Source organism: Sus scrofa, chromosome 4 (assembly GCF_000003025.6).
Source record: "Sus scrofa isolate TJ Tabasco breed Duroc chromosome 4, Sscrofa11.1, whole genome shotgun sequence".
NCBI lineage: Eukaryota > Metazoa > Chordata > Mammalia > Artiodactyla > Suidae > Sus > Sus scrofa.
In genome coordinates, this window is record NC_010446.5 from 57,158,527 (window position 1) to 57,230,615 (window position 72,089).

Genomic DNA, 72,089 nt, shown 5'->3' on the forward strand with positions numbered 1-72,089 from the left:
AATTAAATAAAATAAAAAATAATTTGTTCCCTTAACATTAGCTACAGTGCAAGTACTTAATAGCCATATGTGAGTAGTATCCACCAGACCAAACATTTCCATCAATGTGGAAAGTTCTGTTGGACAAGGATGCTATGAGAAAAGAATGCTGCTCTATATAGTAGAAAATCTGTGTCCAGTTATCAGTTCTATATTTCTCAAGATTTAGTAACAGAAATTGAGGTTTACAGATAAGAAGTGATGTTACTAAATCTTACTTCTTACTTATTGTAAACCTCAATTTCTTTATCTAAAAAATGGGAATGATAGTGATATCCTCTTCAGAGGGTTTGAAAAACTTAAAATAACTAACAAAGGTGCTTGGCATGTTATAGATGCTGGATAAATCATATTACTTGGTTAAATCATGTTCCCATTATGGAGGCAAATAACCTAAATTAGCATCTTGATATGTTGATACTGCCACCTTTCTGCTCTGTGATCTTGGTCAAGTTACTTAATGTCTCTGTCTTTCAATTTTCTCATCTGAAATATGAGGATTATGATAGTAAAGTTCTGTAAGATTGAGTGTCTAAATATGTGTAAAGCTCCTAGAACTATAGTAAGTACTCAATGAATATCAATAGTAAAAAAAGAAATAATTAGTTGTGAATATAATGAATGTTCTTGATCTCTGGACAGTTTAGAATAGGGATTCTTAACATAGACTACTTATAGGTGAACCTCAGAGGAACAATTTACTCTGAATTTAAATGCATATGTATACGTGCATTTTTAAAAAATTCCTACATTCATCTATTCCTTGATCTGAGATCAAGGAAAAAAAAGGAAGGGTTATTTAGAAGGACTCTTATTTCCAAGAGAGCCCTTTATCCAAGGGTGACTCACTCTCAGCAACTCACTCTCCCTCATGATTTTTCTGACAGTGGGGTTTGTAGCTGGAATTTGGGTCGTCAGGAGCATAAGAAATTAATTTTTCCCAGAAATCAGACATTCCACTTCAGTTCTCTGAGTCTCAGTTTCTTCATCTGTTATGTGGGGGTACTGGACTGGATCATGATTGAATAACACTGGAAATCTAACATATGTTATGATCCTATGACAAATGAAGTGCCATGACCCAAAGGGTCACTATATCAAGGACATGGGATGGATTTAAAATGAGGGCTTGATCAATATTGCTTTAGCTAACAGACTTGTGGGTGTCAAGGGGGAGGAGGGAGAAAGTGGGATAAAATGGGAGTTTGGGGTTGGTAGTTGCAAACTATTACATTTAAAATGGAGAAACAATGAGTTCCTGCTATATAGCAGAGGGAACTATTTCCAATCCATTGGGAGAGACAGTGATGGAAGATGTAGAACATAGGTATATATTCTTTTTCTCATAATATCTGGGACTGGGTCACTTTGCTGTACAGCAAAAATGGACATTACCCTATAAATCAAGTATACTGTAATAAAAGTAAGTTAAAATTAAAAACAAATAAACAGGAAATCCAGAGCAAGGAGCTCTTGAAACATAGCAGGTCTCTGAGCAGGGAAGAACTGCTTGCTGCATAGCAACCTCCCAGGCTGGAGAGTGCAAATAGAAAACTGCAGGACAGCTGAGCAGTTTCAAGAGGCGCCAGAACGAGGCAGCTCAGTTCTTTTCTGCAGAAGGAATGCTTTAGGATACAATAAAGCATTGCCTAGACAATACAGCAGAGTTTTGGGCGTGGGCAAAAATCACTGTCAACCAACGGTGAGTATATAGTAAACTGAGATATGACATCCTTTTTAGAAGAAATGGATTTGAGCCTAAGATTTATGCTAAACAGAGACAATCCTGCCTTAAATATTCAAATGTATATGATTTTAATTATTTATCACAGAATATTTGCACACAGCAACGACCTTTGTTTTTGAGTCCAAATATCTATAAAGTGTGTTATTTTTAAAAGATAAGTTTAAATAGGAAAATCACTTGAATCCAAGTCCTTAGTCATTTTGTTGAAAAATGAAATATTTCAATTTCTTCTTTTTTTTAATACCAGTATATATCCAAATCATTGTTTCTCTAATTCACAATATGCTTCCTTAAGAGGTCATATTTTTTTTTTGTTGTTGTTCCTTCTAACAGCTCTAAATGTTTGATATGTTTCATTATATTGTAAAGATGCAGAGAATCTAAATTTTCCAGTCTAATCCAAATGAAATTTGTAAACCATATACTATATGGTAGTCCCATAGTGGTAGGATATTTATACATAAATTTGAAGAAAAGGAAGGAAATTTTCTGCCCTTGGGCTCTTTCTGGTTATCTAGTTTATTTAGGATCACTCTCACGTCCACATCATGATTTTATTCTCAGCTAGTTATTACCGACCCAAATATTTCTAAGTGACAGATTGTTCTGTCTCAGATATGAAATGTAAACTGCTTTCCTCTTGACTGAGTCAGGAGTCACACAAAATCTTTTCTGAAACTCTGATTAAAATCCTAGTTGTCATTCATCTCTGTCTTATATGCAGTGTGTTTGCCTTTCATTTGACCTCTATCCTTGCTAAATTCAGGATTTCATTTTTTTCTTAATATCGCTAAGAATAGCCTTAGCTCACTAGAAAATATCAGCCACAAGCCAACCACAAGGACCAGAATAAACAAAGGATGTGTACAGAATTACCTGATGCCTTAAGAGCAGCATCATTTTCTCCAGAGTTTCAAGGGTAAAAATGAGAAAATGTAAAGTCGATCCTTAGCAACAAAGTAAGTGCAGAGAAGTAAGACAATCTCAAATTTAAAAAAATGGGTACCAGTTATTTTTGTTAATTTTCTCCCTTTTGTCTCTACCGGCAGAATGGATCAGTTGGAGAAGGGAGTTGTCTGCAAAGACTTTGAAAAGTTTTCTAAATGGCATCCAAAGTAATTTTCCTTTCCCTATGTGTAGGGACTCTACGTCTAGTGTAACCATCTCCCAGTCTCCCCTCTGGCAGTATACACAGAGTTTTGTAGCAGACATTAATAGAGGAGGACTTAAATGATGTATGTGTGCCTCCGTCGCTTCACAACTTCAGCATTGTATACATAAGACATAACAAACATAGCCAGAATAATAAGATCAAGTCATGATGATTTAAGGATTGCATATGGAGCAATTGAAAAAGAAGGAACAAAAAGTGTGTGCAGTAAGCAAAACAACTCTGATCCAATTTAATGGACCTGGCATAGGTCAGTTTGGGACATGGGTCAGGTTGGGACATAGAGCTGCATTGGGCTGGAAAGCTGATCAAAACAATGACTCAGACCAAGAGTGATGAGAAGGAACCAGACTACAAATAGGCTCCGATTTAGTGGTGAATGGTTATTGGTTACAGCTGATGAACAGAGAGTACATGAAGACAATTTAATCCATAATGCAGATGAGTTCTTCTCCAGTAATTATTTTTCTCTCTTTTAAAAATAAAATCTCAAGTAGAAAATTGGTATGTTCTTGAGTGAAAAAATACTATCAAACTCTTCATTCTGTTATTTTCAGTGCTTCTTTCCAAGGAGGAGGAATACTAATTCGAGAGTCATATTCTAGGAAATTGTTTGAATTCTACTTAAGAAGAGGAATTGCTGAAGTAGAACCCAAATGGCTTAGGAAAACTGCTTTGTGTGCCTAGCACAGTTTGCCAGAGTTCCCTTCTCTGGATTTCAGGGAGAAGTTCTGCTCCTAAATGGCTGTTTTGAACAATTCAACATAGGTTTGTTTAGATAAGACACACCATTGTTTTAGACTTGAGATGAGATAACAATCCTATTATGTGGTATTATGACCAGGCCCAAAATATATCAATTCTTCCCAGGACACAGTAATGCCTCCGCATAAGGTCTCTGAGTGAGAAGAATGTTTGACAGAGAAAGTCAGCATAAAAATAAGTTGTTAGGTAGACCAGTCACCTGAAATTCAAATGGTCAGTATGGCAAGCCTGGATCCTGGTTCCATAGGAGTTGGCTAGGCATAGGGGAGTACTGAGGTAGGCCTGGCATCTGGGCTTATGGGTACCAGCCTAGAGGCCTGGGTGCCCAGCCCTAGAGTAGGTTTGGAGCCTGAGTTGTTGAGAGACTGCTTGGAGCCTGGTGGCCCTGGGGTGGGCTGGGAACATGGATTTGTGGGAGCCACCCAGAGCCTGGGCCCATAGGAATGGATCGCTATGGGAACCAGTCAGAGCTGGTGTGGACCTGGTTCTGGGTCTCTGGTGAAGGCTTCACTTTTATTCCCTCCACAGGGAGATTTCCCTGGGTTGCTCAGTGTGATGAGACAGTAATGTGCAACTGGCTGTCTTACACTCTTCAATGTGTCTTTTCTCACTTCCGTGCTTCACGGTGGTGCTGTAACCTTTCAGCTGAAATCCTTAGCTCTTGTAAAGCTATTTCTGTGAGTGGATAGTTGTTCAAATTGATGTTTCTGAGAGATCCATACTAGAAATTTCTATACTGTCATCTTGTTGGTATCACCCCCATTTTTTATTTTAGTCATTTTAATTCATCTATCGTTTCTCACTATGCTTTTATTTATTTATTTTTTTGCATTTCCCTAATGGCTAACAATGATGAGCATCTTTTTATATGCTTATTTGCCATTCATCTTGCCTTTTAAAAAAAGTTATATTGAAATATAGTTGATTTACAATGTTGTGAAAATTTCTGCTTTACAACAGTGATTCAGTTATACATGTACACAAATCCATTCTTTTTTATATTCTTTTCCCACATAGATTATCCCAGAATATTGGGTAGAGTTCCCTGCTGTTCCCAACAGAAAGTCCCTGTTGGCCAATCATTCCAAATACCTCAGTTTGCATATGCCAGTCCCAACCCCCCTGTCCATCCCCTCCCCACATGAGTCCTCTTTGGTAACCATTAATTTGTTTTCAAAGTCAGTGTGGAAGAATCATTTTGCCTTTTTGATGAAATGTCTGTTCTTGTCTTTTGCCTAGTTTTCTAATTGAAAAATCTTTTAGATGTTGAGTGTTAAGAGTTTCTTTATGTATTTTAGATACATTTTTGTCACTTATGTGGATTGCAAATCTTTTATCCAAGTCCACAGCTTATCTTTTCATCCTCTACACATCTTTCACCCACAAGGACCTCAAACTTTCAAGAGGCAAAAAAGCAGTTTATTTGGTCTTAGAGTTGAAATTCAAAGATCACAGATTTTGGAGGAATCCAGAATAATGTTCCACTGGAGGAAAATGGGCAGGGATTTCTATAGGAAAAAGGGGGAGGTTAATGCACGCCAACACCAACATGCACTGGGGGTTAAAATTATTTTAACCATAAGATTGGCTTATGGAACACACCTCATTCCTTACTTAGGAAAGGTATATATATTTTTTTTTTTTTTTTTTTGTCTTTTGTGTTTTGTTGTTGTTGCTATTTCTTGGGCCGCTCCCGCGGCATATGGAGGTTCCCAGGCTAGGGGTCGAATCGGAGCTGTAGCCACCGGCCTACGCCAGAGCCACAGCAACGCGGGATCCGAGCCGCGTCTGCAACCTACACCACAGCTCACAGCAACGCCGGATCGTTAACCCACTGAGCAAGGGCAGGGACCGAACCTGCAACCTCATGGTTCCTAGTTGGATTCCTTAACCACTGCGCCACGACGGGAACTCCAAGAAAGGTATATTTTCTGTGGTCCAGAAAAAGTACAGTTTTCAACATTGTTCTTTCCTTTTAGCAACTCAGCAACTATTCAATAGCAGTTTTAATTCAGAATGTTCAACAAAGTTCATATAAAGATTTTGGGATTTTGTAGAATTTGCATTAAACCTACATATCAGTTTGGGGATTTTCCAGTCCATGAACACAATATATTCATTTATTTAATTAATTAATTTATTTATTTTATGTCCATTTATTTTAGATTGTTGATTTCTTGCATCAGTATATCGTAATTTTTAGCATGCAGCTCAGGTACATGTTTTTTTTAATTTTTTTAAGGCTCTATTAATTATTTCATTTTTTGAGGAGTGATTATAAATGATATTGTATTTAAAATTTTGGTCTCCACGTATTTGTTGCTTGTATATATAGAAATATGATTGATAGGTGTGTGTTGATCTTGTAGTCTATGATCTTGATGAGCTAGTTTTAGAAGTTATTTTTACCTTTTTTGTAGATTCATTAGTATTTCTACATAGACAATCATGTCATCTGCATATAAAGATAATGGTATTTCTTCTTTTCTGATCTATATTCCTTTTGTTTGGGAAGAAATAGTTTTGCTCCATAAGGCATAAGCAGTTCTTCAAGACCCGTCTCCTAACAGTTACTCCTGGAAGAGGGTGTTAACCTAGTCTTTACTCATATTGCCTGGTTAAATGGGAAGAAATCCGAACTTTTTTCTTACTGCTTTAAGAGAAAAAGCAATTTCTAGGAACAGCTTGAATTGAACCACAGATGACATTTGCTTCTTCTCACATAGTTGTGAGGGCAGACTTTTTACAGCTTCAAAAAGGAATTCCATCATGAGTGCTGGTCTATCCCAGCAGCAGGCTCTGAAGACTTTACCCAAGCCCTGAACTTGTCCTTGAATAATGAGTTCCGGGCCGCACTCACCAGTGTCCAGAGCTGAGATTAAGATTTCCTGGCTGTACTGGAGGCCTGCTGAGTTTATTCTGTGAAGCTTTCTATGGTCCTCCTACTCAGAATTATTCCATCTTTTGTGAGTTCCAACAAAAAAATGCCCTTTTGAGGGCATTCTATTATGTCCTTCCTATATCTGTCTCTCTGCTTACTGAGGTGAATTCTTCTTCTTTAATGCTCACTCTTTTCATTGAGGCCATAAGGAAGGTTTTTTTCTTTGTTTGTTTTCAAACTTCTGCTGATACAGGAGCTGCCTCAAATTTCATTTCCTTAGGGGAGCCCTTATACTCTGTCGGGCCCGTTATATTCCCTTCCCCTCATTGATGACTGTATGAAGCCATTGGCTTATATCATGAAAAACAGGTAAAAATAACCCCCTGAAACCAAGACTCATCTCATCTGCTTGTCACACCCATCAGACTCTTGAGGCATTGTGTCCACCATAAGATTGAGATTTTGGAAAGATCAATTAACTTATATCTGCTCAATGGAGACAGTAATTTGAATGAGTTGAGTCTTTTTTTAGAAATTAATATTTCTTTAAAAATATTTTTATCTTTACATTATAGTTAGTTTATAGTGTTCTGTCAATTTCTATTATATAGCAAAGTGATTCAGTCACACACACACACACACACACACACATATTCTTTTCTCATATTATCCTCCATCATGTTCCATCATAAGTGACTAGATATAGTTCCCTGAGCTATATGGCAGGATATCATTGTTTATCTTTTTAGAAATTAATATGTTTTGATAATGAGTTGACTCTCTTTTTAGAAATTAATCTGCTTAGATATTTACATATTTTCTGCTTCCTCATAGCTTGCCTTTGATACCTCATCCAATCTCATAAATGAACACAGAGAAAGATTACATTTGCCTTTTTTTTTTTGAGATTTATGGGGTTATAGTGGTTCATTCTCTACATTTTATTAAGGCAAAAATTTACTCAAATCAACCAAAATTTATTTCAATTAAATTTAACTACCCACCCATCCCCCAGATGTGACATCTCCTAAGTAATTTCAGATACTCACTAGCTGGATGGGAATATGATTATATATCCTACTATGTGCCCACCAATGTGATGTGTAAGCAAAGCTGTACAAGGCATGGTTTTAGGTCTCTTGGAGTGTATAATTGAATTGAAGACACAATATGCACAAACAAACACATGATTCATCCTGGCTCTGTGACAAAACTGGTGATGATTCATGACTTCAAGTTAGCATTTGACAGTTAGCCTTCCCAGAATGTCTTTTTTTGGGGGGAGGTTAGTTTTCTAACCTGTAATTGCTTTGCTCCAATTTTCTCTGTTGTATGTACCAAATGAGTCAAGTTGATATAGTCTAGTCTATATAAGTGAGCAGGTGTTGAAAGATGTTGGAATTGCACTGCCAGTCATGATCTTTTGATTGGCCTCTGTGCTGCTCATGACCAGCCTGTGAATCATTTCAGCTGAAAGCTGAGATGAAAATTGACTGCTATGTGGAGTTCCCTAATGCTGTTATCACACATCATCTGAAAGTAGATTAGCTACAGAAATGTTGGCTGCCTAGAAGTCATTTTATATTGCTATGAGCTCTGGGTCAAACTGTGGGAGTCACGGAACCAAACGTCCCTCTTCTGGTAGTCTTGCAAACTTCAAATTACATTCTACTTTTACATTTACTGAGGATAAGATTTTGTTCTGGAGTTCTCTTGCAGTGCTGCAGGTTAAGGATCCCGCATTGTCACTGTGGCAATCCAGTTGCTGCTGTGGGCGGGTTCAGTTCCTGGTCTAGGAACTTAACATGTACTGTGGGCATGGCCAATTTTTTCACTTTTTTTGTCCTGAAGGCTCTATACATTATCCTGCCTTCAAGATGCTTATAGTTTGGGAACGGACAGAAAATATACACAGTCACTCATATCACGGGGGTATCCTGTGGTAAGTGCTATCAAAGAGTTGCCACCAAAGACCTATAGGGACCTAGACCTGAGAAAAGATTAATTTTGATCTGAAGATTGTAGAGAAGCTAGTAGATTGGAATGATGTGTTAGAGTCTGAGTAGGATGGCCATGGGCACAATTTGTGGAGAGGGCTTTGCAAGTAAAGAAAATAGAGGATAAAACACAAGAGTAGGAGAGAAGTTTACGGAAAAGGATGAGTAATCTGAACTGGCTGGATGTGGATTTGTGCGGCTGTAGAAGGACAGGACATTTATATGAGTATTAATGACTAGAAGTAAGGAATTTATACATACTTGTGGACTGATCAAGTGATCTTATACAGAGGATGTGGTTGTAAGTTTGCTATTAGGGAAATCAACTCAGGAAACAGTGGAGGGGATGAGATTGTGCAGATGGAGAGTGCATTTGAGATCTGCTTCCTCCTTCATGTTGGACATAACAGAAGCTTTCTCTAAGGCAATGATTGTGAAAATGGAAAGATGAGATCAGTCTTGGTGACTTTTGGGGATGACTGGAATCTTCAGGAATTTTTTTCTTTGTCTTGTCTTGGATGATTGGTATCTAACAGTACCCTTGTAGAATGCTGGATTATCAATATTCAATAGAAATATAATTAAAGTCACAAGTGCATAATAAAATAAAAAAAATAAATTTTTTTTTGTCTTTTTAGGACAACACCCACAGCATATGGTAGAGTCAGAGCTATAGCTGCCAGCCTACACCACAGACACAGAAATGCAGGATCTGAGCTATGCCTGCAAACTTCACCACCGATCATGGCAACACCGGATCCTCAACCCACTGAGCAAGGCCAGGGGTTGAGCCCATGTCCTCATGGATATTAGTCAGGTGCATTACTATTGAGCTACAACGGGAACTCCCAGTAATAAAAAATTTAAGAGTTGCATTGAAAAAACAAAAAAGAATATATAACTAATTTTAATAATTTTAACTCAAATATCAAAATACTATCATTTCAACATGTAATCAATATAACAGTTATTAATAAGATATTGTCATTCTTTTTATTTTTTGTTACCAGGTCTATGGGATCCAGTGTGTGCTTTGTACTTAACAGCATGTCTCATTTTGGACTAGTAGTATTTCAAATGCACAGTAGACATTTGCTAGCTAGTGGCTGCTCTATTGGACAGCAAGACTTGAATAAACTGTTACTTAATCTACTCACTATTAACCTACTTCTGTTAATCTACTACTACTTGGATAAACTCAACAAATCTACTTATTCCATTGTGTCATATTAATTTATTTAAGTGACTCTAAGCTTTTGGAAGGATGGCCTGGTTTTACTGATTTTTTTTAAAGCTCTAGGGCATGGAAGGATTTCTACAAGATGTTATTGCTATACAGAATGATTGTTGTATAGGTGAAGTAGAGGATGCTGATTTGGGGTCTCTTGTTATATTTGGAAGTAGAGATGTGGATATAGGCATGGGGAGAAAAGGGAAGGTTTATACTTCTTAGCCTGTTTCAGTCCTAACTTAGGAAACTGTACATTTTTCCAGCAACTCCCACTGAAGCAAATGTGGGTAAGAAAATCGAGGAACATTTCTTTAAAACCCATATTTATAAGAAGTACTCACAGACCAGGAATCCATTTGGTAAAGTTATTTGGAGGCATTAACGAGAGATTCATTAAAAATATTTAATGTTAAAAAATATTCTATGCTAAATAAAAAGATAATGGCTAATATACATTTCTCTATTAAAAATGGCGTTAATCATTCTCCATTTTTAAAATGTTTCCCTTTAACGTCGTACAACTGATTTCCTTTCTCTTCCCCCTATTGTATTAATCATGATGTTGATTTTCTAATTATCTAATGCTGTTTTGACATCTTAAAAATCCTTCTGTCTGGAGAAAGACTGCCCCTCCCAGCACCAGCCAATTCTTAGAGACAACAAAGGGCTTGTCAGAGAGCACGCCTTCCCTATTCAAGTCAACCAGTCTTTAATATATACCCCCGGCAACCTCATGTATTAACTTAAATACCAAGTCAATATTCCTTTTGCCCTAAGTCATCCTAGGGTTAGAAACTGGGCATGTAGAAGCTTTTATAACCCCAAACCTGCCAGGATTATTCAAACTAGTGAATCCTAATTTTTTTCCCCTGCCTGAGCTTGCCTTTCCCATGGAAACCCCAATAAATGTTCTGGCCTAGGCTTTCCCCTCAATCATGATCAAACCTGGTGTTTCCCATATGACCCCACATGGCATGAAATATAAGTAAGAAATTCTTTCAATAGCAGTGACCTCTCTGTGTTGTCACCTCCATAAATTAAAATACCAAGAGTACAAATGAGATACCTGTCTGTGTCTCTGTGTCAGTTATTTTATACTTCAGTTATATTGAACAGATATCCTTGCCAGAAGGTAAATTTAGAACCAAGGCTAAAAGGTATGTCGCAAGATTTTAAATTGTACTTGCACAGTGAAGGGAGGTCTTTCAGGGAAACAGGTACCTGAGGAAACCAGGGTTGTGAGTAATGAGAAAAAAAGGGAGTACGAACTGTTGAGACATTCTTATAAAGAGCATTTATGAAGGCATTAACACATCAGAGTGTGGATTATGTATTGAGTATAAACTGGGCGATTTTTCCATGCTATCTCATTTAACCATCCTCAGTATACAGATGATATGCAATAGGGAAATAACTGTTCAAGGTCACACAAGCAGGTAGGCTGTTTTGGAAACAGGACCTTATTCCACTATCCACATTCTCATCACCTGATGACACAAAGAATAGATCTAGACATACTTAAGAGGACTGCAGCATTGGTAATATTTTCTTGTTCTGGATGCCAGACGCATAGCATATTTTCAGATACAGTGATCAGGAGTCAAGAATAGCGGGAGAAATTGCAGAGTTTATTTAGCAGTGAACAAGGCGTGACATATAGTGATTTCGGGTCCTGTAAAAGATGACAGATCTTGGGAACCAAGAAATGCTTCTCTACTGGGAAAGGAGCGGGATTCAGAGGTCCAGCCATAAATGCTGGCAATTGTTGGAAGAAGTCTGTATAGAAGAGAGTTGCCAAATCAAGTTGAAAAGAAAAGGGAGTGGCAAGTTTCAGCTTTTTTTAGGGCAACGGTGACTCCCTGATCTAATTTATTAATTTTCTCAAGTCTGCTATATTAATGCTGTAACTCAGTTTGCATTTATAAATTTTTCATGGAAACAGAGGCTCCGATGCTTTGGAATAGGAAACATAATTTGAGAGTTTCCCAGGCACTGAGAGAAAATAAGAGGAATGCAATATAACAATAGAACACTTACCTTTCATAGTTGCCGCAGAATCATGAATCATGTAGAGATTTTTCTTCCATAGTAAAATACTTTATGTCAACACATTTTTCACATGGATAAATGATTAGATAGGAAAAGAAGGGTGGATATGCATAATAAACTGCATGAAAAGCAAACCAAACTAGTGCCTCCAGGAAGTTTAACCTACTGCATAACAAAGGGGTGTGAAATTGGACCAAAAAGGGTATATCAGTGAAATTTAGGTTTGGATGGAAAGTAAATATTTAATTTGATTCTTGTATGTGATTATTCAGATTATTTGTGCGTGAGAATATTTATTTATTTATCCACTCCAAATGCAAGAGTTTGCATCTACCAACCCTGAAGTCACTTATTTCACATTCTGTTCATTGCTAAATAAAATCTGCAATTCTGATTATACCCATTGATGACCTCCTTGACTTTTCAAATCACTTTTTCCCCCCTCTTTTCTCCTTCAGCTGCACCCACAGCATATGGAATTTCTGGGCAAGGGATCAGATTTGAGCCAGAGCTATGGCAAAGCTGGATCCTTTAAACACACTACTCTGGCCAGGGATTGAACCTGCAACTCTGCAGTGACCTGAGCTGTTGCAGTCAGATTCTTAACCCACAGTGCCACAGCTGGAACTCACAGCTCAATTAATTTTTTAAATTTTTTATGAATTTATTTTATTGAAATAGAGTTGATTTACAATGTTGTCTTCAGATCACTGCAAATTACACAATTTTAAGACACCAATTTCCCAAAGTTTAAACTTAAAATAATTGGATTCCTAATACTTGAAACCTTGGATTCAAATTTTTTAAATTAAACAGAAATGTGGAAAATATGACGTGACATTACATGGATTTAGTGGAAATATTCTCCATATGTTCCCCAGCTACAAGGTTTCAAATAAACTCTGCTTGTAAATTCTTGGAAAATGGCAGATATTCTTATAGTGGATGAAGCAGTGAAAGCTCTAAAAGAGCTTTCAGAGCTCGTTGCCTCTAAATAGGAGATATTTCAGTTCCTGTTTATTTTATTTTATTTAAAATTTTTTATAGTTGAATTACAACATTCCGTCAATTTCTGCTGTACAGCAAAGTGATCCAGCTACACATATACATACATTCTTTTCCTCACATTATCCTCCATCATGTTCCATCAGCAGTGATTGAATATAGTTCCTCGTGCTATAGAGCATGCTCTCATTGCTTATCCATTCTAAGTTTGCATCTACCAACCCCAAACTCCTAGTCCATCCCACTCCCTTACCCTACCCCTCCCCTTTGGCAACCACAAGTCTTCTCTCCAAGTCCATGAGTTTGTTTCTTTTCTGTAGATAAGTTCATTTGTGCCATATATTAGATTACAGATATGTGATATCATATGGTACTTGTCTTCCTGTTTCTGACTTACTTCACTTAGTATGAGAGTCTCTAGTTCCATCCATATTGCTGCAAATAGCGTTATCTTGTTCTTCTTTATGGCTGAGTAGTATTCCATTGTGTATATGTACCACATCTTCTTAATCCATTCATCTGTCATTGGACATTTAGGTTGTTTCCATACCTTGGATATTGTGAGTAATCTGCAGTGAACATAGGGGTGTATGTATCTTTTTGAATGAAAGATTTGTCTGGATAGATACCCAGAAGTGGGATTGCTGGATCATATGGTTGTTCTATATTTAGTTTTCTGAGGTACCTCCATAGTGTTTTCCATAGTGGTTGTACCAATTTACATTTCTACAAACAGTGTAGGAGGATTCCCTTTTCTTCACACCCTCTCCAGCATTCGTTGTTTGTAGACTTATTAATGACAGCCGTTCTGACTGGTGTGAGGCAGTATCTCACACTAGTAGTTTTATTTGCATTTCCCTAATAATTAGTGATGTTGGGCATTTTTTCATGTGCCTGTTGGCCATCTGTACATCTTCCTTGGAAAAATGTCTATTCAGGTCTTCTGTCCATTTTCCTTTTTTTTTTTTTCTTTTTTGCTTTTTAGGGCCATACCTGCAGCATATGGTGATTCCAAGGCTAGGGGCTGAATTGGAACTGTAGCTGCCAGCCTATGCCACAGCCACAGCAATGCAGGATTCAACCGCACTTGCGAATTACACCTCAGCTCGCAGCAATGCTGGATTCCTAACCCACTGAGCAAGGCTAGGGATCAAACTGCATTCTCATGGATACTAGTCAGGTTTGTTACCAATGAACCACAACAGGAACTCCTGCCCATTTTTCAATTTTTATTTTTTTTTTTTTTTGCTATTGAGTTGTATGTGTTGTTTGAATATTTTGGAGATCAAGCCCTTATCAGCCACATCATTTGCAACTATTTTCTCCCATTGCCATTCCATAGGCTGTTTGTTTATTTGTTTGTTTAATTCTTTCCTTTGCTGTGCAAAACCTTGTAAGTTTGATTGTCCCATTATTAAATATTAGAAAAGGAATGTGAAAATATAATACTTTTAAAATTGCACCCTCAAAATTTAAATACCTAGGAATAAACTTGACCAAACAGGTGAAAGACTTATATGCTGAGAACTATAAAACATTAATCAAGGAAATTAAATAGGATTCAAAGAAATGGAAAAATATTCTACACTCCTGGATTGGAAGAGTTAATGTTATTAAAATGGACATATTACCCAAAGCAGTCTAGAAATTTAATGCAATCCCTATGAAATTTACCCATGATGTTCTCCACAGAACTAGAACCAATAATCCAAAAATTTATATGGAATTATAAAAGACCCAGAATTGCCAGTGCAATCCTGAGGATAAAAAACAAGCAGGAGGAAAACTCTCCCAGACTTCAGACAATATTACAAAACTACAGTAATCAAGAGAGTGTGGTACTGGTACAAAAACAGACATACAGACCAATGGAACTGAATAGAGAACCCAGAAATAAACCCAAACACCTCTGGTCAATTAATCCTTGACATAGGAGGCAAAAATATAAAATGGGAAAGAGTCTCTTCAGCAGGTGGTGCTGGGAAACCTGGACAACTGCATGTAAATCAATGAAACTAAAACACACCCTCACACCATGCACAAAAATAAACTCAAAATGGCTTAAAGACTTAAACATAAGACAAGACACCATACAACTCTAGAAGAGAACACAGGCAAAACATTCTCTGACATCAATCATACAAATGTTTTCTTAGGTCAGTCTCCCCAGGCGATAGAAATAAAAACAAAAATAGGCCAATAGTTCCCATTTGTTTATGCATCTTTTAGTATGTTGCAAGAAAATCGAGTGTGACTTCTAGACGTTCAATTTTTGGAATAACTTATTCTAAAGCAGATTTTGTTCTCTAGTGTCTTGAAAATAGGTAAAAACTACCAGGTTTTTCTAAATATAGAGTTTTAGGAAGTAAAAAAGAAGCGACATGCAGGAGAATTAAGAATGATGAGTCAGTTGGCAGTTGGCAAGTAAGCTTCAGGGAGTCTCTTAAAATTAAATCGGTTCTCCCTGAAGTACCAAAGGCAAGACAGTGACAACATAATTAGACTTTAGCAATAAAAATGGGCTCTAAGTTTGGTGTTTGCCAGAAGACACTTTTCTCCCTTGGGCTCAATCTTATTTCCTTCTAGAAAAATATCCTGATTAAGGGACCTTGTGAAAAGATCCATCCTTTCATTCTAGAGTAGAGAATTTCTGGATTCTAAGAGAAGAGGAAATCTAAAATATGCAAGATCATTCCTCTCCTCTGCAAATGTTGGATACACATGTAAAAATCCAAAACATAATAGATTTTTTTTTTGCTTATAGATTTGTTTTTCTGTGGTTTCTTCCTTCTTTTGTTTCTCACCTCAACAAGGGCATTCAGTAAGAGAAATAAAAAAAAATGAAAGAAAAATTTCTCATTTACAGTATAGTAGTGGTCTTAGGCATTTAGAAATTATGGAATATTTGATTGAGTTATTAGTTAATTAATTAATTATGCTATAGAGTTGTCAGAGTTCTTTATGTACTTTTGAAATTAATCGCTTATTATATATATGATATGAAAATATTTTCTTCCATTCCGTAGGTTGCTTTCTCATTTTGTCGACTGTTTTCCTTTCTGTGCAGAAGCTTTTTAGTATGATGTAGTCTCTCTTTTTGCTTTTGTTGCCCGTGCTTTTGGTATCATATCTGAGAAAAATGGTGCAACAGCTTTAGAAAACAAGATGGAAGCTCCTTGCAAAATTAAAAATAAAACTACCATATGATCCAGCATTCTCACTTCTGGGTATACATCCAAAAGAGTTGAAATCAGGATCCTAGAGAAATATCTGTATTCCCATGTTTATTGCAGCATTATTCACAAAAGACATGATATGTAAACAACCCAAGTGTCCACTGACAGATGAATGGATAAAGAAAAGATGATTTATGGGTACAATGGACTATTTTTCAACCTTAAAAAAAGAAGGAAATCTTGCCATTTGTGACAACATGTCTGAACCTGGAGACTTTACACTAAGTGAACTAAGCCAGTCATAGAACGACACATACATGATCCTACTTGTATGAAGTATTTAAAATAGTCAAACTCATAGAAGCAGAGAACACAGCAGTGGTTGCCAGAGTCTAGAGAATGGGGGAAACAGTTATTCGATGGTTATAAAATTTCAGTTATGCAAGATGAATAAGTTCTAGAGCTCTGCTTTACAACATATTGCCTAGAGGTAACAATACAGTATTTGCACACTTCAAAATCTGTTAGGTGGATAGATCTCAGGTTAAATGTTATTACCACAAAACCAAGTAAACTCTGCCAAGTAAGAGGGGAGTGGAAGGATGGATTGGAAGTTTGGGAGTAGTAGATGCAACCTATTATGTATAGAATGGATAAAAAACAAGGTGTTACTGTATAGCACAGGGAAATATATTTAATATCCTATGATAAGCTATAATGGAAAAGAACATGAGAAAGAATATATGTATAACTGACTTTTTTGTACAGTAAAAATCAATACATTATAAATCAACTATACTTCAATAAAATACATTTAAAAATTGAAAAAAAAATAATCCTCACCAAAACAAAGGGACACAGGCAACTTTAGGAGGCGATGGTAGATATGACTCCTATAACTTTTCTTCCTCCTTTTTTTTTTTTGGCCGCCCTGCAGCATATGGAGTTTCCAGGCCAGGAATCAGATCCCAGCCACAGTCGTGACCTAAACTGCAGCTGAAGCAATATTGGATGCTTAACCCACCGTGCAGGGCCAGGAATCAAACCTGTGTCCCAGTGCTACCAAGACACTGCAGATCCCACTGCGCCACAGCAGGAATTCCAATGCCTCTTTCCTTGATTGTGGTAATGGTATTGTGGATGTTTGTGTATATCCAAATGCATCAATTGTACACATTGAACATGTGTAGATTTTTGTATGTCAATATCTTTTTTTTTTTTTTTGTCTTTTTGCTATTTCTTGGGCCGCTCCCGCAGCATATGGAGGTTCCCAGGCTAGGGGTCGAATCGGAGCTGTAGCTGCTGGTCTACACCAGAGCCACAGCAACTCGGGATCCTAGCCGCGTCTGTAACCTACACCACAGCTCAGGGCAACGCCGGATCGTTAACCCACTGAGCAAGGCCAGGGACCGAACCCGCAACCTCATGGTTCCTAGTCGGATTCGTTAACCACTGCGCCACGACAGGAACTCCGATTTTTGTATGTCAATATCTTAATAAGGATGTTAAAATTAGAAAATATTTGAAACTTACAGAAGAGTACAGAGAATAATATTATTACAAACTCACATTTAGCTGCAACCTGGTATTTTCAAAATTAACATTTTTTAATATTTTCTTTTTTTCTTTTAATGAAAATGTATCTTTCAGAGAATTTTAAGGCTCCTGGCTACCCTTCAGTGATCCCAGCTCCCCCAAGAATAAAGCCAACTCTCCTGAATTTTATGTTTAAATTTCCCATACAGGAACTTCATGAGCAAAGAGAATCCTACACATGCTGTCATCAAATTTATAAGTTGGTAAACCGGAGTTCCTGTCGTGGCGCAGTGGTTAACGAATCCGACTAGGAACCATGAGGTCGCGGGTTCGGTCACTGTCCTTGCTCAGTGGGTTAATGATCCGGCTTTGCCCTGAGCTGTGGTGTAGGTTGCAGACGCGGCTCGGATCCCACGTTGCTGTGGCTCTGGCGTAGGCCGGTGGCTACAGCTCCGATTCGACCCCTAGCCTGGGAACCTCCATATGCCGTGGAAGCGGCCCAAGAGATAGCAACAACAACAACAACAACAACAAAAAGACAAAAGACAAAAAAAAAAAAAAAAAGTTGGTAAACCAATGAGTAGAGCAAGAAAAGACAAATAGTATCTTTGAGACAGATGTAAGCATTTTGTGAGGCTACACATTTTTTTTTTTTTAGGCTTTATTCCCATTGGTTTGATGAGCAAAGTGTGCACTGCACTCAAAGTGTGGTACATAGACTAGAGCAAGTGTGTCTCCTGGGAGTGTGTATTAGAAATGCTGAATTTCGGAAGTTCCCATCATGGCTCAGTGATTGACGAATCTATCATCCATGAAGACACAGGTTCAATCCCTGGCCTTGCTCAGTGGGTTAAGGATCTGGTGTTGCTGTGAGCTGTGGTGTAGGTTGCAGATGCTGCTTGGATCCTGCATTGCTGTGATTTTGATGTAGGCCAGTATTTACAGCTCTGATTCGACCCCTAGCCTGGGAATGTACATATGCCACTGGTGTGGCCCTAAAAAAAGCAGAAAAAAAAAAAAAAGAAATGCTCAATTTGGGAGTTCTTGCTGTGGCTCAGAGGATTTAGGACCTGATATGGTGTCTGTGAGATGTGGGTTCAATCCCTGGCCTCACTCAGTGGGTTAAGGATCCTGTACTGCCTCAGGCTTTGACATAGGTAGAATATGTGGCTTGGATCCAACGTTGCTCTGGCTGTGGCCTAGGCCAGCAGCTGCAGCTCCTATTCGACCCCTGGCCTGGAAACTTCCTTATGCCACATATGCAGCCATAAAAAGAAAAAAAAAAGATAGAAAAAATGCTGAATCTCAGGTTACACTCCAGGTTTACTGGATTAGAATCCACATTTGATTTGTATCTGTATTAAAGTTTGGAAGTGGAGGTTTAGAGCAGCTGCTTTAAATTTCTGTGTCTCAGCAGGGTGATGAGTCATGATGAGCTGTGAGGTGAATACAAATATCTGGTGACTACTAATAAAGACACACTTTTGGGAAAGGTTTTAAAATAGAGCAAATTTGAAGTACCTTACCCAGTACCATCACTCAAACTCCTTTGTGTTTCCTGAGTGGGAGACTAAGCATTGAGCTGGATGTCTGGTTATAGGCATGTATGTCACTACCTGGCAGATATCTGAGTGATTGTGTTGGGATGCTGTGGCTACAGGAGGGGAAGTTAATGTCTGTAGTAGGGTTATCATCCCATGGAACAGACAACCCAGAGAGTATCTGCTCTCAGAGACAACCCTTCACTCACTGAACAAATATTTACTCAACCCACTCAACCCTTACACATGCCATCTCTTCTGCTAGACCCCAGGGGACAGTGGCAAACACCACAGGCAGGCACTTGCTTTGTTTTGTTTCATTTTGTTTCATTTTCTTTTGTTTTTTAGTGCCACACCTGCAACACATGGAAATTCCCAGGCTAGGGGTCGAATTGGAGCTGAAGCTGCCAGCCTACACCACAGCCACAGCAATACAGGGTCTGAGCCATGTCTGCAATCTACACCACAGGTCACAGCAATGCTGGATCCCTGACCCACTGGGCAAGGCCAGGAATCGAGCCTGAGTCCTCATGGATACTAGCTGGATTCGTTTCTGCTACACCACAGCGGGAACTCCTTGAGGCACGGACTTAACAAGAGATTGTTCAATGAATCTTCGTGAAAGAGAGTCATGAATCTTATGAAGACAGACAGACAGACAGATAGATAATGTAAAACAGAAAGATAAATAATAGATGATTAAAGAGATGATAGTTAACTAATAAACAGAAAGATGAAACAGACCGAGAGAATGGGAACATAGAGCAGAAGTACCTATTGGAGTCTGTGTGCCAGATTCAGAGATCAGAAGCATCGGAAAAATTAAAGAGAAGATAAGTATCTAATTTTAACAGAATATGTGGAATTCTTAGAACATGCAGATGCAAAGAGAAACTGGACCACAGAACTTTGGGGCATTGGCTTTAAATAAGATGACCAGACATATCAGATTTCTTAATAAATATTATTTATTATGATTAGACACAGCAGTCCAGTAAAGGTAGTAGGTTATTTGTGGAACTAGCATTTGGAAACCTTGATTCAAATGTTATTAAGATTTCTCAAGACTTAGTATATGAGTCATTTAGAAGCAGTTATAGTTTCATTATAAATTGAACCTATACTTCTTCCCTGGTACATGGAACTGGAAGTGCACTCTCACTCATTTTCTCTCTCTCTCCTCTTTTAATTCCTTTTTAGGACCACACCCGAGGCATATGGAAGTTTCCAGACTAGGAGTTGCATCAGAGTTATAGCTGCTGGCTTACATAACAGCCACAGCAATGTGGGATCCAAGCTTCATGTGCAACATACACCACAGCTCATGGCAATGCCGTTTTCCCAACCCACTGAGGGAGGCCAGGGACTGAACATGCATCCTCATGGATACTAGTTGGATTTGTTTCCATTGTGCCACAATGGAAACTCTCTCTCTCTTTCTCAAGGGTCTCATGGGATTTCTCAAATTTCTTTTATTTGAAGAAATGAGACCATGTAAGCTAGTTTTTTTTTTTTTTTTTTTTTTTTTTTTGTCATGTATTCCCTTCTTCCTACTAATGCTGTTTTCTCAGACTGCCACTGTGGCTGAGAGATAAGAAGAGACAAGGGAAGCACTCAGGCTGTGCTGTCTGGTAATTCAGGTTTTGATTAACAGTATGATGGTGTCAGATCAGAAAGCAGAGTATCAGGAGAAAATTATATACATATATTCCCTACCACTATATAAAACCTATTACATAATATATTGCTATGTATCATCTATTTAAAATAATATATAACACATGTATGTATAAACAAAGTGTGTGTGTGTTCTCCTGGTATTTTCTTTTACCCAGAGATCCTTCTGCCAATCCAAGTTTATCACCTCTTTGGAGAAGGAATAAGACCATAAAAAGAGAAAAAGAAAAACTCAGGGTGTTCCTCTGGTTTTTGAGTTTTTGAATTTCAGAAGTCTAGTCCAGCCTTCAGAGAGAAAGGACATGAACATTAAGTTGAGAGACCCGAATAAAGAAAACAAACCTGTCTTTCCTGATGATCGAATTAGATGAAGGTCCTTGGTCCTTAGTGGAGAGTCAGAAGGGAAGTGAGACATGCACTGGGCCCTGGATAAGGCAGGACGTGAGGGGCTATTTCCTGTGCTTCTTACGAGGCCATACCGTGGGAGGACAATACAAATCCCAGATGTGTTTGTGGGACCAAGAGCAAAGACATCCTGGGTGTTAATTCTTGGGCCGAGCCGGGGAAGTAGCAGAACCCCAGGGAGGGGGTACCTTCATGATGGGATTAGGCAGAGGGGCCTTACTCAGCCTGGTAGACTTGCACCTCCTCCATGTTTATCCCAAAAGAATAATTCTGGTTGTCTGAAGTGGCACAAAAGTTAGATGATGCTATAGGTAGTGCAGTTTCCATGGCCCAAGCTGGTATGGAAGCTATAACATAAGGGTAGGAAATCATCAGAACTCCTAGGTAGCTGAGGACAAGCTGGACCAAAGGGCACCTTCAGGTAGAAAGTATGGATGACACCTCCCCACCTGGTGGATCCATGGGAACACACTCTTCCCTCTGGTGACAGATGCAAGCTCTCCCAGACCCTTCCTTCAGGCTCCATACTATGTCTGAAGGTGTGTGTAACTTCAGAATAGGAAGATGATTAAATTGCTTAAAATTTAATTTTCTTCTTTCAGTAGAACGAGAAATCAAAGTATCAACTGAGTTAAAGAAAAGCAGTTACCATTTTTTCTTGATCAAAATTTTGCTTAAAATTTGTACTCATCAGAGTAGCTTTTTCAACACTGAGGATGAGGTGTAATTAAGGGCATTGTCTTCTCTCTTCTCTCTCTTTCTTTGCTTAGGGCATTGGGTTATCTAGGATGAAAGCATTTCTGCCCTTCCAAGACACTGCCATCTTTTCAAGATTTGTCCACCAATATCTCTTTTCTCCATTGCTGGCCACTGTCCAGAAATACATCCAAGGACACCCTCACCCTCAGATAATATCCATTTCTCACAGAGTTCTGCAGATACCAGAGGTTCTATCAGCTTCCAAACCCACCAACCTTCCTTTCAGAGGCCCAAGTTATTCTAGAGATAAGGATACAGAAACTTTTTAGATTAGTGAGTAAATACTGATAGGGAGGAAAGGGATGGAGAAACCATTGGAAAAACATGAAAAAGAAGGAAGAATTGAGTTGGAAAGAAGGGGGAAAGTGGAAGTGTGAGCACAGATTTTCCTATTAAGAATGTATACCCGTTTGCTCACCAGTCATTTCCCTTGCAAGGAAGAATGTATACACACACGCACACACACATATGTATATGTATATATGTGTGTATATATATGCATATGTATATATATATATAAAGAAAATTATATATATATGTATATATATATGTATATTGCTTTTTATGGCTGCACCTTTGGCACATGGAAGTTCCCAGGCTAGTAGGGGTTGAACTGGAGCTACAGCTGTCAGCCTTCACCACAGCCACAGCAACTCGGGATCTAAGCCGCATCTGCAACCTACACCATAGCTCATGGCAAAGCCAGATCCTTGACCCACTGAGCGAGGCCAGGGATCAAACCCACATCCCCGTGGATACCAGTTGGGTTTGTCTCCGTTGGGCCACAATGGGAAGTCCAAAGAAAAATACATTTTTGGTGTGATTGTGCTGAGTCAAGATGATGCCACACGCAGAAGCACTGGTGTGGACATGAGTACACTTGGGAGCAAGGTATAGTTCACCCGGGAGCTGGGATTGTGTTTGCCTTTTGCGAGTCTTTTCCCTTTGTTGAGGCAGGTACTGTCACATGGAACCCTCCTTCTTGCTGCACTGCTTCTTCATTGCTGGCTGCTTGGCTTCTCTTTGTCAGAGGGTCCCCAGAGAGCCCACGGGCACCATTTCTACACTCTGAGCAACAGAAACCATTATTGTGATGACAGTGGGAACCACTTGTCTCCATTCCAGTGAGGTTTGCCATGTGAACTTACTGTGAGAACTGGCTGCCCTGCCCCCACTGAATTTCATGGAGCATTTGGTGTGCCCCTTGGCTCCACACTGCCATGGAGACCTGTGAGCTGCCTGCTATTCACAGGGGAAATCACCTTCGGTTTGTTTGTGTTGAAGGTTGATGCTTGTCTAGAAACCCAAACCACAGCACCACTCAGAACAATTTAGAGTGATCGATGGGGAGATTGTGAGGAAAGGGGAGACGTGTGTGTTCGTGCATCTCTGGCTGCAGCTTTCACGTGTGCAGAAGCCAGCTCGGCATTATCTGTGCGGTGCTTGCTGACAAACTCCAGGGTGGAGTTTCTCACTTTAGGGAGCAATAAAGAAACATGGCTAAGTGAAACGCTTGGGTGGAGGTGGGAGAGAAATGCAAAGGCTCCATGGACCCGGAAGAGGATGCTCTCTTTGTCCTTTGTGCTTTTCTTTCTGTCACCCCACCCTTAAAAGGTAATTAGTGTCCATTGCACATTTGTTGAATGAATAAATAAATATGGGGTGAAGTTGTTGATTCCACCATAATTAGTTTCATAATTAAGTTACTGTCAGTGATGAAACTGTAAACCTTTGATCTATTTTTTGTCATGTGCAGTACTGCTATTTTTATGACCAAATTGTCTAGCAATTTTACCAATAATTCACCTGTGATGGTGAGACAGAAACGTGGCTGGTAAAAATAATTGTGGGTCCAGTAACGCTGTTAATGTTTTTGTATTTCTGAGAACACGATCTGCATACTAGTGGGATAAACCAATCCTCCCTCTTTCCCACTGGGAAGCGTTTGGAGTCTGAGAAAATCCATTTGGTAAATGCACCATCTCTGATTTGATGGCTCAGACACAGCCATTATTCCTTTATGTGAGAGGAAAGTGCTTTGCAATGAAAGCAGGACAAGAAGGAAGCAGCATTCCTTGGCCACAGTAACTCAAGTCTTACGGAAAATCCTTAAATAGGAAGAATGTGTTTTCCTCTTAAGAGACTGTATTCCCTTTGCCTTTTCTTAGATGATTCTAGAGGAACATGACTGCAGCCATTACTGGGGAAGAGCTCCTAATTATGGATGCACAGCCAGTGGTTTTCCCTCAGAATCAGCAGAAGCCTGGGCAAGAGAAAACTTCCATTAACGTTTTGCTAAAGTCTGAGTTGGCAGAGTTTGCAAATATGCAAGATGAGGCAAAGATATCAAAAGACTTTTGTTCTGTAGAAGAGGTAGAACTTTCCAGGAAGTGGAGGGTGTTCTGGGAAAAGGTGACCTTTCCAAGGGAAGAAGGAATAAAAAGGTCACTATGGGAAGGGAATGGGACTGCTAGGGAGGTAAATTTAGGGAACTAAGGGATTCCCACGGAGGAGGATTTCTCTAAGGGCATGAATGGATAAGCTCTATTTTCAAGGAAATGCATTAATTAAATTAACTTACAACAACTTCTGGTCCTGTGTTTTGCACCTTTCAGATGCTTACTTGACATTTCTGTAAAAGACTATTCAGACCTTTGTTGGATCTCAAGGGCAGGCACCCCTTGGCCCTCTTACCTTCTGGGTTACGAGGCAGAGGATGCTGACTGGCAAATAGCCCCAGAGAGCTGGTAAAGCCCATTCTATAAACTTCCCTTTCTGAGACAGGCTGATGAAGTGCATTGATTCATCCTTCAAGATAAAAAGGAAGTTCTCTGCCCATTCTAGTATGCTGAAACCCATCCTCCACTCTCTTTGCCAAAGACTAATGTGGTTTATGGGCCAGTGTGAACCTGCAAGTCAGAATATTTATTGCTTGTTGTTTTAAAGAAGCTGAAACTTGAAGGGAATATTAGCCTTTTTTTTCTGTCTAAATTTCACCTTTGAATGACATTCCTAAATGAGAGTTTCTAATATCCTTAAATATAAGTAGATAAATTTGAAATATTTTATTTGGCAAACTTCTGTTTACTTTATTTAGACTTGTCTTAATTTCATAGATATTGGGTATGTGGCCTTATTTTCCAGATCACTTTAGCATGCATTTTATGTACATTTAAGCCAGTATGTTTCTTTGCATATGTTTTGATGCTTTTTTTTCTTTTTTAGTGGGAAGCCACATCTGTTATATGTATTCTATGATTATACATGGCATTGCTTGGCTATTACAGACTCAATTGACAGGCTCTTATCGATTTGTTATGCTGCCTGTACAATGAAAACATGAAATCAGTCTGTTATTTGAATCTAGTTTCTTCTTACCATTAATCCTCTTTTGTAAGCAATTGATGTTTCCTTAGCAACAATATTAAGTTAACTAGTTACTCAGGGTCGTTCTTAAAGAACTGCATTCATTTTCATCTTTTAAAATTTTTCCATAAGCGTGCTTTGTTAACGATGGCTCTTACTTAGTTGTTTTTAGTGTTGCACCTACCTTCATAATTTTCAGGGAAAATCAATTGTTAAACCTCTGGAATTTTACCTACTGCATGTCATGTGGTCTGTTGGCTAATGGAGGGGACGCCTGTCATGGTATCATTAAATAGGCTTTTTAATTGTATGAAAGAGACTCCAATTTTTAAAAATCTAATTCTTCATCCTAATTATCTTGAATTTAGCTTAGTCAATAGGTAGAAAATTTGTTTGTGTATTAATAAATGGGTTGTTTCTCAACATTAATCGACAGGGAAAAGGATAGTCTTTTTGATAAATGGTATTAGGAAACTGCATAGTTAAGAGCAAAAGAATGAATCTAGACCATTATCTTACACCATATACAAGAATAAACTCATAACGAAAGATTTTAACATAAGACCTGAAACCATAAAACTCCTAGAAGAAAACATAGGCAGTATGCTCTTTGACATCATGCTTAGCAATATCTTTCTGGAAGTGTCTTCTCATGCAAGGGAAACAAAGCACATTTGGTAATGAGCACACTGTAGTGCATACAGAAGTTGAAATACGATGTTGTACAAGTGAAACTTACATAATGTTATAAACCAGTGTTAACTCAATAATAACAAATTTAATCCGATAAAATACCTTTTAGCAGATTTAGATATTCAGTCAATCAATGAAATACACATATTTTATTTGTTTATTTATTTATTTATTTTTTGCAGTATTAAAATGCCAGATAATTCACTACAACTCAAGAAGGACAAGGAGAAGCGTTAGGGAACTTGAAGAGTCATCTAATGAATTTGAGGAGAGAATGTGATAATAGAATATGCACTCTGCAGACTCATGTTTGCTCACTATAGTTTGACTCCCTGTAGCTCCTCCTCCCTTTCAAGGTGGGAAGTGAGGCAGGCGTCTATAAAAGTATGGAATGTCATCTGCCTACTACGATCAAACACAGATTTAGGGCAGAATCAAAAAAGAGGCAGAAACTACAACCATAAATCTCAGATAATTTTTTTATTTCTATATACAGATTATATCTATATACAACAAATAACCAGAATGGGTGACATTAAAGCCTGGTTCCTATATATACAGCTTATATCTTGGGTTAGCCATGAATCCTTCTTGAATCCTGGTCATGGAGTTGTAGTTTCTGTCTCTTTTTTGATTCTGCCCTAAATCTGTGTTCTCTGCCATGACAGATAGAAATTCAAAGAATTTGGGTCTACCAAGTCCATCTGAAAGGACAACTTTCAGAATTCTCCTCCCTATAAGTTTACTAAAAAAAATCTTATTTTATCACTAATATGATGAGTTCACACCTATCACCCTAGACTCATTCTCCAGAGCAGATGGCCATGAACAATGTATACATGCCCCATTCCCACGTCCACCATAAATATTAATGGACTCTAGCATATTAGTAAAAGGAAAAGTTCCTTTCCCCATTGAACTGATATGCATTACACTAACACATGACAGGATCACTCACTCACACAGAATTAAAAAAACCAATAACCTAGGCAAATAGATAAATGAGATGTGGAAAAGAATACACAAAATAATATCAGCTATAATAAGCATGTGGTAGACTTCCCCAAATGTAGCCAACTTTTAGCTAGTGAATATGGAAAAGGATTTCAAAATCCCATTCCTACTCCATTAACTTCAATTTCAACCTCCTGCTAATGCTTACTGATATAAATGCAATTCATTTTTTACTCTCATGTAGTAATTGAGCTTTGTTTCGGCTCCTTTCTTTAGTTTCAACCAAAGACAGATTTGTACCACAGGGGACTTTGTTGTGATTTATAGGAAAAATACATATTTAGTCATTCAGAAGGCCAATGTATATGTCATATATATATATATATATATATATATATATATATATATATTTGTCTTTTGTTTTTTTAGGGCTGCACCCACAGCATATGGATGTTGCCAGGCTAGGGGTCGAATCGGAATTGTTGCTGCCATCCTATACCACAGCCACAGCAATGCGGGATCCAAGCCGCGTCTGCGATCTACACCGCAGCTCACGGCAACACCGGATCCTTAACCCACTGAGCAAGGCCAGGGATCAAACCCACAACCTCATGGTTTCTAGTTGGATTCATTTCTGCTGTGCCATGATGGGAACTCCAATATTTGTGGGGGTTTTTTTTGTTTTTTTTTGTTTTTTTGTCTTTTTACCTTTTCTAGGGCCACTCCCACGGCATATGGAGTTCCCAGGCTAGGGGTCTAATCCGAGCTGTAGCCACGGGTCAACACCAGAGTCACAGCAATGCAGGATCCGAGCCACGTCTGGGACCTACACCACAGCTCACGGCAATGCCGGATCCTTAACCCACTGAGCAAGGCCAGGGATCGAACTCTTAACCTCATGGTTCCTAGTCAGACACACTGTGTGTGTCTTTTTGTATTTTAGGGCTGCACCTGCAGCATATGGAGGTTCCCAGGCTAGGGGTCTAATTGGAGCTATAGCCACCGGCCTAAACCACAGCCACAGCCACAGCAATGTCAGATCCAAGCCACATCTCCAACCTGCACTACAGCTCATGGCAACGCTGGATCCTTAACCCACTGAGCAAGGCCAGGGATCGAACCCTCAACCTCATGGTTCCTAGTCGGATTTGTTAACCACTGCGCCATGACGAGAACTCCCAATATTTGGTTTTTGACCAGGGTTCTTGGCTCACAGCTTCCAAACCCCTTGGAATTTCCTGTGTTGAAAGTGAGAAATGTGCCCTTTGCTATGTTAATGGGGTGACTTTTTTTTTCTTTCATGTTATAATTTATTTCTCATTTCCATTTCTTTTTTCCCCATTTTTAAAAGTTTTATTGAAGTATAGTTGATTTACAATGTGGTGATAATTTCTGCTGTACAACAAAGTGATTCAGTTATGCATACACATACATCCATTCTTTTACATATTCTTTTCCCATATAGAGTATCACAGAATATTGAGTAGAGTTCCCTGTGCTATACAGCAAGTCCCTGCTGACCATCTGTTCCATATACAATAGTGTGCATGTGCCAATCCCAAACTCCCAGTCCATCCATCCCCCTCCTCCTGTCCTCTTTGGTAACTATAAGTTTGTTTTCGAGGTCTATGAGTCTGTTTCTGTTTTGTAAATAAGTTCATTTGCATCTTTATTTTTTAAGATTCTGCATATAAGTTATATCATATGATGTTTGACTTTGTCCAATTTACTTCACTTACTATGATAATCTCTAGGTTCATCTGTGTTGCTGCAAATGGCATTATTTCATTCTTTTTTATGGCCAAGTAATATTCTGTTGTATATATGAACCACATCTTCTTTATCCATTCCTCTGTCAATGGACATTTAGGTTGCTTCCATGTCTTGGCTATCATAAATGGTGCTTCTATGAACATTGGGGTCATGTATCTTCAAATTATGGCTTTCTCTGTATATATGCTCAGGAGTGTGATTGCTAGATCATATGGTAGTTTTAGATTTAGTTTTTTGAGGAATCACCATGCTGTTTTGTATAATGGTTGTACTAATTTACAGTCTCACTGAAAGTGTAGAAGGTTCACTTTTCTCCACACTCTTTCCAGCATTTATTGTTTATAGACTTTTGGATGATGCCCATTTTGACTGGTGTGAAGTGATACCTCATTGTAGGTTTGATTTGTATTTCTGTAATAATTAGTAATGTTGAGCATCTTTTAATGTGATTTTTGGCCATCTACCTGTCTTCTTTGGAGGAATATCTGTTTAGATCTTCTTCCTATTTTATGACTGGATTGTTTTTTTGATATTGAACTACGTAAGTAGTTTGTATATTTTGAAGATAGCTGAAACAATCCTGAGAAAGAAAAATGGAGCTGAAGGAATCAGGCTCCTTGACTTCATATTAAATTACAAAGCTGCAGTCATCAAAAGAGTATGATACTGGCACAAAAACAGAAATGTTGATCAATGGAATAGGATAGAATGCCCAGAAATAAACCCATGCACATGTGGTCAAGTACTCTACAACAAAGGAGGGAAGAATGTATAATGAAGAAAAGACAGTCTCTTCAATAAGTGGCACTGGGAAAACTGGACAGCTACATGTAAAAGAATGAAATTAGAACACTCTAACACCATACACAAAATAAACTCAAAATGGATTACGTATCTAAAAGTAAAACAAGACACTATAAAACTCTCAGAGGAAAACATAGGCAAAACCCTCTTTGACATAAATTCCAACAATATCTTTCCTATCCACCTCCTAGAGCAGTGACAATAAAAAAAAAAAAAAAAACGGACTAATTAAACTTAAAAGCTTTTGCACAGCAAAGGAAACCATAAACAAAACAAAAAGACAACTCACACAATGGGAGAATATATTTTCAAAGTAACCTCAAGGGATTAATGAGGTGACTTTTGGAAAGCATCTAAGGTGGGTGGCTTGTTGCCAGTGGTACAAGCTCTGTGATTACAGAGTTGGAGCTTTCAGTCCTACTTTCCTAGCCTCCAGAGAGGGAAGACAGTCTGGAGACTGAATAAATTTCCAATGGCCAGTGATTTAATCAATCATGTCTATGTAATGAAGCCTCTATAAAAACCCAAAGGTTTGAAGAGCTTCTGGGTTGGTGAACACATGGAATTACTGTGAGAGTGGCTTTTCTGGAGAAATACACATATACACATATAATGTGTGTGTGTGCAACTATATATATATATATACATATATACACACACACACACACACACACACATATATATATATATACACACACATATATATATACACACATATATATACATATATATATAATATATGCCACAATTGAGTAGGTATTACTAGTATCTAGTTAGTGGAGACCAGGGACATATCTAAACATCCTATCATGTGCAGAATAGCTGTCTAAAGCAAAAAAACTTCTATCCCTAAATGACAAAGGTACTGAATTTCAGAAATCCTACTCTGGGCCTTTCCCTTTTAAATGGCAAGAGGTCCCACTTTTGGAAAGCCAATTCAAGTCTTAATGCACATGGGCCCCAGTGTTAGGAACAGAAAGCACATCTTATTGTCTATATTTTAAATAAATTCTTCCTTTAGGTAGATGCTAGAAAAAAAAAAAGAGGAGAATATTGATTTATTTCTGTTTTAAATAGACTCAGTATCTTGGACATATTTTTTTCCCCAATGACAAAGTGTGATTAAGCCCAAAAATTTCCAGTGTGAGCTTCATATCTATCTTTCTGATGACTTCTTCTTTCCACTTTGTCTTGGGAATTCTTACTTCTTGGCTGCTGGGTTTACTGGCTGAGTTTCTTCCTTCCTGAGCTTCTGCAAAATGCATGTCAACGAACACCTAGGAGCTCTGACACAGTCAATTTGTCCTTCACCAATGTATGTTTGCTTCATCACTGTCACTACTGGTTGACACAAAATTTTTCTTTCAGAATTATGCTGATAAACAAGCTTCTCCTCGTTGTCCCAGCTCTGATGTTGACCATTAATCTTACCATGACCTCTTTGCTATAGTCCTGCTGTCTTTTTAGAGAATGCAGAAGGTCCATGAAGGGTTTCTGGTTCTCTCTCTACTTCTAGAGAATGAGAATTGATAATAAAATGTTCTGCTTGAGGATGTCAGTTCCCAGCAGAGCTGGGAAATGTGTCTAATTTATGGGATTACTGATATTTCACCATAATGGAGTCTTCAGTATAATAACCTGCTCCCCAATCTACCATCTGTGGCCCACCCTCCTCCTTACGGGTTATCTGAGAGGAGCTCTTTTAATTTTGTGTGTATCTGCAGATTTCTTTGTTTTTGTCTTTCCTTGTTTACCATGGGAGACATGGCTACGCACTCCAACTTTTAAGATGCTGATATGCTTCGAGAGAGGGAATGGAAAGTATAAAGTATAAGGATCTCCCAAACTTATTTGAATACAGATTATCTTTTCATGGGAGAATTTTAACCAATCATTAACTATAATTATATGATGGGAAATTATATGGAAAATTTCTATTTTCATGCCAGAGTTTATTTATTTATTTATTTATTTTTAGTTGAGTACAACAGAATTTTTTTATTCTATTTTTCCCTGAAAACATAAAAACATAGATTTCTGTATGAAAATTTCAAAGATAGAGAGGTAATTTCTTTTCTACTGACTTATTAAACAGGGTTGCTGTCACCATGGCAGACAGTTGGAAAGAGTCTGAAAAAGATATGCCCTTCACATAACTGTTGGCAACAGGAATTTTCATTGGTCAACAACCACATTTTAACTCTTCATTCTTAATTTATCATTTGACCTTTAGGTTACCTTTACTTCGATTTTCTTATGCTGATCATTTTTCAGTCTCTTTTGTCTTAGATTTGACTTTCATCATATTGAGGAGTCGTCTATTGAAGGTCTTATGGGGCTTGTGTAAGTGTTTGCCCAGAAAATCAAAATCAAGGAATACTCAACAACTTGCTTTCCTGGGAGGTTTATGGAAGTCTTTGAGTGAACTTATGGAAATTTATATCAAAAGAAGTGATGAAAGAAATTTCAAAAAAATCCATTCAAGAAATCTGCTGTTAACATTTAGTATGTGCTACATGCAGTGACAGGTAAGAAAAGAAAAAGAAAATAAATTTTTGAAATAGTCCCTCCTGTCAGCTCACTTTACATAGTATCCATTTGCAGAATTAAGTGAATTAATTAATGAAATTAATTTACTCCTAAGTCAGCCCCAAACTAAGTGACATGGATCTTTGGACAACTGGAAAACTGAAAAGAGTGTAAGAGGTGCATAGGTTTCTGTGAAAATGTTTAGGTTTTAATATTATTTATTTATGTTTCTTGGTCTCATCACAGCATATGGGGTTTCCAGGCCAGGGATTAGATATGAGCTACAGTTATGACCTATGCCAAAGCTGCCACAACACCTGATCTTTTAACTGACTGTGCTGGGTAGGGGATAGAACTTCCATTCTGGTGGTGCAGATGCACCACAGTGGGAACTCCTAATTTTCATGGTTTTTTTTGTTGTTGTTCTTATTTTTTTATTGAAATTTTATTTTTTTTACAGAATAAAATACATAAGTTTAGACACAATTACATTCACACAGATTATTATATCATGGATCTTAAGAAACAGATTAAGTGACTCCCTCTGGAGAAGTGGAATGGAAAATATGCTGAGACAAATAGGAAATTTATTCTATACTTTATCCCATTTTGTATGACTTTCATCCTTACTATTTAGTATTATCTATTACATTTCAATTTTTCTTTAAAGATTAGCATTATATTAAAATTGTTATATTATGCAACTAAAATTTATAAAGAAGAAAGCCTTATATACCATTAAATATTTTATGTAGCATAATAAAAAGAATAACTTGACTGGTAAGAATAACAAAAATAATACACCTTCTGAAAATAAGTAAAATATAAAATGCATAATTTGGTTAAAAAACAGTGTAACTATATAAATACGTCCTCACAACTTGTTACATCTTATTCATTCTTCAATATAGGCATTCCACCATTCTAGGTAATGTGATAAACAAGACAATATAGACCTTACATTGTACCATGGAGAGAAATGGTTATTAATAATACAATTGTAGCACTGTATTATTTAATTGTACAGTGGCATTATTTAATTATAATTATCATAACTTCTTTGTTGGAGAGGAAGTCAGAATCAGATGTAAGAAGACTTCAGTATTCCAAGAATGATGTCAAATGACCCCCTTTATGGTGGATTATGCACTTATTTACTATGAGATATATTTCTTCTCCAGAGATTCCTTGTTTGTGTATCAATTGTAGATTTTTGGTTTGCAGTTATTCTGAAGTTTTGATATAAGAGTCTATGTGTATATGAGATTGTTTTAAGTTATTGTTCTCTTAATTGCAAGTTCATCTCTAGTGTCCTGCACTTGTACCCACCTCTTCTCATGATTTCTGATTTTGGTGGGATAATTGTGCATGGATGATTTTGTGTCTTTACTGTGTATATACCTTTACTGGTGAGCCTTGTCATTTGTGGCATTTTTGATTCTGGTTGCTGTCTTTTCTTTTCTGCCTAGAGAAGTTCCTTTAGTATTTGTTGTAAGGCTCGTTTAGTGTTGCTGAACTCTCTCAACTTTTGCTTATCTGTGAAGGTTTTGCTTTCTCCTTCAAATCTGAATGAGAGCCTTGCTGGGTAAAGGAATCTTGGTTGGAGGTTTTTTCCTTTCATCACATGAAGTATGTCATGCCACTCCCTTCTGGGCTGCAGAGTTTCTGCTGAAAGATCTGCTGATAACCTTATTGGGGTTCCCTTGTATGTTATGTGTTTCTTTTCCCTAGTTGCTTTCAAGATTTTCTCTTTGTCTTTAATTTTGGTCAGTTTGATTAATATGTGTCTCGGTGTATTCCTCCTTGGGTTTATTTTATATGGTACTTGTTGAGCTTCCTGGATTTGAGTGAGTGGTTCCTTTCCCATGTTAGGGAAGTTTTTGGCTACTATCTCTTGGAATATTTTTCCTGTCCCCTTCTTTCTCTCTTCTCCTTCTGGCACCCCTACAATACAGATGTTGGTGCATTTCACGTTGTCCCAGAGTTCTCTGAGACTCTCTTCATTTCTTTTCAGTCTTTTTTCTCTTTTCTTTTTTTTTTTTTTTTTTTTTTTTTTGTCTTTTTGTCTTTTTGTCTTTTGTTGTTGTTGTTGTTGCTATTTCTTGGGCTGCTTCCGCGGCATATGGAGGTTCCCAGGCTAGGGGTCGAATCGGAGCTGTAGCCACCGGCCTACGCCAGAGCCACAGCAACGCGGGATCCGAGCCACGTCTGCAACCTACACCACAGCTCACGGCAACGCCGGATCGTTAACCCACTGAGCAAGGGCAGGGACCGAACCCGCAACCTCATGGTTCCTAGTCGGATTCGTTAACCACTGCGCCACGACGGGAACTCCCTTTTTTCTCTTTTCTGTTCTGCATCCATAATTTCCACTAATCTGTCCTCCACCTCGCTTATTCGTTCTTCTGCCTCCTGTATTCTGCTGTTGGCTGCTTCTAGTGAGTTTTTATTTCCGTTATTGTATTTAGCATCTCTTCTTGTTTAAGTTTTATATCTTGTATCTCTTTGGTCAGTGTTTCCTGTAAGTTATCCATTTTTGCCTCCAGTTTATTTCCAAAGCCTTGCATCATCGTCAGTATCAACAGCCTAAAGTCTTTTTCCTGGAGGCTAAGAATCTCCTCCTCACTTAACTGATCTTCTGGGGTTTTTCCTTTCTCCCTCATCTGAGTTATAGTTCTCTGTCCTTTCATTTTTATAGGTTTTTGGCGTGGTGACCTTCTTACAGATACTAGAGTTGTAGCCTCTCTTACTCTGGTGTCTGCCCCCCTGTGGCTGAAGTTGGTATGGGTCTTGCTGTAGGCTTCCTGATGGGAGGGGCTGATGCCTGCCCCCTGGTAGGTGGAGCTGATTCTAATCCCTCTGGTGGGTGGGGCTTAGTCTGTGGATGGGATTAGAGGTGGCTGTGTGCTTGAGGGGTCTTTAGGTAGCCTGTTTACTGAGGGGCGGGGCTGTGATCCCACCTGGATTGTTGTTTGCCCTGGGGCTTATCAGTGCTGACTGATGGATGGGGCCAGATTTTCCCAAAATGGCCACCTCCAGAGAAAGGCGCACTGCGGAATTATCCCGAGAGCTTTGCCTTCAATGTCCTTCCCTCACAACAAGCCACCTTCACCCCTATTTTCCCAGGAGGTCCTCCAACAACTGCAGTCAGGTTTGACCCAGATTCCTATGGAGACTTTGCTTCGCCCTGGAACGCAGTGCATGTGAAAGTCCATGTGTGCCTTTTAAGAATGGAGTCTCTGTTTCCCGTAGTCCTGTGGAGCTCCTTCACACTAGTCCCACTGGCCTCCTGTACCAGGTGCTCCAGGGGATCCTTCTCCCAGTGCCAGATCCCCGCAGGTGAGGGTTTGATATGAGGCTCAGAACTCTCACTCCTGTAGATGAGTCTCTCTGGTTCACATTTAGTTTTCAGTCTGTGGAGCTTCCCACCCGGGAGGTATGGGGTTGCTTATATCATGAAATTCCCCCTCCTACCTCTTGGATGTGGCCTCCTCTTTTTCTTCTGGAGTAGAGTATTTTTTTAAGGTTTCCAGTCCTTTTGGGTGGAGATTTCTCAGTCTTTAGTTGTGAATTTTGTTGTTTTTAGGAGAGAAGTTGAGCTCCAGTCCTTCTATTCTGCCATCTCAATCCTGTCTCCAGTCTCCAACTTTCTAAACTGCAGGGATTCCTATATTTAAGAACAATGTTCTACTTTTTAGACTTACATAAATCATTCCTATCATGTAGGGGAGGATAGGTCCCAATCAATGACCACAAGACATTTTAAGTAAGATGTTTTCATGCCAGAGTTTATAAAGACCATCTGATTGCCTTATTCTTTCTTTCTGTGGAAGGTAAGGCCAGATCAATAAGAAATATTCCAGGGTCACTTGTATTTGTCCTTGACATAAGTTTGAAAAGTGCAAAGAATTGAATAAAGTTTTCCCTAAGTTAAAGGGCTACATGATGCTTTCTTTGAAGAGATTCGAAAGACTCGGTATCTACAAAATACTTTTGGAAAATTATTTAATGGAGAAGAAAGTGAAAATCAATTGTGGATATAATTATGGGCTTTGTAGAAAACTGTAGACTTTGGAATGTCATGTTAGTTGTAATCAGTTTATCTATATTCCTTATTGTGTTCTCACTGCATACTGAAACCTTGTGCAATGTTATACCATAGTCTCAGCTCATGAGGCTTTTATTAAATAATGGAGCATTTAAAAAATTAAATATAGAAAGATACATACTACATGTGTATCCAGATATAAAAGAACCTGTGTAAAAACCATCTACATGCATGTGCCTTTCTCCTCATATTCCAAATTATATTTGTATGTCCATATTCATCATAATGAATAAACATTTTGAAGACCTCTTTTGTGTTTATCACTGTTTTAGAAACTAGTCATAATAGATTTCATTGAGAAAAAATTTTAATTCCTTAGAAGCTTTCTTGGTCTCTAAGATACAACTGAGAAATCTTGTTAATGATTGGAGAAGAGGAGCTACATGCAAACAAATTGAAAAATGTGAAACGGATTTGCCAGGCTTTACAACCGGCAAGTTCAAGCTCATGTCTTTTTATTGAACGCACAGGAAACAGCTTTTCAGGCATACCCTTGAGGCATGCTCTGACCTGTTGGCCACTCAATTGTAAAGGAATTGTGGAATGTGTCATCACTGCAGAACTGAGGGCACAGCAGAATGCAGTGGCTGGCACATCAGATATCATATCTATAGGGGCATCATGAATTCCAGTTTCAACTCCATAATGAGCTAATGGTTTCCATGATCCATTCCAGACTAACATAGGATCTACGTAACTTTGGTGTATAGCTTAGAAACTGACTGAGCTACACTGAGGAGAAAGAGGCTAACCTAACCAAAGTTGATTTCTTTTTTCCTGGTTCAGTAGTGTGCTTTACATTTGAGAGAGAACAAATATATTTTCATAGCAGGAGCACATATGACATCCAAAGGTTTGTGGTAATAGATTGTAACATTTTACACTGTCACGTATATAAGTAAATCCTATTGAAATAATTCTATTGTTTCAAAAAACGAAAGGCTAACTTTTCAACATAGATACTAGATACATTCAACATAGATATATTTTCTGGTAGCATTATTCTTACAAGGATCTATGGTAACAGGGTTCTAACATTCTCACCTTTGTGTACACACTCTGTAAAATTCCTCCTCCTTTGCTCTGAGTGGAACTTGTGGAAATGATGAAATATCACTCCCCTGATTATTTTACAATAGTAGGTAGAGGGGGTTTTGCAGATACAATGCAGGTCCTAATCAGTTGACTTTGAGTTAACCAAAAGGGAGATTTTTAGGATGGGCTTGAGCTAACCAGGTGAACTCTTAAAAGGTGTAAAGTGATTCCAAATGAGGGAATTCTCATGCTGATGTTGAAGGAACAAACTGCCATGTTGTGGAGAGGGCCACGTGATAGGGAAGAGTGAGTAGTCTCCAGGAATTCAGAGCAGTCCCAAGTTGATAGCCAGCAAGGTAACAGGAACCTTAGTCCTGCAACTATACAGAAACAAATGCTGGACAAAACTTCAATGAGCTTGGAAGAGGGTCCTGAGCTCAAGATGGGCCCACAGCTCCACTCTCTCACTACCTGGTTTCAGCTTGGCAAGACCCTGAGCAGAGAACATAATTATAACCAGACTTTTCGAACTGTGAAGTAATAAGCAGATTATTATGAAATACTGAATTTGTGGTAATTTCTCACACAGCAACAGAAGTGAATATATCTCCTGCACAAATTTTACTATGAATTTTAAATCTAAGAGTATGGGAAGCCAATTAAAAATAAATGTAAATTCTTTGTCTTAGTCCACAGGTTTGGCCAACTTCCATCAGGAGCGAAAAGTTTAATGAGAGGTTTAGTCCATGCCTGATGAAACTTTAATTTAAAAATTAAATCTGAAACTTGAATCCAGCTATATTTGTGGTAAATTTCACAAATTTCTGAATCGCTTAAAATGTTATTTTGGTGAATTTATTTAAACTACCTTATTTAAAAGCCTTTGTTCTGAAATGTGTAGAAGAAACTTCATAGATCATATGTTTTATGTTTGCTAAATACTGAAGCAGATTCTGTGCTATCTAGCTTACTAGATATCAGGGATTTTAGAGTATTTTATGCATCAGAAAAAAATTGTTTTGCAATACCTTTTACTCCCCAAGCCTGTGTAAATCAGAATAAGTAGAGACCTAAAAAAATATTATTAATGATAAGATGTATGTCTCTTCTTAATGGGTGAATAGTAAAGATCTGTTTTTGTTTGTTTTTTGCTTTTTGGGGTCACACTTGCAGCATGTGGAAGTTCCTGGGCTAGGGGTTGAATTGGAGCTGCAGCTACCAACCTATATCACAGCCATAGCGACAGGTCTGGGCTACAAGCTGCCTCTGAGACCTCCGCCACAGCTTGCAGCAATGCTGGATCCTTAACCCACTGAGTCAGCCCAGGGATCAAATCCTCATCCTCATGGGCACGATGTCAGGTTCTCAACTGGCTGACCCTCAGCGGGAACTCCACTGATTTATTTTAACCAAGACAATGGGTATTTTCAGAGAAGAATTGAAGTCAGCAAAACAAATTAATGTCTGACCATGTGGGAAGATAAATTCTTACCCTTATGTTGACTCTTTGACCTTAAAGCTTTTTGTTTTGCCATATGCTGCCTGGTTTTCATTCTCATTTATATTTCATGGATATTGTCATACTTTTCAAACTAATTGCTGTGCTTTGTTTTATGTCTTTTCCAGAAGATCATAAGATGAATATATACCAGATTTAAATCTTTTTGGATGACTCAGAAGAGAAATGAACTTAAAGTGTAATGGAGGCCCTTCTATGCTGAACATAACTTTAAAACGTTTCTTCTTCTAAGAACCCTAACTTTGTAAGAGATTGTGAGTCGGTTATTTCCCCTCAATCATGCCACATGCTCTTTTCTACTTTTGCAAATGTCCTTCTATTAAAAGGCCCATACATTCAGCACACTTCAAAATGATTTTATCCTTTTTTTTTGACTTCAAAGTAAATGCTTGAAATAACAAGAGAAGAAGAAAAGCGCTAAAGTAGTGAGGATAGGATTGTGTGTGACTGAGCTTGACAATATGATGGTTGATTAGCTATGATGTTTTCATGCATTTGGAAAAAAGGACAGTGGTTCAAACTGTTTTTATGATCTGTTGTTTTAGATCAATAATAGCAATGAGTCCTTGCAAGACTATTTTCTCCCTTTATACCCGTTGTCTTAGACTCTTAAGGAACACATGAAAGACTGATTTATAACTTTATAAGCAGCAATGATCTTAAAAGGAAATTGATTAAGCATTTCTCCTCCTCCTCTCTCCTTAAGCTGCTTTCTTTCCAAAAGCTCTCAGAAATGGAATATTTATTGAGGCTGCCAGTGGGTTCCATTAGTCAGACTGCACCTGTGGTTTACTAATAAGTCTAGGCTGTGTTTGCTGTCACTAATGATGATATGGAAGAATGCTTTAATTATCCCTTTGCATTGATCGTGGTTGCTTTTCTTATGGCTAAGCTGTAACTGTGTTGCACGATATCTTTCTTTCAGAGTTTTTCTGTACTACTTGACATTTCGTTGTTGATGGTCATTCTGCATCGGCAGAAAGAGTAAATTAGCTTTCCTGCTTGTCATTTGGGTGAAGATAATTTATAGTTTTACATTTAGTTAAACATATTTTCCCCAACATATTGTGGGTAAACACCCAGAAGAGACTGGAGAGGTTAAGCTTCTCTTTTGCAAGGAAAACATCCCTTTAGATCGTAGCTACATGTATCTAATATGGCAACATTCCTTTCATTTGGAGTTTAAGTTACTTCTTTTTGTAAATATATCATACACTCTGATGTGTAGTCAGGTTAATACACTCTTAGAGTTGTTAGATGTTATTTCAGTCCCTATATTTGAGGGTGTTTCTTCCTTTGTTTCTTTGTTATTTATAACTCAGATGTAATTTGCAGAAAGCTGGAGTCTTTTGAATACCTCCAGAGTCTGAGTCACCTCAGACTTGGCCAAATTCTAGTAAAATGACTTTGGTAGAGCAGATATTTAAATGATCTTCACTTCACAAATTTCCCCAGGGATCCTGCCTTCTTCCATGATATGGTAAAAAGCATGTAGGCTTTGGACTAGATAAGCCAGAGTAAGAAAGCACCCTTCTACAACTCTTGCCTGTGCCTTGAGTAGGTTCCTTAGGCTTGCCTCATGTTCCTATCAGGAAAAAGTGCTTATTACCTCTCTTTCAGAGTTCTTATAAGATTAAAGATTACTGTAATAAAAGATATGTAACATAGCATGTGTGTGTGTGTGTGTGTGTGTGTGTAAAACATTGTTCATGATACACAGTAGACCCTCAAATGTATATTGTCTTCAGGAATAGATTCTTCTTTTTCATTTGCCTATGCTTTCATAAAAATAGTAAAAAAAAAGTATCTCATATAACTTTATAGGAACCATTGCACAAGTGAATAGTACATTCTCACCTACTCCAGCTCCTTTGATAGAATAAATGTAAAAAAAAAATGGTAAACTTGTAGTTTCTATGAGTAGTTCAAATTTTATTACCATTGTGGATTGATTTATCGCATCATACTTTCCTTTAGGATGAATTTAATGCCGAAGATGTTGACAATGGAAACAACTCAGTTTTTTGGCTTTTATTATTTATTTTTTGATTTAATTTATTGTGAACTTTTTTCATTATTATTATTTTTTTAATAGTTATTTCCCCAATACAATTTTTTTTCTACTGTACAGCATGGTGACCCAGTTACACATACATGTACACATTCTATTTTCTCATATTATCATGCTCCATCCTAAGTGACTAGATATAATGCCCAGTGCTACACAGCAGGATCTCATTGCTAATCCATTAATTTATTATGGACATATTTTAAACCACTGGGGCAGAGCTGTCTTTGTGAGTATTCCACTGGAACTTCTATTGATGGTCATTTATAATGAGCTGTGAACACCTGGGATGAGGACATCTGGAGAATGAATGTCATTCCCAGCCAATTAAACAATGAATTCCCAAACAGGTTGCAAGTTACATTTTTATTACAGTTACATCCAGTCTTCTAGAATACTTAGAATTTCTTAAGTGCTTATCATTTCATAATAAATGTTCATACATTACACTAGATGTCATGTTCTTTAAAAATGAATGAGAGTCGAGGAATGATTTGAAGGCATATTGTCACAAACATGTAGATGTAGGGAGGGAAGATGTTTGAAGAGGATGGAGGATGAATGGGTGAAAGGTGCGTAAACTTTTCTAAAGCAGTGAACTCAAGATGGAGAGTGTGGGGTAAAGCATGAGGAGAGGGGACATTGTGAAGTCCATTTTTAAAGCAGTGGATGGAATTGATATACACTCTCTTGTTAGCCAGACAGAAGAGTTGGGATGCTAGCTTCCCTTTCCAGTCCCATTTCAATAATGTCTGCATTTGACAAAGGTATTTTGAAGATATGTGTACTGTGCAGGAGGATTGTTGAAACATACAAAAGAATTTGTACCCTCTGACCAGGAAACTAGGAATTGTCTTGAGGAGAGCAACAGGGGGAATTTAGAGAAGCAGATGGTTTCAAGCTCTAATCAGCCAAGAGTTTCTGGTTCCTGTCCTCACAGTGATTTAAGAGTGCTGTATAGTAATTGATAAGCAAATTAAAGTACTTACCTTTTTGAAAAACATATTCAATGGATCTGGGTCCAAACCTCTTAACATTTGGAAGTGTTATGGTTCTTTTAAGTCTGTTTTCAAAAGAAGGGGGTGAAGCAGCAATAAATTTGAAAAGGGAATCTCCACCAGACCAAACCCAGAAAAAAGGCATGGAACACCTCATCCCGTTCACATTCAAGGGTGATCTGAAGTTAAACTTGAGATATTCAGGTGTTGTCCTCTCTGTGGAATGCTTTCTGTTAGCAGAAACTTAAAACATTGTTTTTCATTATTTAAACCTACCTGAAGATAGACCCAGCATATTATCCACCCATCCCCACCTGCTGCCTCATCGGTCAGGTCACTCACGGTGTCTGCAAAGATAGCAACTGGATCACTTAGCATGAAGAAGAATGCAGTGGAAAGAGAAACTCAGTCAAGATAGTTATCCAGATATGTCCATTTTAAATCAACAGCCTCATTTGGGGAATTTAGACAGCAGTTATATTTTATAAAGTAAAAGTATAAAAGAAGAGAAACCCCCTGGTTTGGGTTACTGTGATCAAAACAAGGCAAGTAATATGTCCTCCTGTTCTCCAGCCCCCTGTGTCAGTACTTAGTACTTTGGAAAGAAGGTGTCAAAAGGACCTGTTCAAGTTTTCATACCTGGTAATGTAGGAAGATGTATTGATATTAGTCTTTTAATTAATTTATTTTTATTTAGTAATGTTAGGTAGGCTACCCTTTATTGAAGTTAACTGACTCTTAATATTATGTTAGTTTCAGGTGTATGACACAGTGATTGGATATTCTTATGTGTTACGAAATGATTCATTCATCAGTAAGTTTATTTACCAACTGTCATTATATAAAGTTATGATGAAATTATTAACTCTATTCCCATGCAGAACACTTCATCCCTGTGACTTATTTACTTTATAAATGGAAGATGTACTGTCTTTTTAGATCCTTCCATCACTTTGTTTTTTCTGGATCTTTCAAGCTATTTATCCCACAGAGGAAATGAAAGACTAGGGTGTGCCTAGTCTCCAGAAATTGGTGAAATATCAACTACCAGGCTCTGTCCACTTGATTTAGTACAGAGACTTTGGATTTCTCTTCTTCTCTTCCATTGATGTGAGAGATAGAAGCTGGATTAAAGATTCATGTGGATTCTAATCTAGGATTTGTGCTGAAACTGGGAAGTAATCCCAGAATCGACAGTACATCCATCATTGTAGTTAGTAATTCTTAGACCTTCCCACTTTATAATTTATTTGCTTTCTATACATTTGTCTGAAAAAATCTTGTTTTTTTTTTTCTTAAAGTTTTCTCAGTGGAGAACTTTTGTAGTTTTATGTACACACTCAAAAACATACTCATCAGATTCTTTTTACCCTCTTGGTATCTGTCCTGACCATGATCTTTGGCCTGATGGATGCATTTGGTGCATAGAAGGATATTCCAAAGTGAGATTTCATCAATTCCATTTTCACTTACCCCAGGTCAGTGCTTGTTTCTATTTTATTTATTTTATTATTATTATTTTTTAATTTTTGCTTTTTAGGTCTGCACCTGTGGCATATGGAGGTTCCCATGCTAGAGGTCCAATCAGAGCTACAGCCGCCAGTCTATGCCACAGCCACAGCAACAAGATCCAAGCCGTGTCTGTGATACACACCACAGCTCATGGCAACGCCAGTTCCTTAACCCACTGAGAGAGGCCAGGGATGGAACCTGCAACCTCATTGTTCCTGGTTGGATTTGTTTCCACTGTGCCAAGACGGCAACACCCAATGCTTGTTTATATTTTAAAACATCGCTCAATTCCAATTAATATTAGACATCAGGAGAATATGCAAATGGTATAAGCACTGATTCATCTTTGAAGTGTGAAAAAAAGCTACTTAAAATTCATTACAGGAGTTCCCTTCATGGCTCTTCCATTAAATGAACTCAATTAGGTTCCATGAGGATGCAGGTTCTATCCCTGGCCTTGCTCAGCGGGTTAAGGATCTGTCATTGCCGTGAGCTGCGGTGTAGTTTGCAGATGTGGTTCAGATCTCATATTGCTGTGGCTGTGGCATAGGCTGGTAGCTGCAGCTCCCATTAGACCCTATCCTAGGATCCTATGCGGAGGATGCAGCCCTAAACAGAAAAAAAAAATACCTCACTAAAAACAATTTTGAATGAGTTAAGAATTTTTCAAAAGCTTTTCCACCCCAACATTTTCCCCCAGTTTTAAAATAATTATATCTTTTGTTAGCAATAAGGAATTCATTTACCCTCACCAAGGAGCTGATGAAAGAATCCTAACTGAACAGCCTCTTAATGATTTTGTCAGTCGCTATGGGATAACTCTCCCTAAAGACATTTACATTCATCTTCCTTGTTATTAGGATTCTGATTTTATTCATATATTGGGCAATCCATATGTTTTAGGGGTTGAAGTATATATGGTAAGCCAATATATATTTCCATTGTCTTTGCTAGAATTTCATGTCATGAAATTCTGACCAGCCATAGGTGAGGGAAAGTTTCTTAAGAAAGCTATCTTTACTCTTTAAAAGATACTTAGAATGTAGGGGTGCATATATCCTTTTGAATGAAAGTTTTGTCCAGATATATGCCCAGGAGTTTGAGTGCTGGATCATAAAATGTCCATTGACAGATGAATGGATTAAGAAGATTTGGTACATGTATACAATGGAAGACTACTCAGCCATAAAAAGGACAAAATAATGCCATTTGCAGCAACATGGATGGGACTAGAGCTTCTCATTCTAAGTGAGGTGAAGCAAGTCAGAAAGATAAAGACAAATACCATATGATATCACTTATATGTAGAATCTAAAATATAGCACAAGTGATTGTAGCTACACAGAAACAGATCACAGACACTGAGAGCAAACTTGTGTTTGTTAGCAGGTAGGGGGGAGCGAGTTGGATGGACAGGGATTTTTGGGTTAGTAGATGCAAACTATTACATTTGGAATGGATAGGCAATGGGGTCCAATTGTACAGCACAGGGAAATTATGTCCAATCTTTGGGTTAGAACATGATGGAAGGTACTATAAAAAAAAAGAATATCTATCTATCTATCTATCTATCTATCTATCTATCTATCTACCATCTATATCATCTATCATCTATCTATCTATCATCTATGAACGACTGGGTCACTTTGCTGTTTGGTGTAAATTGAAAAAAAATAGTAAATTAACTATAATATAATGAAAAATTTAAAAAAATAAAAATGAAAAATACCTAGGACAGCATGTACCCCCCACTTTTTTTTTTCTTGCATTTAGAGTCTGTAGCATAGGAACACAATACCTAGAGATGCTGTGGTCATTCTAATACAATGAGTGGTAAAGCTTACAGTTGTCAAACATAGCAACCTTGATGTTAAAATAATACACACTACTGTGTACAAGATGGATGATTAACAAGAACCTACTGTGTAGCAAAGGAAAATCTACTCAATAGTTTGTAATAACTTATATGGGAAAAAATAATGGATATATTTATATGTGTGACCAATTCACTGTGCTGTACATCTGAAACTAATGCAACATTGTAAATCAACTATATTCCACCAAAGTTAAATTTAAAAAAATAGATAGAATGCTGATTTAACTGTGGTCTTCAGGACGTTTTATTACATAAGATGATAAATTTACCTTGTTGTGTACAAAAGGTTTAAACTAGGAAGTTTAATTGACATACAATAAGGAAAGTATAGCTGATATACATTAAACTGTACTTTAAGGTGTATAGTTTGACAAGTTTTGGTATCTTTACATACTTATGAAATTACATAATCAATGTAATGGACATATCTACTTACCCAAAAGTTTTCTTATGTACCTGTACTTGAACAAAGACAATTTTAATTATTTTATCTTATTTCATTGCTTTTTAGGGCCATACCTAGCATATGGAAGTTCCTAGCTAGGGGCTGAATTGGAGCTGTAGCTGCTGCCCTGCACCACAGTCACAGCAACACTGGATCCAAGCTGCATCTGTGACATACACCAGAGCTTGCAGCAATGTCAGGTACTTAACCCACTGAGTGAGGCCAGTGATTGAACCCACATCCTCACAGACACCGTGTTGGGTTCTCAACCCACTGAGCCACCACGGGAACTTTTGACTTCCATTTTTAATGTGGTGGTTCTCAGCCTAGGGTGATTTTGCTCACTTCAGAAGATATCTTAGAAGATAAAAATATATTTGGCTATCACACTAGGGAACCTATTGGGTCAAGGCCAGAGAGGTCTCAAAACACCCTGCAATGCACTGCAGCTTCCTACAACAAATAACCATCTGACTTCAACTAATAATAATGCTGAGGTTGAGAAATTCTGATGTAGAGATTTGTGAGACACCTGCATTTGGCACAATACTCTGAATAAAAAGATGGCTCAATTTTATTAAATACTATTATGTACATGCTGGTTTAAGACTTGTATACTTAAATGAGTTGATCCTAAGAATATTCCAGCTAATGTAGGTAATTCTAACTTACATTTTACAATGACAAAGTAAAGCAATTTGCATCACTTCATACTGACGGTAAGTGACAGAGCCAGTTTTCAACCCTTGGAGATCAAATTCTAGAATGTACTTACCTGACCACTCTGATCTTCTTCCAACTTTTTCGACTGCAAGAGTCTCACCAATCGAGAAAAGTATTTGAAGGAAAATTGCAAAAGGCCTCAAGTTCTCAGAAAAGAATGTTTATGCTGTCACAAAAAAATGGTTGGACAGATTGAATGGTGTTGTAATGGTTTTTCTAATCATAAATAATTTTTGATGGCCTGGAGAAAACAATAAAATTAACAGCTAGAAAGAGGTGAGAGGAATAGAGATGGAAACCCTATTTAAATTTGGGAGGTATCTGAAAACGCAGAGTACCTGTATTTTTTCTGCCAGGATGTAGCCTCACACAGAAATTTGCACACCAGCTTGGTATGTTAGGATGGACAATCCAGGCTGAGATTTTGCCCAAGTCAGGGAAAGTTTATCAGGGGATCTTACTGAGATAATATCTGCTATCTCCACTTCACCACCCCCAAAATGTGTCACCTTCACCTCAAAATGGCATGGGAGTGTATACAGAATTTGCCAACTGCACAGACTGAGAAAGTTTTAAAAATTAGAAGGCACATCATGGTAATGGTGAGGCAAAACAATTTATACATGGGGTTTATTGACCCAGAAGTCAAACTCCATAAAGAAGCTGGGACTTCAGCAGTAGATGGCAGTAAACCTAGGGGCCAATGAGCAAAGACTACATCTTTTAAGGACAAAAGCTGACACTGGCCAAGTGTGAAACACACACTTCTTCTTCTCCCATCCACATTATGCTAATATATCAGTCTGCTTTGGTGCATGGATTTAGCTCAGGGGAGATGAAGGTGGTGGGAGAATCCTGAATTTAAGTTTTGCAGCTGAAATGACTGAATAAGCACTAATTGGGATTAAATATGCTTTCAACAATATAATGGAGACTTACAATAAAAATAGTTTGATAAAGAAAAATAAGTTTACATATCTGAATTCCAGAGTTTCATGTCTCTGAAATTCAGCCATGCTACATGTACACATGCAAGACACAAAAAATGAGTGGAAGCTAATAACATGCTCAAGAGAAGGGCAAATGATATGGTTTGCAGTCTTTCTCTACTTCAATCTATTCCTTATAATACTGCCTAAAGAATATTTCAAAAATACTTCTTTGCACACATCACTTAATCTTCCAAAACTTCAGAGTTATCCTCCTGGTTTGTGGATAACATGTGGACTTTATGCTCACCTTCCACAATTGTATTCATGTGCAATTGTTTCCAAATCTTAACTTCTGTTTCTCCCTCCAACCCGAGGCAAGATTCTCCCTTTACTCGTCGATCTGTTAGATTTCTTACAAATACCTGGACATGACTTATCCTCCTTGTCTGGGATCATAATGCTCTTCTAGTCTGGAATGCCTTTTCCCCTCATTTCTGCATGCTTGATTATAAATCTCTTTCAAAATCTATACTCATGTCACACATGCTTTATGAATCTTTCTCCAAATCTCCAATCCTAACTCCTATGGACTGCTACAGAAGTGACAGCTATGTATTCATTGGCATGTGGACAATCTGGCTATGCTTTTATCAAGGCTTTTATTTGAATTGCAAAAAGGTCTCCGTTTTTCTCTCTGTAATTGCTCATATTTTGAATGCTGAGCTTTCACTGACCATATTCTTGATGGCCCCTAATTTCCTTCTTCACAGATTCATGCAGTGCTCAGTTTAAAAGGTTACCTCTTTTTCAATGCATTACCTTTAAAATACCTTTTACTCAGGAATTGCTTTAATCTCCCTCCAATGCACCCTCTGAATTGAAATCAAGGACTAAGCGTTGTAACAAAGATAATCACAGCTTTTAGGGTTAAGAGGCAACTACCAGATTGGATGCCACCTGGAAAAGTTTTCCCTTCTGTGCAGAAGTTACCTTCAAACAATGCACCCTGTCTAGGGTAGAGTAAAGCCTGTTCTGTATGCACTTTGTGTGGATCATAAATAGTTGAGATAATTAATAAGTGGCTGATATTAAAAGGTCAATTCAGATGAATTAGTTTTAGCAAAACATCCTCTTATGCAAGGAAATTGGGTCATATATTTGGTAAATTAACTCAGTCAAATGTGGAATCATAATATGGTTTTGTGCTGTGAAAAATTAAGTTATTTCAAAGACAGGTCTGGCCTTTGCCTTTGACTACTGGGAGGTGATCTGCTGAGACATCCTGTTTAACAGAACTGTCTGCCTGGGAGAGGGGCTGAAGACTAGAAGTATCAGCATGAGCTTCTAGGAGGAACTAGAGATTAAATTACAGGCAATGGACAGTATGTGATAGAGCCCCAGTAAAAACTCTGGACACTAAAGTCTTGGGTGGGCTTTCCTAGTTGGCAATACTCTGTATATACTGTCATACATTAACGGTGGGCAAGTACCACGTTTATGACTCCTTGGGAAGAGCACAGCAGAAGCTCCACTTGATATCATTTTTGGATCTTCCCTATACTTCTTCCGTGGCTTATTTTAACTTGTACCCTTTCACTGCCATATACAATAACTGTGACTGTAACAGCATTTATTGAGTTACATGAATCTTTCTAGTGAGTTATTTAACCTGGGGGTGTTTGGGGGACTCTCCTTCCTACTGAATTTCAATTAGTTTCGAAGTGAGGGTAGTCTTGTGTGTGCTATGATTTTGTAGTTGGCTAAACTCAACACAGTTGTTCATCAGAGGTATCCATAAATATTTAAAGTCTACTGCTTCTAGGCATATTGTAATGTATATATGGAGTGTGTGACAAACTGTTGTTTGAAATGACTGAAATTTGTAAATTGTAACTCTAGCATAACCTAGACATATGTCTGATGAACTTATACATAACACCTTTGGCTTAAACTTAAACGCATGCAAGGGTGATATTTGCTGTATTTTGAAAGGCATTTTCTATAAGTATGGGTTCAGTAGCTATCTTTCCTGAATAAATTAGTCTCCCAATTCATTATCTAATATCCAATTATTATTCCTCTGAAAATTGAGCACCATCAATCTCAGTATCCTTCCAGATTTCCTCACTTATTTTTGTACTTATATTTCATGTATACATATAATATTGCCTTGATTAATATAATCATAATACAAATACAACAGATGTAAAGCAGTTTGAAACTGCACTCAATAAACTCTTAATTGGCATAGAATTCAACTGCAAGAAGAAGTATTCAGGCACACAAAATGGTGGTTTAGGATTGTAGAATGTTTTGTGTGCTGCAAACATCTGTACTTGGATTTTACATAAGAAATGGAAAGTGTTAGTTAATAAGACAAATGGTGATTGGTTAGGAAAGCTTCTGCAGTAATTGAAAAAAAGATAAGGTTTGGAGGTCAATACTCAGACTTTGATATATACAGTTAATAATCTTTAAACATCAGACAGCATTTTGAACTACAAACCCTGATCTGTAATTGCTTTTTTAACCTTTAATTTCTGTTCTATTTTCCTTTGTTCACTTAAATTATGGTGTGTCCTAGAACTATTATAAAGAGAAACACGCAGCAGCACAAATGAGAGAATAGGAAACATTTTGCATAGTAACAGTTTAATCTCTGACTCAAGGTATTATAAAGTTATAAAATAATTTATATTTGCATATTATATATAAAGGTAAATTTAGAATTCTCAGTATATGGTTGAATAGGGTAAATAATCAAGACAATTCATATCTGTTTCTAACATGTAGTTGTAGGGGAGTGACAATTTATCCATCTGTTCCAGTTCTCTTATCATTGTGCTTTCCTGTCATTCTAGAAAATTGTTGCATACCCAGTCACTATTGGGTGTATGAATAGCTGCTATGTCATAGGTTTTCTGATATTGTGTACTTTTCCATATTACCTTTTGCCAATCTCTTATCCAAAAATAAAAATTTTAAATTTACTTTGGAATTACTTTGTAGATTGCCTTATTATGTCATTTTATCATTTTTCTTTTGATACATCTTATAAATTGAGATCATATGTGATGTATAAGAAATCTACCACAGAGTGACTTAAAATAGTAAGGGTGGATATTGTGACCCTACAACTTTTTCATCACATTCTTAGCATATGACTTTCATCTCATAATAGTCACCTTCTGGTGACTCAATGCTTCTCCTGTAGAAAGAAGGATATGGATGATGCTGTAGACCAATTACATGTCTCTGAATTTAAAAGTTTTCCCAGAAGCTTTGTCCTGTCACTTCAGTTTCTATCTTACTACACAGAACTAGGTTGTGTAGTGACCTCCAGCTACTCTGGAGCAGGGAACCAACTTATCTACAGACAGGGGAATTTCCACTTCAAGAAAAATCAGGGTCTGTTTGTAAGAAAATATGGAAGAATGGATTGGGTAGGCAAGAGCAAAATCTTTTGCTCTACACCAGTCACCAACAGTAATATATATTTCATATATAGGATCTATTTACCATCATCCTAAGGAAGTATACATGTAAGGCTCCTCATAGCCTGGTGATTATAAATTAAAAGACTAGTCATCTGCCTCTGACATATTCAACATACACCACAGAGTAAATGTAACCTTTCATAACTAGTTAAAATTCCAATTCAGAAAAGGGACAATGGGAACCACACAGTGATTACTTTTCTCAGCAAACACCAAACACTTCAGGGCAGCCCTAGTGAGGACTCATTGCAGCAGCAACAATGTAAGCTCCTTGGCAATGCATCAGGTATATTTCACTGGAAGAAGAGCCAGAGATGGTGATTCTTATGCAAGTCATCTCTTGAGAGATTATCCTCATGAGAAACTTGTAAGGGAGTGAGGGAAGCACAAGGGGAAGGTGAAGAAGCTAGGCAAAGAGATGAGTTTGTTTAACTCTAGCCTCAAGTGCATCCCTTGGGCAGCTTGGGAATAAGAATGGTACCACTTCCTTGCATCAGTGGCGTTGGGTTTTTGTACTCATATCAGTGAATCCTTAGCTTCTGGCCACCACTCAGCTGTAGGGTTTTGGGTAATCACCCAGATGTGCTTGAGTGAGGTGGTTCTGATAAGTGGAATGTGGGTCTCTGGAGGAAGTTATAGCTGTCAGCCATTAGCAACCAACAGCACAGCATTGGGCTTGGTAAAGGATATCTGGGAAGGTACCAAATAGCATCAGAAAGCTAATCTGGTAACTCCTGTTTCTTTCTAGGTACTTTCTGTATTTTGTTTTCTTTGGCTTCTTCTACCCTATGTGTGTTGGGAGGAAGATGGAGATCAGGATTCCTACTTGTTCCTCTCTTCCACTGATTCTTTTGAGGAGAACTTAAGGGAGGGGGGATGTCTTGGTTAATCAGCTTTCTAAAGCCTCTCCTATATGTGCAGTTTGGGGGACCTAGAGATGGATTTAAGGGTTCAAACATCATAAGCTGTTGCAACAATGCCTGGGATTTTTTTTTTTTTTTTGACAAAGTGAGCTCTTAAAAGCTTTCTAATTTGCTTCCAGTTATATGGAAATGGATAAGTTAAGATGTTTCATATTCCTGATGTTTAAATATGACAATTGTCTGGTTTTATTTAATGGCCTTGTCATTCAGGTTACTAAAATAGGGATATTTATGGGTATTTCAGCTTCTTGGTGATGGAATTTACTGTGTTCTTTTCTAGTTATTATACAAGTGAGGAACAGAGAGGTTAAATGCCTAGTAGCAGGTTACAACCGAGGGCCGAGAGCTTCCTTCCTCTGAACCCAATGTTTTGACTAAATTGTATTCTCATCAACATGTGATTAAGAGATAACTATAATATTAATGGAATTTTTTTTGTCTTTTCTGGGATCTCACCCATGGCATGTGGAGGTTCCCAGGCTAGGGGTCCAATCAGAGCTGTAGCTGCCGGCCACAGCCACAGCCACAGCCACACCAGATCAGAGCTGCTTCTCTGACCTACACCACAGCTCACGGCAACGCTGAATCTTTAACCCACTGAGCAAGGCATGGATCGAACCCACAACCTCATGGTTCCTAGTCGGATTTGTTAACCACTGAGCCACAATGGGAACTCCTAGAAGCTTATTTTTATTGAGTGCTTACTATATTATAGTTATGATTCCAACTGCTTTACATAATGTCATTTCATCCTTCAAAGAAATCTTAGAAGAAACTTTCAAAAGGTCATCTGGCTAAAAGTGACTGAAGTATCTGAGATTATGTATAATATTTAGTAGAAAATATTCTTCTAAAATTAGACTCCCTGATTCCAAGTATCATTTCCTTGGTCTTAAAACTGTTCTTCCCCCCCTCTCCCAAAAGATATACTTCCCTCTGACCCTTTTCTGCCCCATGTCATGATAATTTCACATCAGGGCTATTGAAATTGCCACTTTTTGTTTTTTCTATAGCTGATTTCATCTTATTCTTAAAGCTTCTTTCCTTCCCAAAGCAGAAAAATTTCAACTTTACTATTTAAAAAGAAATTAGTCTCATTTAAAAGTATCTCTTCATGCTAAGTATTTAGTTAATTTGAACTCCCTCTCAAGACTCTTTTTTTCTTCATTCCCTTCTTTCCATGATTGCAACCAGGCTTGGGTGGAAGCTTAGCTACAGTGGTGGGAAAAGACCACCACTTTTCTCTTGCTGTTCTTTGAATCTGCACCAGTTTCAGGGGAATAGACTGCCTCCCGTCTTCCTGGTTCCCAGGCATCTTCTGCTGCCATCTGCTGAAAAATGGTCCTATTCCTTTCGTTCTAAATAGTGTGCTGACATATATAGCTGAAATTTGTGGTCCCTGCCTCAACCCTTTCTAGCTGACGTCTCCACTCCCTTACCTCATGGCACTTTATCAGTCCTTTCATAGTGAGGTAGGAGGTAAATGGGCCCCTGGGATGAGACCAGCTGGGACTTAAGTAAATTGGGTCTTGTTTCTTTTTGACACATCAAGGAAAAAGTTAGTGGCCAGAGCTGAGCTCTACATGAATAAAAAGATAAGATGATACTTCAGTCATTCCTGGGGCCAATTACACATGTGCAGAAAGACTCCCAAGGATCAGAAAGGGAGGGGGGGGCCAGTCCATAATAAGTCCTGATTCCATCCAAGAGCCCTGCTCTGGAATCCATCTTGATCAAAATATGTGCATGCAAATTGGGGAGGGCTCTGGACCGGTCAAGCGTGAGAAATAAAACAAGATATTGGCCAAAGAAAAACAAAGACCTGGAAGAACCATCCTATATAAGTGATTTAAATCACCTCTCTCTGGTGTGCTCCTCACTGAGGGGGACCCCTGCACCTTTACTCCTCTTTTGGGTGTGTATCGCTGCCTTTCTTCTGTCTTAAATAGACTAATTCTCTGTGTGCTCTCCCACATTTTCTGCTGTGTCTATAACCTATACCTGTTTTAATAATCTTCGCCTCCTTGAAACATTCTTGCTTTCAACAGGAGCAAGAATTAGGGCTTTCAGTCTGCTTTCAGCCTGTAGCTGGTCTAGTGGCTAGGATTCCTGTTTTTCACCCAGGCTGCCCAGGTTCAATTCCTGAGCAGAAAATTAAGATCTCACTCCAAGCCATTGCTCACTGTTGTCTCTCTGAGATCAATACCTCTTCACTTCACTTGTTGTCAGGGGTGGGAGTGGGGGCTCAATTCAGAGGTTTTCATAAAGCTGGTCAGGGTGCACTGGCCCAGGCAGATTCCCCTAGAGGTCATCTTTTTTTGCCATGTTGGAAGAGATGGGGCAGCGAGGAAACTGCCAAAATGTTCTTGGATTCTCTCTAAACTTATTTGGATTCTCACTCAGTGTTTCTATCAGGCTTCTTCCTCCCTTTTGCAGGGACTCGGGCTATTTCTTTATGTGAATGAATTCTTTCAAAATCTCTATCATACCAGAAAGGCATTGCTCAACATCCATCCCTTTGCTCTGGAATCCATCTTGACCAAAATATGTGCATGCAAATTGGGGAGGACATTGCTCAACATCTCCTCTTTAGAGCATCCTTAGAGCAATTGTATTCTTGCAAGACGGCTTCCTCTCAGTTCGCAGAAGTGGCTCAGATCTGGCGTTTCTGTGGCTGTGGCATAGGCTGCAGCTGTAGCTTTGATTCGACCCCTGGGAACTTTCATACTCTTCAAGCATGGCCCTAAAAAACAAAAAGAAAAAAAAGAAAAATTAAAAAAAAAGAAAAAGAGAAAAGGACTCACATCTTTACTCCTGCTTAGACCACTTACCTATGTTTAAATGCCTTACTTTATTGGCTCACACAAGGAAGATGTTTCTGGCTTTTCTTCACCTTTCTTGACTGTTTTGCCTCAGACTAGGTCAATTTTGCCCTATCCGCCATCATTTCATTTTTCTTTCTAAGCCCCTCTTTAAGTGTTGGCTGAACTCAGGGTTTGGTGCTTTGCCCTCTCCTCTTGTCTTGTGGGCTTTCCTTGGCTGATTGTACCTGCCCCTTGTTCACAACTACTGCCTTTACACGTTGGCTCCCACAGCTGCATCTCCACTCCAAACATCTGTCCTTGAAGCAGGTTGTTTCTTTAATGGAACTGTTTATCTCTCCTGCAGGCTCTGTAGACCGCAGGTGTTAAAAGCTGATCGTAGAGGAATGGGGGACAGAAAGCTGTCATTCTTACATTCTTAACAACTTTAAGTCAATTCTGCTTGTCTCAAGGTGAAGACATCTTCCAGAATGATGAAGAATTTAGAATGTAGGAAATTCAGATTTATGACTATTAAGTATTAATTTACCATAGGGAAAATTCAATAGATACGTGTAGGTATAAAATTCATCCCATCTGCCAAGTGTTGGAAGAAGCAACACAATGACTTTCATTTATGTTCTGTTTAATTTTTATTCCTTTAAAACAGTTTGTCCTGATTATAAATATAATAAAAGTTTATCACCAAATAATTGAAACATTTAAAAAAAAAACCCTAAGGAAAAAAATTTAAATGGCTCCTAAGTTCGCCATCCAAAAATAAGAACAGGTAAATTTTTAAATTATGTTTCATGCTGATCTTTTCCTATGCATATATATATTTAATCTACTTATTTGGATATTGTTTATTTATATATTTATATTTAGTTAAGATCACATTAACATTAAGTACAGTTCGGTGTTTCCTGTTTTCACTAATATTATATAGGGAATATTTTTACATCTTTAAAATTTCTTGCAATTACCATTTTTAATGACTGTAATATGTTCCATTGTCTGAATGTGCTATAATTTATCTCATGATTCTTTCTTTATTGGTACCTTAGATATTTCAATTTTTATTTTTTTCTGTTTTTAAAGCCCACAAGTCCAGAGTAGAGGGCCAAAAACTTAACGCAGAACTGGCAAAACTCAGAGAGAATCTGAGAAAGGAAAACAAAATGATGGAGAAGATTGCTCTTTGAGGAACATCCTTTACCTATATCCTTGATCTCATGCCTGATTATTTTCTTTGAATAAAATCCTAGAAATTTCTGTGACTCAAGTTGGGTTTTTTTTTTTTTTTTTTTTCCTTTGCGGCAACTAACTAACCAAGAGCCAATTTTTCTTATTCAGGCTGATCTGAAATTAATCAGTAACAAGGCATGAATAACTTTAATCCAGTAGACCCTTTTTACTAGAGCTTTTCTTCCTCCAAAAGAAAAAAAATATCAATAACTTGTCTTTGTAAACTACTTGTAAAATCCTTGTCTTTGTAAATTGGAGCGTATACATCTCCATATGCCCTTTTTTTTTTTTTTTTTTTTTTTTTTTTTTCCAGATTCTTCCATCTGGAACACCACAACTCCTCCCGCTTCCTGCCTTTGAGGGATGTTTAGGGTCCTGAAGCAGATGAGGCCAGAGAACAAAGCTGATGCTTAAGGGAGGGACATCCTTAGTATTCTTCTTGGTCCTCTAAAGAGTACAAAATTATTTGACACACAACAACTCATTGAATGCCTCAGGCATTATACAATGATCTATACACCTGTGCATTTTAGACAGAAAGACATAAAACAGTTCATTTGGTTTGAGGTTTTTTCCTCCATCATAGGTGATGCTTTTAAAAACATCTTGACCTTGCTGTACAGTGGGAAAATAAAAAAAATAATAATAAAAAAATAAAAAATATATAAAAAAAATAAAAACGTCTTGAAACCAACTAAGTTTGATTCTTTGAGTGAAGTAATTGGTTATTGTTATGGTCTGAATATTGGTGTCCCACTGCAGATTCACATGTTGTAGTGTTAATCCCTTGGGTGTTTGTATTAGGAGGCGGGGCCTCTAGGGAAGTAATTAAGTATTTTGTTTGTTTGTTTGTTTTTGTCTTTTTTTTTTTTTTAAGGCTGCACAGTGGCATATGGAAATTCCCAGGCAAGGCAAGGGGTTGAATTGGAGCTGCAGCTGGCAGTCTACACCTTAGCTACAGACAGCAATGCCAGACCTGAGCCACGTCTGCAACCTAGACCACAGCCCACAGCAACACCAGATCCTCAACCCATTGAGCAAGGCCAGGGGTTGAACCTGCATCCTCATGGGTACTAGTCGGTTAATTCTGCTGAGCTACGATGGGAACTCCTAAATTAAGTTTACATGAGATCAGAAGGATGAGACGCCAATCCCATAGAGTTAGTGTTATAAAAAAAATAAAATAAAAGGCACCAAAGAACTTGGCCTCTTTCTCTAATTGTCTTTTTCAAGTTGCCTTGCACAGATAAAAGGTGATGTAAGGACATAGCAAGAAGCTGGCTGTCTACAAACCAGGAAAATATCTCTTACCAGAAACCAACCATGGTGCTACCTTGCCCACAGACTTCCTGCCTGCATAATAATAATAATGATAAATGGAATAAATAAATCTCCGTTTAAGCCACCCAATCTGTTGTGTTTTGTTATGGCAGTCTAAGAAGATTAATAGTTACTAATCTAATGTCAGAACACAAAGCAGATGCAAAGGTCACTAGAACACTAAAGGGAGACTAGGCATGAGAATCTAAAAAAAACTTGGCCTCTCATGTGTGGAAAGACTATCAATTTAAATAAATAAAAAAGAACAATAGCTTTAACTGAGTTTCTTCAAATTTAAGTGATAATGAGTTGTGGAGTTTCTTAAACAACCAAATAATTGAACCTAAATCCCAGAATTTCTCACTTTGTGAACTTGAGTGGTGTGGTGTCTCTGTGCTTTATTTTTTATTTTAAAAAAGCATCTTGGGAGTTCCCTTCGTGGCTCAGCGATTAATGAGCCCGATTATGATCTATGAGGATGCTGTTTGATCCCTGGCCTTGCTCAGTGGGTTAAGGATCCATTGTTGCCATGAGCTGTGGTGTTGGTTGCAGAGGTAGCTCGGATCCTGAGTTGCTGTGGCTGTGGTGTGAGTCTGCAGCTGTAGCTCCAGTTCTATCCCTAGCCTGGGAATTTTCATATGTTGATGGAGTGGTCCTAAAAAGCAATAAAAAAAAAAAAAGAAAAGAAAAAATAAAAAAAGCATCTCAAGTGATTCTAATGATTAATATGGTTTTGGAACCAAATGTAAGTATTACAGTGTTTACTTTTTACTGCTTTTAAAAGAAAGATAATATTTATTTTAAACTCATCATAAAATGAGTATACAACATAATATATGGTGGCTGACTCACTACTGAACTATCATACAATTAAGAAATAATTTAATAAAAACTTATGCTCATACTGTATTTTTATCACTTCACTCTTTCTAAATTCTCTTTTTAGGAAACTTGCCTGGAAGGATGACTCATCTTTTATCCAGCTTCAAAAGAAAACATTTTAGTCTTTGTGTTTCACTCCCTGGGAAGGTTTGATTGCTTTAGGGAAAAAAAAAAGATTCATTTTCTCTCCAACAGGAATATTTCAGAATAACAGACCTTGAATTCATTTTTAATCTCTTTTGTAGTGTTCTTTGTTCTATTTTTAAGGAAAATTTTTTCTCTCTTTTGTTCTTTTCCCTCTCCTCACCACCTTTAACCATTTTTGTAATTCTAATTTTTATGCGATCTCATTTTTTGAACTTGGAATTTGATCAAAACTTTTAAAAAGGAGAAGATGCTTTCTTAAAAACGCTGTTAAGACTTTCCTTTAGATATTGTTATTTCCTTTAGATATTGATATTGTTTTGTATTAATATCATGGATTTCTCTGATTGTTTACTATTATGCCTTGGTTTGATTAAAAAATCAACTAATATTGACATTTTAAAAAACATTGTAGAGATATTGTCTGTTGTACTGAATCATATAAAGTTGCTCTGTTTGAAGGTTAAAAAAAATCAATTCAGTATTGGCACTTTCATATGATCCAGCCTCATTTACCTGACGGCTGAAAAAACTGATTATCAGATGAACTGACTTTGCTCAAGTTTATCTAAATGTAAAAGACAGAATCAGTTCCAAATGTGCTCTTCCCCCTAAATCATAGCTGTTTCTCTTTAAACAAAAATGTACTTACCAACATCTGCAACCTGTTTTCTTTTTTCCTAAATTGAAAATAATTAGATCTTAAGTGTGTTATTTAATGTATACTGTACATGCATTCAATTCTGATACATAGAGCACCCATGTTGCATTTGGATTATTTTAACATCAAGCACATTATTGTGTTTCTCTGTATATGTGCACTGTTGTGTGTGAATATGCCTTTTTAAGTAAGAAGTAGTTATTATCATTATAGAACTTAATATTTCAGTATAAAGACTTTTTAGATTAATCAAAACTATAATGAGGTATCAAGTCACACTGATCGGAACGGTCCTTATTAAAAACTTTACAAACAATAAATGCTAGAAAACATGTGGAGAAAATGGAACTCTCTTACACTGTTGGTAGAATGCAAACGGTGCAGCCATTACGTAAAACAGTATGGAGGTTCCTTAAAATAGAGTTATTGTAGGATCCAGTAATCTCACTCTGGGGCATATACCTGGAGAAAACTCTAACTTGAAAAGGTACATTTACCTCAGTGTTCATAGAAGCACTATTTACAATAGCCAAGACATGGAAGCAATCTAAGTGTTGTCAACAGATGAATGGACAAAGAAGATAGAATATACATATACAGTGGGATACTACACAGCCATAAAAAAAGAAACAATGTCATTTTCAGCAACATGAATGGACCAAGAGATTATCATAGTAAGTGAAGTAAGATAGACAAAGGCATATATCATATGGTATAACTTATACATGGAATCTAAAAAAATATGGATATACATATTTACAAAACAGACATAAAAAAAACTTATGGTTACAAAAGGGGAAAAAGGGTGAACAGATAAATTAGGTGGTTAGGATTAGATACATAGCACTATACATAAAATAGGTAAACAACAAGGTCCTGCTCTATGACAAACCATAATAAAACAAGTATGAAATATATATATATATATATATATATATGAACTACTTTGCTGTAACCAGAAACTAGCACAACATTGTAAATCAACTATACTTTGATAAAAATTTTTTTAGATTGGACAGCTTTGTGAGTTATATTGGAAAAACCTAATATATAAAGTATAAAAGAGATAATACTATTTTATTTGTGTGATACATATTATGTCTTGCAGGTATTGCAAATAATCAGACCAAAAGGGAAGCAGTCAGAGCACAGGATCTGGTCCTGGTAACTTGTTCTACTAAGATTATAAATTATGGAAAACATTATTATAGCCTTGGAAGAAAGTCTATACCAGAGTGAAATTCCTAAACTTATAACTGTTGAGGTAGATTTACTATATAACAGCCCAGTTCTTCTAATCTCTCTGTATTTAAATCCCTTCCCAAGTAACTTTGCCACGAATAAGGTGGCCTGCCCCTCCTCTTGGCTCATTCTCTACCTAATGTGTTTTGCCCAATAGAATGAAGTAGAAGTGATGGTTAGAAGCTCCAAGCATAAGACTCATGAAGCCTTACACATTTCTGCTGGTGCACTATAAAAGTCGTTCTCAGCTGGGGGCAATATTGCTCACAGGGGAATTTATCAGTTTCTGGAAATATTTGTAGTTTTTCATAATTTGGGGGATTCTACTGGCATCTGATGAATAGTGGCTAAGGGTTCTCTGAACATTATGAAATGGACATGGAAACTTTCCACAAGAAAGAATGATTCAATCTGAAATAGGAGTTCCCAGAGTCCCCACTGAGGCACAGTGGGTTGAGGATCTGGCGTTGCTGCAGCTGTGACACATGTGGCAGCTGTGGCTCAGATTCAGCCCTGGCCCAGGAACTTCCATATGCTATAGCTGTGGCCAGTAAATAAATAAGTGAATAAATAAAATAAAATAAAAAAGTTTCCTAGGGGTGCAGAGGATTAAGGATCCAGCCTTGTCACTGCTGTGACTCAGGTTACTGCTGTGGTGCAGGTTCAATCCCTGGCCTAGGAACTTCCAGATGCCATGGGCATGACACACACACAAAATTAATAATAAATAAAATAAAAGAAATATAGTGTTGAATTTGAGAAGCTTTGTTCTTTACAGACTCTGTCATAATGCAAGAAGGATATGCCTGGGCTGGGCCTCAGGGCTGAGGGGAAAGATGAGAGACACATGAGGTAGAATTAAGCTGCAGAAATATGAGCAAGCCCAGTCAAGATCAATCAACACCCAGCCTCGGGACTTGTGAGATTTAATAATAAATAATTATTTTAAATAACTACGTCTTGGAGTTCCCGTTGTGGCTCAGCAGAAACGAATCTGACTACCATCCATGAGGATGAAGTTTTGATCCTTGGCCTAGCTCAGAGGGTTAAGGACCTGGGCATTACCATGAGCTGTGGTGTAGGTTACAGACAAGGCTCAGATCCCACGTTTCTTGGCTGTGGTGTAGGCCCCCAGCTATGGCTACAGCTCCAATTATACTCCTAGCCTGGGAACCTCCATATGCCTTGGGTGTGGCCCTAAAAACACTCAAGAAAATAATAATAACTATATCTTGAGATGGTTCCTTATGCAGCAATAGCTAAATGAAACAACCCTGTGACAAAGAAAAGCTGAATATTGGATGTGTGGGACATGTGACTTTTTTTTAAACCAGTAGAAACTGTGATGGGGTATCTCCCTTGTGATTATGTTATATTATATTGTAAAGGTAAGAATAGTACTCCCATGATTATAACGCATTATCCATATAGATTATGACTCCAAGCAGACTCAGTCTCCTCTCCTGCTGACCTTGAAGAAGCATGCTGCTATGTTGTGAACCACCTATGGAGAGGACCACATGGCAGGGAACTATGGGCAAGCTATTGGAGCCAAGGGTTTCAGGTCTTCAGCCCCAAGACACTGAACTCTGCTAATAGCCACAATCATATGAGTATTGGAGAGAACCCTGAGCCTCAGAGGAGATTCCAGGACTCCTGACATCTTGATGGCAGCCTGTGAGAACCTGGAGCAGCAAACTCAATGTCCAGACTTCCAATTCATGAAAACTATGAGTATTTAATGTGCGCTGGGGAAAGAGGCTAAGTTTATGGTATGTATTCCTCAGCAAGAGATAATGAATATATTGAAGGATGACATTTTTTTCCTAGTCCTCTCCCCACACCTTTTGATAAAAGGAAAATATATCATACTTGAGATAAAAAGGTATTTCATAAAGATGTCTTTATTTTGTTTAAGTAGAATGCACATAGGTTAAAGCCTGAGGTAGAAGATTTTAAACATAGTGTAGGTTTCGGAATACAATGGAAGGAAATGAACTGTAAGGTGTAGTTACAGCAACACTGGGAAACCAATACATTTTTTTATACATTCCAGAGAAAAGTAAAATAGAAAGTGTTCACTCCTGTAATCCTTTACCTGAGCCAAAAGAAATGAATCCCTTATAGATATCCTGGATTTTCTTTGTATTCCTCTTCAATATGCTATTGTATTACTGAGACATGTTCCCTTTATGATTGCATGCAAAAGTGTACATTTCTTTCTGCATGATTTCAAGAAAAAGTTTCTGTGAATACTGAAAACTAACACTCTCAGAACAAAGCAATTTATTTCAGTAGTGAGCACAAGAGAATAAAGGAAGCAGAGTTTAAATTTCCAAGGTCAGGACATATTTTTAATAATGACTTTATGTCACTTTTAGAGTATTTGCTCTGGTTTCACTTTTATAGCTTGGGAGTATTTCGAAGCTCAAGAGTAAGGGTAACTCATATGAATTTCTATACACAAAATGATTGCCACTAGTAAATAATCTCAAGCTCTTATGGCAATCCATTCAAATCAACACATCAAATGTGCTTTTGTGCTAAATGATAAACATATTTTAACTTTTTAAATAAATGTGATAAATAATAAGCATATGAAGGAATTTTAACTGCTAAGGGCTAAAAAGTTACATATTCAAGTATATAAGCCTAATATGCTAGTCCATTCTAATCACATGCAGTTTAGCATTAAAGGACAACATGCTTCAGAATAGGGATTGCTCCCAAATTCCTTCACATGTAATTTGAGAGGGGTCATGCAAAATTCTCATTTCTAAATATACCCCCAAATCAGTAGAGCATAACCTTGAAGATCCACAACAGATACTTACTTAAGAATATATGTTGCCAAGAGGCCTATTTAAAACAAACAAAAAAATTTATATGAGCACATTTACTAATCTACTTATTCACAAAAGCTTGATTGGGTGGCAAAAATATAGTAAAACATTAGAGATATTAGAACACACAAGTTTGGGTTAAAAATCAGGTTTAACTTGTAATGTAACCAGACTTATCCTGGTGATCATTTTGAAATATACAGAAAGATTAATCACTGCGTTGTGTACCAGGTACCAACACAGTGTTGTAGGCCAATGATACTTCAAAAACAAACAAACTCACAGAAAAAGAGTTCAAATTTGTGGTTATCAGAAGTGAGGGAGCAAAGAGGGGGAAATTGGATGAAGGTAGCCAAAGGGTATAAGTTATACCAGTTATAAGATAAATAGTTTCCAGTTATAAGATAAATAGGTACCAGGGATGTAATGTACATCAAGATAAATATAATTAGCACTGTTGTACCTTACATATGAAAGTTGCTAAGAGAGTAAATCCTGAGTTCTAATCACAAGGAAAAATTTTTTTTTTAATTTTTTCCCACTGTACAGCATGGGGGTCAAGTTATTCTTACATGTATACATTTTCCCCCACTATACATTTCCCCCCACCCTTTGTTCTTTTGCAATATGAGTATCTAGACATAGTTCTCAGTGCTACTCAGCAGAATCTCCTTGTAAATCTATTCTAAGTTGTATCTGATAACCCCAAGCTCGCAATCCCTCCCACTCCCTCCCTCTCCCGTCAGGCAGCCACAAGTCTATTCTCCAAGTCCATGTTTTTCTTTTCTGTGGAAAAGTTCATTTGTGCTGGATATTAGATTCAAGTTATAAGTGATATCATATGGTATTTGTCTTTGTCTTTCTGGCTCATTTCACTCAGTATGAGAGTCTCTAGTTCCATCCATGTTGCTGCAAATGGCATTATGTCATTCTTTTTTATGGCTGAGTAGTATTCCATTGTGTATATATACCACTTCTTCCAAATCCAATCATCTGTTGATGGACATTTGGGTTGTTTCCATGTCCTGGCTATTGTGAATAGGGCTGCAATGAACATGCGGGTGCACGTGTCTCTTTTAAGGAGAGTTTTGTCCGGATAGATGCCCAAGAGTGGGATTGCGGGGTCATATGGAAGTTCTATGTATAGATTTCTAAGGTATCTCCAAACTGTTCTCCATAGTGGCTGTACCAGTTTACATTCCCACCAGCAGTGCAGGAGGGTTCCCTTTTCTCCACAGCCCCTCCAGCACTTGTTATTTGTGGACTTATTAATGATGGCCATTCTGACTGGTGTGAGGTGGTATCTCATGGTAGTTTTGTTTTTCATTTCTCTTATAATCAGCGATGTTGAGCATTTTTTCATGTGTTTGCTGGCCATCTGTATCTCTTCCTTGGAGAAGAGTCTATTCAGGTCTTTTGCCCATTTTTCCATTGATTGATTGGCTTTTTGCTCTTGGGTTGTATAAGTTGTTTATATATTCTAGAGATTAAGCCCTTGTTGGTTGCATCATTTGAAACTATTTTCTCCCATTCTGAAGGTTGTCTTTTTGTTTTCTTTTGGGTTTCCTTTGCTGTGCAAAAGCTTTTCAGTTTGATTAGGTCCCATTGGTTTATTTTTGCTCTTATTTCTATTGCTTTGGGATACTGACCTGAGAAAATATTCATGATGTTGATGTCAGAGAGTGTTTTGCCTATGTTTTCTTCTAGGACATAAATTTAGGTCTTTCAGCCATTTGGAGTTTATTTTTGTGCATGGTGTGAGGGTGTGTTCTAGTTTCATTGCTTTGCATGCAGCTGTCCAGGTTTCCCAGCAATGCTTGCTGAATAGACTTTCTTTTTCCCATTTTATGTTCTTTCCTCCCTTGTCAAAGATTAATTGACCATAGGTGTCAGGGTTTATTTCCGGGTTCTCTATTCTGTTCCATTGGTCTGTCTGTCTGTTTTGGTACCAGTCCCACACTGTTTTGATGACTGTGGCTTTGCAATATTTCTTGAAGTCTGGGAGAGTTATGCCTCCTGCTTGGTTTTTGTTTCTCAGGATTGCTTTGGCAATTCTGGGTCTTTTGTTTTTCCATATAAGTTTTTGGATTGTCTGTTCTAGTTCTGTGAAAAATGTCCCCTACAAATAAAAGTCCAGGACCAGATGGCTTCACAGGTGAATTCTATAAAACATATAAAGAGGATCTGGTGGACATCCTCCTTAAACTCTTTCAAAAGGCTGAAGAAGAAGGAATACTCCCAAAGACATTCTATGAGGCCACCATCACCCTAATTCCAAAACCAGACAAAGATAACACCAAAAAATAAAACTATCGGCCAATATCTTTGATGAATATAGATGTAAAAATTCTCAACAAAATCTTAGCCAACAGAATCCAACAACATATCAAAAAAATTATACACCATGACCAGGTAGGGTTCGTGGATGGTTCGACATACACAAGGATGGTTCACAAGGATGGTTCAACATATGCAAATCAATCAACGTCATATACCACATTAACAAAAGAAAAGTCAAAAATCATATGATCATCTCAATAGATGCAGAAAAAGCATTTGACAAAGTCCAACATCCATTCATGATCAAGACCCTCACCAAAGTGGGTATAGAGGGAACATTCCTGAATATAATCAAAGCCATTTATGATAAACCCACAGCAAATATAATCCTCAATGGGGAAAAACTGAAAGCCTTCTCACTCAAATCTGGAACAAGACAGGGATGCCCACTCTCACCACTGCTATTCAACATAGTTTTGGAAGTCCTAGCCATAGCAATTAAACAAACAAAAGAAATAGAAGGCATCCAAATAGGAAGAGAAGAGATAAAACTGTCACTGTATGCAGACGACATGATACTATACATAGAAAACCCTAAGGACTCAACCTAAAAACTACTTGAACTGATTAATAAATTCAGCAAAGTAGCAGGATATAAGATTAACATTCAGAAGTCAGTTGCATTTCTGTATACCAGCAATGAAATATTAGAAAAGGAATACAAAAATACAATACCTTTTAAAATTGCACCTCACAAAATCAAATACCTCAGAATACACCTGACCAAGGAGGTAAAGGACTTATATGCCGAGAACTACAAAACTTTAATCAAAGAAATCAAAGAAGATGTAAAGAAATGGAAAGATATTCCATGTTCATGGATTGGAAATATCAATATTGTAAAAATGGCCATTCTACCCAAAGGAAAATTTTTTTTTAAAAAAATCTCCTTAGTGTTGTATCTATATGAGATGATAGATGTTCACTAACCTTATTGTGGTAATCATCTTATGATGTATGTAAGTCAAATCACTATGCTGTATACCCTAAACACATAGTATTATATGTTAATTAGATCTCAATAAAATAATTAAAAATCAGTTTTAATTTCTTGTAAACTTCTTATGAACTAGTTATGAATATTATATCACTCTTTCTGGTCTCCAACTTCCTCATTTGCAAAATAAAGATAAAATCCATCTTATATAGGAAGTAGTATTGTCTAATGGTTATAGCATAGATACACAGATACTGTGTGGTTGAAATCTTGACTTACCCACTCACTCGCTCCATGCCCAAGGGCTAGAAATTCAATGACCTTGGGGAATAACTCTGCCTCTGTTTTCCCAACAGTAATATAGCAGCTGCAGGTAGAGTTGTTGGTAAGATTGCATAAAAATATAACAGCACACTGTCAGTGCTCAATTTGTTTTACCTACAGTCATATGGTTGTGATTGAGGAATGGCTGAGATCACATGTGAAAAACACTTCACATTCAGTGTCACTCACATTTATTTATTTGAATTTTTTTCAAAAACTTTTTTTTATTAAAGTATGGTTGATTTACAATGCTTCTTCAATTTCTGTTCTACAGCAGAGTGACCCAATCACACACAATTCCCTGTGCTGTACAGTAGAAGCCCATTGCCTATCCATTCCAAGTGTTAATGCTGTGTCCACTAACCCCAAACTCCCCATCCACACCACTCCCTCCTCCTTCTCCTCCGATAACCACAAGTTTGCTCTCCATGTCCATGATCTGTTTCTGTTTTGTAGACAGGATCATCTGTGCCATATTTTTGATTCCACATATAAGTGATATCATATGGTATGGGTCTTTCTCTTTCTGACTTACTTCACTTAGTATTATGATATCTAGTTCAATCCATGTTGCCATGGATTGTTGACATTATTTTGTTCTTTTTTGTGGCTGAGTAGTATTCCATTGTATATATGTACCACATCTTCTTTTTTTGGCTTTTTGTCTTTCTAGAGCCACACCAGTGGCATATGGAGGTTCCCAGGCTAGGGGTCCAATTGGAGCTGAAGCCACTGGTCTACACCAGAGCCACAGCAATGCAAGATCCGAGCTGTGTCTGCAACCTACACCACAGCTGATGGCAATGCCAGATCCTTAACCCACTAAGTGAGGCCAGGGATTGAACCCACATCCTCATGGATGCTGGTCTGGTTCATTAACTGCTGAGCCATGATGGGACTGCTGTACCACATCTTCTTAATCCATTCATCTGTTGATGGATATTTAGGTCATTTCCAAGTCTTGGCTATTGTGAATAGTGCTGCAATGAACATAGTGGTACATGTATCTTTTTGAATGAACATTTTATCCAGATATATCTCCAGGAGTAGGATTGTTGGATCATGTTAGTTCTATATTTAGTTTTCTGAGGTACTTCCATACTGTTTTCCATAGTGGTTGTACCAGTTTACATTCCCACCAAGAGTGAAGGAGGTTTACCTCTTCTCCACACCATCTCCAATTTTTGTTATTTGTTGACTGTTAATGATGGCTTTTCTAACCAGTGTGAAGTGGTACCTCATTGTAGTTTTGATTTGCATTTCTCTAATAATGATGTTGAGCATTTTCTCATGTGCCTGTTGGCCATCCATATGTCTTCTTTGGAGAAATGTTATTTAGGTCTTCTGCCCATATTTCTATTGGATTGTTTGGTTTTTTGTTGTTGTTGTTGAGTTTATGAGTTGTTTATATATTTTGGAGATTAGGCCTTTGTCTGTTGCGTCATTTGCAAAGATTTTCTTCCATATTATATAACATAAACATGTTATAGATATAAATAATGTACTTTATATCTTGTTTCTGCAATTTTAGAACAAACCTTTTTACACATTATTACATTTCAAATATTGCAATGGATCTTACAGTTGACTTTTATTTTTAACATAGTTCTTTTATTCCCCCAAAGATAATATTAACTTTGCAATGTTGTCTTAAAAATAAGGAAATAACACATATATGTATGTGCATATTTGTCAGAAAATTTTCTTCATTCACTTTTGTTTCCCAAGGGCTAGCACAGTGTGGACCCTTGCATTTGCTCAATAAATATGTATTACACTATAAATAAATAACTTATCAACATTTTTGGATTTAACTTGGCCTCCACTTTTTACATTGCCCCCTCCCTCACATTTCAATCTAGCTAAAAGCACTTTCAGTTAGCAAATTGCTTTTAGATATAATACTGGGCTACCTTTGCCTTGAAATAAATACAAATCTTATCATATCTGAGAAAGATTCTACTCTAAAACCTAGGATCCTGCTGGTTTGTCTATTTTGGGTCTCTAACAATGAACACCTTTCAATTTCCACTCAGCTGGCAAGCTCCTGCTCCAACATTCCTGTCTGGTTTCTCCTTTCTCCCCATCTGCTTCCCATCAGAGCACAGCATGGAGCAAGGGCACAGGCTTATGGCTAGGGAGTCTGCAGGGAACATCCCTATGAATTTTTCTCTGTTTTTGCCCTCATGACCAGGAACTACTATTCTGCTAAGATCAGAAACAAAACAAGGACTTCCAATGTTATTCAACATAGTTTTGGAATTCCTAGCTGCTGCACTCAGAGAAAAGTAAATAAATAAAAGGAATCCCAATTGGCAAAGAAGTAAAACTGTTTGCAGATGACATAATACTTATAGAAAGAAAATCCTAAAGATGCTACCAGAGAACCACTAGAGCTCATCAATGAATTCCATAAAGTTGCAGGATACAAAATTAACACTCAGAAATCTCTTGCATTCCTATGTGCTAACAATGAAATATAAGAAAAGGAAACTAAGGAAACAATCCCATTTAGTATCACATCAAAAAGAATAAAATATCTAGGAATAAACCTACCTAAAGAGATCAAGACTCGTACTCTGAAAACTCATCTGTATACATTCAAGGCACAGTACCATGCTTGACCCACAGTGTGTAATGCTGAATTGAATTATTAAACTGGAATAAGTCACAAATTATTCATTCACACCTAATTTATTGGTTGACCATCTATTGAGAACTATGAGCTAGTAACTGGAGAAAAAAAAATGAATAGAATTTCTTTCCTTCCACAGAGAGTCTCACAGTGAGTGGGAAGATAGCTTTATAAACCAATACTTATAAAAACAGTAATTAAACCCTCAACATATTTATGTCTGAAATGTTATAAAAGCATATAAGATGCAATGATTTACTAACTCTTCTTGGGAGAGTGGAAAAGTGAAAATGCATTTGGATTTTGAAAAATGACTATGTATTTGAGAGGCATAAAAATTGAGCCAAGGAAATTCCTATTTGTCATCCAAGAAAAATCAAAACATATGTCCACACCAAAATTTAGTTACGCAAATGTCATAGCAGCATTAATCTTAATAGTCAAAAAGTAGAAACTAAAATGTCCATTAACAGATGAATGGAATAAATACAGTGTGGAAAATGCATACCATAGAACATTCAACAGTAAAAAGTACTGCTATGTGCTACAATATGGATGAAATTTGAAAATGTTGTGCTAAATGAAAGAAGCCATATTAGCAAGTTTAAAGAACTTTAGTGTAATTCTCTATATTATGTGAAATGTCCAAAATAGGCAAAACTGAAGAAGACTGAAAGATTAATGGTTGCTTAGGGTGGAGGGGGCAGGTAAGATACTGGGAAAAGATGGAGAGTGATTTTTAATGGGAACTGGGTTTTTCTTGACAAGAATTTTCTAAAATTGATTGTGGAAATGGTTGCACCATTCTCCGAATATTCTAAAAAACACTGAACTGCATACTTTAAAAGGCCAGTAAGTGAAATCATATCACAATAAAATCATATACAAAAAGATAGAAAAAAAAGAATCAGGCAATTCAAAAATTTACTAAATTTACATGTGAATGTGTTACAACTAGGATGTTTAGTTGTTATACTGCAAGATAAATATTCTTTTTTTTTTTTTTTTGTCTTTTTGCCATTTCTTGGGCCGCTTCCGCGGCATATGGAGGTTCCCAGGCTAGGGGTCGAATCGGAGCTGTAGCCACTGGCCTACTCCATAGCCACAGCAATGCGGGATCTGAGCCGAGTCTGCAACCTACACCACAACTCACGGCCAACACCAGATCCTCAACCCACTGAGCAAGGCCAAGGATGGAACCAGCAACCTCATGGTTCCCAGTAGGATTCGCCAACCACTGTGCCACAACGGGAACTCCAAAATAAATACTCTTAAACAACAAAATCTGTAGAGAAAAGAAGTTGACAATACATGAGAGCGATGGAGAAGAGAAAGAAGATTGAAGAGAAAAATCTACAGGGTGAGGTCCTTGAAAAATTTGTGAGCAGGTGGCATCTGGACCACAGAAGAATCACCTCTTCCACGAAGAGGGGGAAGGATGGAGGCAAGGCTAGGCAGGAAAGTAGGTATCCTAACAGGCAAGGTTGCAAAGAATTGAGAAGGTTTCTACAAATGGACTCTATTGTCTCTGGGAAGCATGGCATCTTCAGAGTGTTGAAGGAAAGAGGAAGGTTAAAAGAGTGCAGAGATAACTGCCCTAGTGACAAAGCAAATATTCACCCAGCATTTTATTCACCCATCTGTGCCATAACAATGCTGCTAAAATAAAACACAAGCAATGAGATAATGGACAATCTTAGCATGCAGCTTTATGCGAACAAAACTCCTGGAAATAGAACATCAGTTTTCATAACAGTCTTAACATTGTCATGAAAATGAAAAAAAATTAATTACAAACAACTCAAAATACTTTCCTTGAATAAGATTCCATTGATATGATTCCATGTTCCGTGTCAACTTTCGCTTCAAGTAAAAAAAGTAAATTCTTTCTCTTAAGAAAGTCTAAGCTAAGCTGATTTTTACAATAAAGTAAATGAGAAGGAAAATGATATATTTATATTTTTAATTTATACATTTATATAAATTTATAGTTATTATTTTAAATGATAAAATAATAAATTAAAAATAGTACACATGTATGGAAGCACAAATAATATTAAAACATTAATAACTAAGACATATTGAGGTATATATCAGGCTCTATTTTTTTAATTAAAAAAATTTTTTACTATAGTTGATTTATAATGTGCCAATTTCTGCTGTATAGAAGTGACCCAATCACACATATATATACATTTTTTCTCATATTCTCTTCCATCATATCCTATCCCAAGAGATTGAATATAGTTTCCTGTGTAATACAGTAGGAACTCAGTGCTTATCCATTCTAAACATAATAGTTTGCAGCTACTGACCCCAAACTCCCAGTCCATTCCACTCCCTCTCCCTCTCTCTTGGCAACCATAGGCTCTATTCTAAGCCACACAAACACACACACAAATTCATTTAATACTCATAAAATCCTATGAGTTGGATATGCATTCTCAACTTACTTCCATTAAAATGAGGCATAGAGCATTTAACAAGATTCACATGGTAGTTAATATGAAAGATTCAAACTCAGGCAGCCATGCTCTGTAACCCCTATGTAACCAGCTAAATTGCAAAGATATGTCCAGAAAATATCAGCTGATCTTTGTGGCTGAAATGAATGTAAGTTCTATAGTGAACAGTGTCAGAAGAGGAAGCTAGAATGGAATGGTAGGCTGGAAAAGATTGCAAGTATCCTCAGATATGAAGACCAAATGAGTAACCACACTAGCTGAATATTTGTGCAATGCATTTATTTACATGAAGCTGTAAAAAAAATCATTGGGTGCTAGTTTTTTTATTAGAAAGTTAATAATATGGAGAGAAGTGTATTTACTGGGATTCCTCCCAGAAAAACAATCTGAATGTGTTAGCAAAGAAAACTGATTGGCTATTTGGGACAAAGGGTGATATCCCAGAAATCACAGATGAGATGACCCATAACTACCTTATTTACTGAGATAAAATTAATATTAAGTGTATGCATC

The 72,089-nt window shown here is 37.5% G+C and overlaps 1 long non-coding RNA gene across 2 annotated transcripts; it reads left to right on the forward strand.

Annotated features, from left to right (window-relative positions):
• On the forward strand, window positions 1,581-40,856 carry LOC106510041. 2 transcript variants are annotated; one of them, XR_001308159.2, is made up of 4 exons: window positions 1,581-1,741; window positions 31,844-32,097; window positions 37,931-38,048; window positions 38,868-40,856. It is a non-coding gene; the product is annotated as an uncharacterized LOC106510041 (long non-coding RNA). The 2 variants fall into 2 exon arrangements; XR_001308158.2 differs by having other exon boundaries at window positions 31,859-32,097.